The following is a 72,089-nucleotide window of genomic DNA, read 5'->3' on the forward strand; positions in this document are numbered from 1 at the left end:
CCGGTATTAACCCTGAGGTCTTTTACTATTGAGCAGCTCCAATGCTGAAGAGCAGCATGAAGCTTTCCTCCATGCTAGGTTGGCGTGAGGGTTGAAGATGTATACCGAAGTAACAAGATCTCTGGTTGAACTCTCACAAGACGGAGATGAGGGAAGTAAAGAAAAACCAAACAGCGGGCATCCGCCTCATACTCGGCTCTACGGGGTGCATTGGTGTGCGTGCATGCATGTGTGTACGTCTGTGTGCGCGTATGTTGTGGGTGTTTGTGTATCCTTTCTCCAGCAGGACCCCCAGATCAAAACCGCAACCCACTCTCCCTCCCCATGCCTCTCTCTTTCTCTCTCTCCCTCTTTCTCCGTCTCTCCACCCCCTCTCTCATTAAAAACTGCAGGCCCTGGCTTCTAATTAAATCCCACTTGAAAAGTCTTAAAGTCAGCCTCAGATTGATTCAATTTGCATTTCTGAACAGAGAACATTGCCTAAAAGGATTAATAAATTGGACGAAAAAATTCCTTCTTTCTGCGCCACGCCGTCAGAGCTTGTAAGACAACATCCAAAGAGAAATATCCCCCCTCAACAAACGTCTATCCAACATATGCTCTTGCTCTCTCTCTTGCACGTCCCTCCCAGGATGCCAGCAGAGATGGGAAGTGTGTATCAGGACTCTATGTGTGCATGTGTGTGTGTGCGCATGCATGTCCTCGTCTGTGGAACAAGCGCAGAGTCCTCTGAGGCACAGTCGGAAAGGAACACACGCAATCTGACTCTCGCTGTGTGTGTGTGTGTGTGTGTGTGTGCGTGCGCGCATGTCTATTTATGCCTGTGTGAGTCTGGGTATTTGTGCATGTGTGAGAGGGGCGACTTTGTTGGAGCATGCCAGAGTGCTGAAAGTGACAAGGAGGCACAGTGGGAAAAGATCCTTGCTGTACTGTCTGTATGTGCAGAAACAGACCACGGTGGTGGAGCCATGCCATTGGCGAGTGGACACCTTCAGCAACATGTTTCAAAATCCAAAAAAAGACGTCGCCAGCTCCAAGAGCCAGATTCAATTAGTGCGATAAAATGAAAAGAGCAAGAAAAACGTTTCAAACAGGCCAAAAACCGATGCCGCTGCCAAAAGAGAAGAGCAAACACTAATATGAGAATTTGCATTTGCATTGACACAAAAGGTCTGTCTCCAACATTGGTCTTTTAGAGGCTCTCTGTGTATTTGTATTATGTGTAAGTGTGGAACAGTGCTAACAAGATAAGAGGAAGATTATCCCTGAGATTTCTTCTGAGACAGCAATCAAATGCTCCCGCAATTCAAACCTTATAATTTCTTTATGTATCCGAGGACTCTCACTCACTTCACTCATGAGTTATCCTTTCACAAAAACACTTTTGCAAGACTCAGAATTGTATCTACTAATGTGTTTTGTGTATACAATTTGTTGAACCTTGGGAAAGTATGATTTGTATAAGTGCAGACTCTTGGATGGGACACACTGTCGCCGTTATTTGCCAGTCAAACTGACTTGTATAATGGCTGATGGACTTTCACAGACTGCTTGTAGCTCGGTGGTTGAAGCACATGGAGATCTTGACATACAGGGAGGCACATAGTATAAAATAGGCACGGCTTCACCGCACAACACTCGGTTTGCCTGTAATTAGAATAACGCAGACAGAATACGATTATTCCCTTAAATACATCGGACTAAGAACTGTCTGAAAAGGAAACGAAACCAAAGAATTTTACATGATAAAAAAAAGGGAAAATGTTCCTTCAAAAGAAATAAAAATCCGTAATCATCATTAGAATAGAAGTCTGAGAGTTTAAAGAGGATAGTGAGTGGCAAAAAAATTATGAGTGCTACTGTGCTGTGCTCAGAGGAAAGCACAAAATAATCATGATGAAACTGAATGTAGGGAGAGGAAAGTGGCAGCATTATCCTGCCCTGCTTTGTATAACACAACACTGACCCCTAGTGATGTTAGTGAGGACCATCCGGAAAGTGATTTGCATAATGCCTGTGTGCATGCAAGTGTGAACAACCTTATGTCTCTGCATGAGGAGGATGGATACTTAATATTTCTGTACGAATGTGTTTCTGTGGGTGTTTTTTTTTTTGTTTGTTTGCTTGGGTTTCTTTCGTGTGTGTGTGTGTGTGGTCATACTGTGAGTGCATGTGTGTATACCTCCACATACAGTACGAATCACGAGAACATTAGATTTAAGTACAGAATCTGTGTACAGTGCGTGTGCATGAGGTGTGTGTGTGTTTGTGTGTGTTCTAATAATGGTGCCTGGTGGACTGGGGCTTCCTTTGATGCGATGAAGGCTGACAGGCGTGAAACAGGTCCAATCAGGCGCGTGGGCACTGCCAATTAACCCTTTTCACCGTGTGAAACCAAACATAATTGCCTGGGGTGCAGGGGGCCACTGGGCCATGGCCTGCCCAGCGTAGGCTGAAATGGGCATTAGCAGTGCTGCCAGGTGACCATTACACACAATTGAACTGCTGGGTGTTTCTCCAAATCACACAGTTACAGTTGCTACCCAGATGTAATTGGCATGGCATTACCAAATGGCCCCTATTTCTAATTTTCACACCCACACAATTTATCTGGAATATCTTAAGAGATATTGTACTGTGCCAGGTTTATTACACTACGGCAGGCGGACTGTATTTCAGTGGCATTTTGCTCTGATTTCACTCTGGGAGTGTGGATTACGTTATGTTTGAGATATTAAATGTCACTATTTGTAATACATTTTGACACTGCTGCGATTCTGTTCCGAGTGTTATAATAATCTTAACTGGAACAAATAGTGGTTAATAAGTTAAGCTTTGTGTGCACTGATAATCAAATTTTATTCATGTTATGCTCAAGGCAAATACCCCACATTCTTAGTCAAACACCCAAAAGTAGAGCACAGTTTAAATGAAAGTAGAGCAGCACTCTGTACGGCAGTAATGCTGCAATAATAATGTTTACTGAAATTCCACTCTCTTTTGTCTTCTTTTAATATTCTTGCGATAAATTAATGATCACGACTATCAAAATTGTGTGATAAAATGGCTGCTTATTATTAATGAGACTTTATTTTAAATTAAAGAGCTACATAGAAACTGAAAAACTCAATTCCTGTAGTGTTCTTAGCAGCAATTTAGCAGCCTCGGCAGAGCTTGTTGGAGCTTCAGAAATTGTTTGTTGGGGATATTATATAAATATGTGCTGTAACATACAGCACAATGTGTGCAATAACATTTAACTACATATTCTTAATTTATAAGCAGGCTGTACGCTGTAGGTCTACACATACACACTCAGCTGTCAGTTTATTAGGCACACGTAGCAAAACCGATCCTGTCAAATACAATGGTGTTACATTAAATTCCACCTCCATGAAGGTTATAATGTTGCCAGTCTGCAGCAAACAAAATAACCATAAGTTCAACACCTCTCAAAAACTGAACATTATAACCTTTATGAAGGTCAAATTTATTGCAGGGCTGTTGTATTACACTGCACTAATTTAAAAACTGGCTCCTGACTATATGTATTATAACTACACTCTGCTTATAAATTAATATTATGTAGTTATATGCAATTACACAAATTGAACTGTGTACAGTTTTGGGAGGGTTACCTCTGAAACTGAAGTTAGAGGTTACTATTTACCCTGTTAAAAATGTAATGAGTAATGTAACTATTTTAATTACTTGATCAAAGTAATGTCACTTATTACATTTCTTACAGATGTTTGAAACAGGGCAATAAAGCTATAAAATGTCCAGAAACAGGCTGTGCTAAAAGAAGGCAGTCCTGCACAGTGAAAAAATGCAAAGCAACAGAATGAATGTTATATTCTACAAATAAACTTTTTACTGACAAGAATATATTTAGATGTAACCCCTTTGCAATCACCAACATTGTGATGAGTAAATGTAGTTTAATAACACATTTTTCTTAGTACCTGTAACTGATTACAATAAACTTATTTTGTTATTGAATTGCATGTAAATGACATGCAACTAGTTTCTCACCAATACTGAAAATGACCAGAGCTTTAACACCTCATAAACTGACCGTTATAACCTTTATGAGGGTAGAATTTATTATAGACTGCATTAATTAGGTGTGCCTAATAAACTGGCAACTTATAACCACTGTCTGCTTAAAGCCTAAATATGTGAGGGCAGTACGGCAAAGTCAGGTAACTTGGGACAGTTTTTGATAGATTACTAAGAAAACCACCTAAAACTCAGAATACTACTTTAAGTGTTGAACCTCTGCTGTATTTCTATAAAGAAAATATGTTGCCAAGTAAAATGATTCAAAAACTTGAGACCTTCGAACACATCAAGACCCTGACCTCACTGCCATGACATGTTCAGGTAAAATGGGACATGTTTGTTTGTTTTTTAAATGGTTAAATCCATTTATCAGATATGTCATTAATTAATGAAATCATAAATGTGACCTGTGGCTATTCATTAAATATAACTGTCCAACTTTTCTGCCATGCTTTCCCTCATTTTTTTCCTGCCTCTTTACCTGGTGCCAGCTTGTGTACAATGGACGTGTGTAATGTGTATGGCTAATTCTGGACCAGTGTGGCTGACATGGGCTCGCTGCATCTTCTTTAATATATATTTTTTAAGTGACAAAAATACAATTAATGTCTGTAATATGACAGGGTGGCACACACACAGTACTCACTCAGAACCCTTTCCCATAGAAAGCAGAGTGTGAAGCATTTAATAAAATGCAACATCCTACTACTATTCTGTCGTTATACTGTTAATGTTTTAGCTGCAGTACTCTACCAAAAAGTAAAAATCAACATGCCTTATGGCTGAGCTTGGAAGTGCTATGACCAGTGAGTTTTTTAATCTTTGGTGTGCCCATTCTTGATTTCTCAGACAAATAAAAAGTATTGTTTTATGTAAAGCACATATGCATTAATGATGCAATAACATGTTTGGTGATTAGCTGCAAATATGTGAAGAGTACAGGATGTAAAACCTTATTGATCCCATTTTACCTGAACTCACCCCAGATGTTGTGGTATTGCAGTGCAAAAGATACCAGATAAAAGATCACTGGAATATTAGTGATATATTCTTTTATTTTTATTTATTTATTTTTGTTAACCCTGGGACTTAGACTGAAAACACTTTTTTTTTTTTAAAGAAATATTTCATTTTCTTTTTTTGCCATGCTTGAAAACGTTTGGCCACCAGGGGTCGTTGTTTCACCCCTACTCCATCCCTTAACCTCCAGCCTGCCTGCTTGACTGACTGCCCACCAGAAATGTTGGCAAAAACACCCCCTCCTCATCGTGTAGGGAAAAAATGGCGGACAAGCGCTAAGCCAACATCAGAAACAAACACACACGTTACAAAGCAAGGTAAACACCCTCGGATACACCGAGCAACGTCGCCTTTTAGGGCTCGGCTTCGGCGTTGAGCCCAGATTACCACCGGCTAGCCTCTGCGTGCTACTACGCTCCCGTTTTGCTAATGCTAATATTTATAATCAGGTCAACGAGCTAGCGAGCCGCCTAGCATGCTAACTAGCATCCCGGGCAGTGGGCATGACTCTGTGTAGCCGTGCGTAGCATAGCATGCTGGAAGTGGTGTCTGCACGGCTGCACTGGCTGCATGCGTGTTTGGTTTCCTTTCTGTGTTACACTTGTCTGACCTACACCCTTGAGAGGCCGTCAATGTGGTGTTAACTCCTGAGCAGCATAATTAGCGATGCTGTCAGGCAAATGAGCATCTAACGCGCATGCAAATATAGCACAGGAGAGGGCGGGGGGTGTCCATGTGTTGGCTTTGTGTTATGAATGGAGCTCAACACATTTCTGCAACGTAACGCGCGATATTTTGGATAAAAATGGCCACTGCGTCCCGTGTACATGTCAGAAAAGTGGCACTAGCTGTGCGTTGAGTTGTAGGACGCACGGTTAGCAACAGGAGGAAGGTGTACCTGGCTGCTGGGGCTCTCTAACGTCAGTCCTCCTGTCACTGTCCCAGACGGAAAAAACAGGGACCGGGCCGCTTTAATTTGGACGCCACCCCCCTCGGCGGAGGAAAAAGGCGCACTTCCATTGAAAAGAAAATCATCCGGGGTGGAGAGACGCTGCTAAACGGTTATGAAGTTTTAAGGTAGGTCTGTTGTGAGTCCTCTGCCATTGCTGTTTGTCTATGTGAGCGTACAGTTAATTTATAATAACGCTGCTGTGTTTCTGTGGGCATATTCAAATATCTGGCTGATGGTTAACAAGCGAGGCTGTTTCTGTGTGTCAGTACGTGCTTGTGCATGCATTTTCTGTCACTGCCATGTCTTGTTTTATGATCATACACTCCAAATCTCATTATAATCCTGGTTTAGTTGGCTTCATGTTATGTCTAATAGATGTCACAGTGGACCATGGTTGGTGTAAGGCTGGAGAAGCAGCCACTTAGAGCACTTGTCTTGTATCAGTCTGACCTATTGACCTGGATGTTGTGTCTGGTTGGTGATGTTGGTTAGCCCAGGGTTTAGGTTACAAGAGACACTGAGCCTGACAATGTTTCCCTTCTCTAAACCCTCGTCCACTCATGAGAGGTTTTGTACACATTTAGCATGGTCACTTTTACATAAAGGGATCAAATGACAATAGGTTTACTCTTTTATGTTGTAATAATAATAGAAGAATATTTATTTGTACAGCACTTGTCCAAACAAGGTCACAAAGTGCAGAAAAATAAGACAAAACAGTACAGAGGAAATAGAGCACAAAAGTTACAAATCACAAAGTACAAATCAGGCATTAGCTTTCCTATAAAAATATGTTAAAGCAATGATTTAAAAACAGGTAAAGCGCTAACCAACCTAATTCCAGAGCGTCAGGGCCTCGATGGCAAAAGCTCAGCCACCTTTAGTTACCAGCCTTGATCTAGGGGCTGCTACTGAGGGTAGGCTTGAGGATCTCAGGTCACGACTTGGAGCGTATAGGTAGTCAGAAGCTCAGCTGTATAACTCGGCGCTTAACTATGTAGAGCTTTACTTTCTTATGTTGTTATTTTATGGGTGTGTTTAATTGTCATCCTGTGGAATAACAAAAGCACTTCGAGCTTGTGATTTTGTAAGCTGTAGTTTGTGCCTCTGTGTTTCTAATATTTTGTCCCCTTCATTTATATCAATTAGTCTGCACATGCCGTTAGTAAAGCCAGGAGCTGTAATGCAATTTGATCTTTAAATGAATCTTTAAGGTGTGAAAAAGCTAATTAAATCCACATGAAGTACATTGATCTGGGGGACTCTTTGTTGGACTGTGCCTCCCATGACGACCCCCTGCCTGCAGAGAAGGCCTGCGAGCTACAAAGATAACAAGGGCAGCTCTCTGGTTTCCCTTTGAAATGAAGCACAGTTAACATGCAGTAGCCTAACCTTAGGTCCGAATACCGCTGAGTTTTATTAGTGCGATCACTTATTTGGGTTACACTCTTCATTACCCATGTCGTTAACCCCATTTATGTCTCCCATTTTTTAAGACTTTTATTTTGGATTTACAGAAACAAAAACACACACAAGATAACTACACACAGGCCCCATCCTGATACATCCACTGACATGTAATAAAAGCAAAGTTTGGGTAAATAAAAAGGTCGCCAAAGAAGCAAATAATTGTGCATGCATGCCCAGATATGCTGAATCTCTAGTGTCCGGGATTGTCTGTGCATTGTCACACGCAGGGGATGTACAAATGTGCAAAAAAGCCGTACTCAAAGGGTACAAAATCAACTTACACTACTTAGTTGCAGGAAAGTCAATTTGCTTGCTGATATAATCAGTCAGAGACCCCAGGGACGGTCATCAGGGACCCCAAACCTTACAGTATGAGTCACATGTTGGGTATTTAAAAAAACATATAATCGAGCGATAAGGAGGGGAGGTATTTCCATTCTCTCAAAATAGACCTTTTAGCCAAAAACATAAACACCTGCAGGGTCTCATGTTAGTTTAGGGAGTGTTCCAAACAACCTCAAAGAGCAAGGCATTTTTTCTGGTTTAGGGTTGGAGAAAGTCACACATAACTACCTTATATAATGTTTTTCAGCGTGTTCCAGCTCCTATATTATGTGTGATAAAATTCTGATCTTAGACTCTAGTTTTCTGTGGCTTTACTGTTGTATCAGTTTTAAATATTTTACAGTTTACTGTACAGTTTACAGTTAAGCCATCCTTTCTATGTCCACTAGAATTTGAAATAAAGTTAAATAAAGAGAGTGTGGCTGTGCAGCATTAGCTTGTCATGAGTGTGTCAGTGAGGTTAGATGATGCTCTTTTACGGCTGCACTGATATTTTAGATTCTCTCTGTGCTATTTCTACACATTTCTCCAAACTTCAAGGTAACATGTCTGCTTTCTGTTGTTTGATGTTGCGATCATGACTGCAATCCACAATAGGCCTTTCTCATGGCAGACATTTTGACTTGTCATAGCAGGTAACGCACAGATGTTACTAATAACGCTAACAACGGCTGTGTTCTAGCGAGCAAGCGTGCACACTACCTGCAACCTCAAATCAAAGCAGCTCAACAGAGTTCAGCCGTCATTCAGTTTATTATTTACACCTGAGCTTTTCCTGCTGTGACAAGTCAGAATGTCTGCTGTGGAAAAGGTCTCTAATGTGGTAAATTAAATTGTCAAAATCTTTTCAGTTCACACAGCTACTTCTATGGCTTTTTTTCTTGTCTTTAGAGTGGATGCCACTGTTGTTGTTGGAGCATGAGGAAACCAGTCCCACAGAAAGGTGAGAATTTACTACTATGCCATTTGCAGTATGGTCCCTAACAGTATTCATAGCAGCCTGCAGGTAAAGAGGAAGAGAAGTGGCACATTTTAGCTCATTCCAACCAGTTGCTTTATTTTTCTGTGCAGGCAGATTCATACATTATGGTGTAATAGTCTTGTCATTACGGACAATGTTTGGAGCAGTGAGTGTGGCAGGTTTCGCAAGGTGGTGACTGATGTGAAAATCACCCGTGGCTGAGAGCTTATTCTATCTTTCTTGGCTCCTCCAGCTATAGAGTGGAAAGATGCCAGAAGGATCAAGCATGGCCGGAGTGGACGGCCCTCCCGGGTGCCCTCACAGTACCAAGGTAAATAACCCACAGCAGGCGGTGATATATGAAGTCAGTTTTGGGCAGTTCCAACAGGAAACAGTGCCCAAGGATTGTCTTCAGCATTGTTTCATTAATCATCGAGACAAAGTTTGCTCCAATTGTCGATAACAGATTTTAAAGCTTCTTGTGTCTTTGTTGTTCTGTGCTGGGGCTCGCGAAACAACTGGCAACACACATCTTAACACTATTGTAATATGATGTGAATGTCTTGTCGCTCTTTGTGTTCTGTACAGGACATTTTAGTTGGGAGAAATACCTGAAAGAGACGGGTGCCTCCGCTGCACCCTCCACTTGCTTCAGACAGGTAAGCAAGACTGATAGGTCCTCTCTCAAGCATCTCCTGTGATTATTTGATCACACACTGAAATCCTTTTCCACTGCTGTTATTATGCCGCCACTCTCCATCTAATACGTGCCTATCATTACCATCTAGAGCCTCACACCTCCGCTCAACGAGTTCAAGGCCGGGATGAAGCTGGAGGCCCAGGACCCGCGAAACACGACGTCCACCTGCATCGCTACGGTGGTGGGCCTGACGGGCTCGCGGCTGCGGCTGCGCCTGGACGGCTCTGACAACAAGAACGACTTCTGGCGCCTGGTGGACTCCTCCGAAATCCAGCCAATCGGTAACTGTGAGAAGAACGGAGGCATGCTGCAGCCACCGCTGGGTAAGGACGCACACACAGATCACAATATGACGTCTCTGTTTTTTAATCAGCGGAGTAAATGATTGTCAAAATCTTCTCTACTGATTCCACAATGTCTTTTCAGTTTTTTATTTTTAGGGAGTTGAGGGGTTTTCATTTGGTCCACTAGGTGTCAGTGACTAACAGCTCAGAATGTCAATGTGTCATGTTAATGCTATAAATAACTTCTTGACAGAGCTTAGAAAGCCTCCTACCCAGGACATTTCTGCACTGAATACACATGGGGAAAAACACATGAGCACTCTGCTTACTGAGACTGTAACCACAAAGTGTTGTTGATAGATTTTATGGCTGCAACTGAATAATACTTTTATTATAAACTAATCTGCTAGTTATTTTCTCATTTAATCATTTGTTCCAAAACTCATAATTTCTCAGAGCCATGGTGACGTCTTCAGGAGGTTTTCTTGTCTCACCAACAGTCTCAAATATATTCAGTTTACAGTAAATAGTAGGGCTGTCAAGTGATTTACAAAAAAATCTAATTAATTTCATGCTCTGTGATTAATTAATCTAAATTAATCACATACATACATTTTAAAAATTTCAGTTCAAATGAATTTTTGCAGATGTGTCGTAATAAAGTTGCTGGATTTTGGACACAGCTGTCCCCCTGTCCTCTACCACCCAAACTGGTCTGCAGTCCATTTTGTGAGCGAGTTAGTCAGTCCGTCACAGGTGGGCGTCCTCAGTTTGCATCTGAACACCTGCTTGAGTATGACTCAGCCAGGCTGGCTGCCAGATGCTAGTGCTAGCATCGGAGGCTGTGTTAGCTCAGGACCTCTGGGTTTGCTGCTAAATGCTTTACGTTGAGGTGATATTTCAGGCTTGAAGTTCTTCGATGGTACGAAATTCCTTACTCCAGAAATTGCTCCTATCAACAGTTTAATCTGGGCGTTTTTTAAATGTAAATGTTCTATTCATGGGGCCAAGCAGCGTTGTCTCGTTTGCCTCCATCATGTGACAAAGGCCTTCTATGACACACCACGTCAAAGGGCACTATGGAACACGATTAATCAGTGTTCATTTTATGAACTTGTTATTTTTTCTGTGATTAATTAATCAAATTTAATCCATTATTTTGACAGCCCTGGTAAATGGCAAATTTTCTTATTTAAAAAGCTGGAGCCAGAGAAAGATAGCTGTTTAGTTTCTGCTTGAAAACTGACAAACGATAAATGATTCGCAGCTCCTCAAGTTTTCCCTTGATTTGTCCACGTGGACTTCACCATGTTGTAACAAAAATTGTCCTCCTCTTAAGGTTTCCGTCTCAATGCGTCCTCTTGGCCCATGTTCCTCCTGAAAACACTAAATGGAGCTGAGATGGCCCCCTCTCGCATCTTTCACAAGGTACCTGTACAAGGCTCACAAGCTCAGCACGCTCTGAAAAAGTAGAACTCAAGGCACAGTTACTTATTTATACGAGAGAAATCTTTTCATCCACAAAAGATGTCTTACTGTCTGGTAGAAGAAAACTTATCAATCATAGCAAAAATCCATCAGCATGTGGTTGATTTTAATGTACTCTCTCAGTACAGATACTCATGCCTGCCAACTGTAAACCTGACCCTGTTTCTCTCTCTCCCTGTTCCCCAGCAGGAGCCTCCCGCCCCAGAGCAGAACTCCTTCCAGATTGGCATGAAGCTGGAGGCGGTGGACCGTAAAAATCCCCACTTTATCTGCCCGGCCACAGTGGGTGCACTGCGTGGTGTTGAGGTGTTGGTCACCTTTGATGGCTGGCGGGGAGCCTTTGACTACTACTGCCGCTATGACTCGCGTGACATCTTCCCTGTTGGCTGGTGTGCCCTCACTGGAGACAACCTTCAGCCACCTGGCACCAAAGGTACGGACCTTCACAGTGGGAGGGAGGTTTTATGAAAAAGGGTGTTACATGCCCTTTTTTTTGGCACCATGAGCACTACAAACGAAACTATATTCCCCTCCACTGTGTTGTTGAAGAGGTGGAAACATCTGAGACACATGATTCAAAAGCTCAACATGTGAATCCAAATCTTTTCAGGACAGTTTAAGTGTGTACAAAATGTGCTTGACTGACATGTTCCTCTTTCTCCAGTTACAACTTAAACTTAACACATACACTAGAAGTCTACAAAAAAAGACTTTTAAAGGACTGAAGTCTGACGCCCTCTCATATCTAAAGATGATCTGAGCTTTTAGTCACGCGCTGAGATCTTGCAATCACTGGGGATCTTGTAGCTCCACTGTTTCCAAGACTACAACTACATTATTTTTGAGATTATTTCCCATCCTGCTCATGGTGGAAAATGCTACACCAAACTCCATTAAAGAAATAAGAAATATTAGCTATTGGTTATATGTCCACAAAAACACATAACTGTAGAAACACAAGATGAAAGGTGTCAAATGCTGACAATGTTCTTGTCAATTCGGCATCAATATAATCTATGTAGAAACTGTATTTGCGTAAAAGCTTTACATTTTGCTTTTGTTGCCTAAACTTGCTGCCAGCCTCTGTTGGTTAGCTGGACTATTTTAGTCGGAGAAGACTGTGGAAATGAGAGGTGAACCATTTCAAAAGTCAAGATTTCTCACTAGAATAAGCGATGGTTGGTGAATCAGATACATGCAGAATTAAACACTGACTCTTGTTCACTCCACCAGCTTCTCCTCCTTTTCCACAGTACAAGAGACCTGAGACTTGTTTACGTTCTTGCGCCTCATTTGAGTCTCCCCCATGTTTACTGTCTACCTGATAGGCTGCTCGGTGCAGGATAGAGCACAGGTATTACTTGAAGACAAATTCACGTTATGAAACTGCAGCATTTGCATCAGCCAAGACTAAAAACTTACGATAATATTAAATATGTTTGATTTTGTTGGAACATCAAGATGAGAAAAAGACTTAAGACAGCTCGGACTGAGTTTTATGACCACTTTACACCAAACGATCAAGTTCTCAGGAGCGCGCACCAACTAAGGTAAAACTATCATGACTTAATTCCGACATTAGAAAATTATAACTGCATGAAAAGTCATTTAGTGTAAGGCTGGCATTACACAGTTATCATTAATGGTGTGTTGAGATCGGCGACCACAAAAAAATTCCATCATAGCTCCGACAAACATTAATTTGAAGAGAGATCCACTTATCTAGGTCAGTGGTTCCCAACTGGTCTGGCCTTGAGGTCCAAATTTCTCTTTAGTCATTAGTCCAAGGTCCATGCAGTTTAATATAGTGTCATACTTGCGTTCGGCCATGTTGTCGAGCTAGTTTGCTGTCTCTGTGATGCAGCTGTCCGTTAGTCACTCACTCTACAGCAGGAAACTGCACTCCGAAATAAAAGCTCTGTGCCAGTGTTTTTTTTTACAAACTTGACATGTTTGGGAGTCACTCGCAGTCCATTCAGAATGGACCGCCACCCACCAGTTGGGAACCACTGATCTAGGGTTAACTAAACCTAAGGGGGAACACACACACACACACATTACATTTTGTTGCTTTAAGACATATTTACATTTAGTATATTGTGTCCAAATGGCAGTAACTAGAGTTGAATTAACACGTATATGTCGAAGTTGAAACAAAAATGTAACCTTCTAATCTTCATAAGGTGTGTCACTGCTTTACACTGTAAAGATTTTGCTTTATTTTGTCCACATGCTGTATTTTCACATTCAAGCAAAATCTGAGACCCATTTTGCAGCATATCCAGTGCATAACAAGCACATATTGTGGTGCTTATTTTAGGACGACCTCGAGTGGTGGTATTTGTTTCACTTCTCTCTACTTTGCTTTGAAATTTAACAACTGTTCGCCACAATAATGAGCAGCTTTCATCAATACATTCTGCCGGAGTTTTACCATTACTTTCTGTGCTATTTGTGAGTGTGGTTGGGGCAGCACGGTTCGCAGTGTGATGCAAGTACATCGTCCGCCTGAAGGCATCATTAGCAACAGTTGATCAAGTCATCAACATGAGCTTGCTATTTTTAATTCCTGGTGGTGTTGAATTCTCTCCAGATAACTTTGAACTGTGTTTGCAAATTTTAATATTCAGTAACATCCTGTCCAGTGTGTAAAATGATACAGTAGCATGCCTGTAGTCTTGCCTTCATTTGAAACACAATCTGATGGTGAACAGAGCTACGCTGTATATTGTTTCTTTGATTTTCCATCTAGCAAACAACAGTCAGTCTCTCCTTAAAAGCTCGAGCATTTCAGAAGTTGTAGCCATGTTTACTGTCTCATGATAAAGAACCAGAGGAAGCAATTTGTTATACAAGAGACATAAAAGGAAGGAGGATACAGGGGTTATCAGTCACAAGGTCAGCCGTACTCATCTGTTTGAATCCACAGTATCTAAAGGAGTGGAAAAGGAGGGAGGAATATGGAGAGGCAGGACATGCCTTTGTAGCCTGCTAGTGTTTTATGAAGGCCTGGCACTCCCCCAGTTGGCAGAGTCGGGCCATGACGTGGTTGAAACAAGCCTGGGTTCCCCTGCACAGGCCTCTCGTTGGCACCCTGGCTAACAGGCTCTGATTAGACACCTCGGAGAGAATTGAGTGGGGATAGACACGGAGAGAAAAGGCAGACGTACGCTGCGAGAGGTGGATTGTTTACATTGTCAGCAGATGGTGGGAGGAGAGAAGACGAGGAGGGAGGAAAAAGAGAGGGAGAGGAGGAGCGACACGGAGGGAGAGTGGGAGAGCAGGACAGGACAGGGGGAGAGGGTGAATCTGAGGACAGCTGTGCAGACAGCCACAGACTTTTGACTTTTGTTCGAGAGGTGAGTAAAGATGAATGAAATTACAGAAAGGCAGCCGGAGTGATAGTTTAAAAGTTTGTGTGCAGTTATCTTCCTGTAATGTGAAGCTGGCAGTGGTGGCTTTGAACTCAGTGAACTCAGTGCACTCAGAGGAGAGGGGGGAAAAAGGCTTTGCTCGTTACGCATTTGTTTGGCTGTATTTACAAGCACTGCCATTGATCAATGAACATGTAACCTCGAGCTCTTTAAACCTTTTAAATGTTATCTAGGATTCGTCCAATCTGTTTAGGATCAATCAGATGCCTTTTTTTTTTAGCTGCACTATGAAAAGTCTCAGCTGCCTGCAGTACGAGCTCTGCATTGATTGGTGTGCCCGTGTGTTTAATAAATACAGCCCCACGGGCCAAGACCTGCGTTAATGAATGTGGCTGCTCCTCTCGTAAATCTGTCCTTGGTTGATCCTGGATGAATACCGGTGCGTTTAGTTTGTGCATTGTGTGTGTGTGTGTGTGTGTGTGTGTGTGTGTGTGTGTGTGTAGGCTTGCAGGTGCATGTGAAGCCAGCTATCCAGGCTATACTCTGGTTCCTCTGTGTGGTAGTTGCGCACATTCTTGAAGTTTTGCCAGCTCCATGTTGGCTTCTATAAAGTACATGGCTTATTTGGTTATTTTTATGTATTTAATATAAGCCTTGCTCTAAATGATTTTACCATGTGCGTGCTCCCTCAGCGGTTCATGTGATTTTCTGAAATGCTTCCCGTCAGGAAAGGAAGGGTGTGTGTTCATGGGTGGGAGTGCGGAGAGATAAATTTTAAGACCGTCTCACAGCTGTCAGCAGCTTACTTCTTTATTAGGGTTTATTCCTCAGGCTTTTAAGGTGTTCGCACATTTCTTCTTTATATTCTAGCCAGCAGGGATCTGAAGGTAGACCAAAAGAAAATCAACTTTGATTACTTCAGTTCTTTCTTTCAGAACAGCTCGCTTGTTTCCCCCGTTCACCTCCTGCCTGAGATCTTTCAGTCCTTGTTTTTCTTCTGCTTCATCTTCATCTTTTGTTGGTTGTTACGGATCATAGTTTACACAGGTAATGCCTATTTGTCTGATTCCAAAACGTAGTACTGTACTGATATATTGTAGTCCACCATAGTGTTATTCTGCCATGCAGATGGTTGGGCTTTATTTGCTCAGGTTTTTAGATATAAGTCCCTGGGATTAACCCTGCCACCCTGTGCGTGAGTACCACAAACAAAATTCCATTGACAGATTTCTCAAAACCTGAGCCTTAAACCAAATGCGTCCATCAGAGCTTGGTGGAAATGTTTGTTTGTAATGTGTATGAGCTAACCTTTATCACTGCGAGAGAAAACACCATGATTAGCAGTCTTACTGCAAGATGGTATATCATGATTTATTGTTGCATCTACTACTTTCCTGACTATGATCTGACTAGAGAAATCACATTGCAGTGAATTTCTCAAGACTCTGAGATCCGTCTTTATTTATATGCAGAAAAAAGCCGACTAAACCCTTTGAGTTCACTTGAAGGCTGAAATTCACAGAATGAACAGTCTTCTGAAGCGAACTGGAGCATGCACTCCTCGATGTAACCTCTCACCCTCTTTCAGTCTCTCTGGCTGTTCGCTGTCTCACTGTGAAGCACTCTACAGTCTGAGAGCTGTAGAAGTGACGTCCTCGTGCTTATAACTGAGGAAGGAAGTTCAAGTGAGGGAAAAATGTTTCACTGCTGAGAATCTTTGACCTTCTCTGCTGCAGTAAGAGGCTCAAGTTCAGGTGTTACTAAATGTCTGGATTTATTTCTGCTTTGAAGAAAACAAGGATTTTTGATACTTAATTTGGTTTGATGATACAGATGAGAAACTATGTGGAAAAAGAAGTGGTAGATTCTTGTTCTTCATTTGAAAAAGGTATTTACAGAGTAGATTAGTGTGTAATGTGTGTATGACACAACTTTTTTTAACAATACATGTATTGATTTTTCACTCAGTGATGATACTAGTCACATCACAGGGCACTGTTACAGCCAAGTGGCAACTTCCAGGGCAGACTAATGAAGCCAACACAGAGGTGCCAAAAACTGTAGTTCATCAAATGGCAACTTGAAGCTCCAGAAACAAGTCAGTCCCTGTAGACCTCAGTGTCAAAATGCCCAACTTTACGGCAGAAATAAACATGTTTACAGCCTGGTACAAACATCGGTTTGGGTCTCTAGCTAATTTCCCCCTTCATGACCAACCATCTCTAGGGTTTACAGAGGATGGTCCCAAAAAGAGAAAATATCCAGTGAGCAGCAGTTCTCTGGGTGAAAATGCCTTGTTGATGCCAGAGGTCAGAGGAGAATGGCCAGACTGGTTCAAGATGATAGAAAGGCAACAGTAACTCAAATAACCACTGGTTACAACCAAGGTCTGCAGAAGACCATCTCTGAACCAACAACACGTCCAACCTTGAAGCAGATGGGCTACAGCAGCAAAGACCACAAAGGATGCCACTCCTGTCAGCTAGGAACAGGAAACTGAGGCTACAGTTTGTACTGGCTCACTACAATTGGACAATAGAGGATTGAAAAAATGTTGCCTGGTCTGAAGAGTCTGGATTTCTGCTGCTACAGTCAGATGGTAGGGTCAGAATCTGGCGGAAACAACATGAAAGCATGGATCCATCCTGCCTTGTATCAATGGTTCAGGCTGCTGGTGCTGGTGTAATGGTGTGGGGGATATTTTCTTGGCACACTTTGGGCCCCTTAGTACCAACTGAGCATCATTTAAACGTCACAGCCTACTTGAGTATTGTTACGATTGTGTCCATCCCTTTATGACCACAGTGTACCCATCTTCTGATGGCTACTTCCAGCAGGATAACGCACCATGTCACAAAGCTCAAATCATCTCAAACTGGTTTCTTGAACATGACAATGAGTTCACTGTACTCCAATGGCCTCCACAGTCACCAGATCTCAATCACATAGAGCACCCTTGGAATGTGGTGGAACGGGCCGACAAATCTGCAGCAACTGCCGATGCTATCATGTTAATATGGACCAAAATCTCTGAGAAATGTTTCCAGTACCTTGCTGAATCTACGCCACGAAGAATTAAGAAGGTTCGGAAGGCAAAAGGGGGTCCAATCCAGTACAAGCAAGGTGTACATATTAAAGTGGCTGGTGAGTGTAGTGTCCTTGATCCACTTCTCCACAGCTCCACCCTCTTGTCCAAATATGGTCACTTCTAGCTCCAAAAATCCATGATGGCAACAGCTGAAATGTCAAACAAAGGCTTCAAAACGGGAGTCTACAAACCAATGGTTGATGTCTCGGAAGCTGCGTCCATTATTTTATGCTATGGTTATATCATATCAATATGAACATAGTTAGTACAAATCAGAAATACTTTATGCATCCACAAACATCATGTTTATCCCATTCAAGGTTCTTCTCTTAGCGATTTAAGATATCACTAAACATCTGACATTTGACCTATCCATCCTGTGTCTCTTCTACCCCAGAAAAGCACATCATTCAAATCACCGTTTCCAGTATAATTTATAAATGGTCCCCAAGCTTTATTGTTATAAAAAAGTCCTTTTTGCCCTTCATGATGTAGGTTGTCTTTTCAGTTGAAAAACAGCAGGAAATTTCTCTCAGCCGATGACCTATACGAGATCTGTTAACATTTTTCGCAGAAAGGGCAATTAGAGGTCTTGCTTGTTGTAAGCACCTATTAAGAAGAAGAATTTGTTCACTTCTCAGTATACATGGGGTACCTGGGTACACTTCCAAAGTAAAAACCTTTGGGTCAAGAACATCTCAACAATTGCATTGTTGATTATCCCCCTACTTATTTTGGCACAGTCCCAGAGACAGTGGACTAGCATCCCCCTTTCCGGGCTACACGTGATGCTTGTATCTGGATTATTGCTGTCAAATTTGTGTGATTTAACTGGACTAACATGAGTGTGCATCAGCCAGTGATATTGTAGCAACTTGTGTCTGGTATTCGGCCATCCATCAAGTGTAATCTCACTTGTACATCCTCCCTCGAGCCATATAACCTTGATTCAGAGGATTCTCTGCAGCCAGAGACCAATAGGTCAAATGACACAAGAACTCCATCATGAGGTCTAAAGACATCTTAGATTTTTGCAACACCCTTATTGGCCCGTAGTCTCAAACTTCCATCAGATCGACTAGGCATGAAGTCATCATTACCCCAGATTGGGCTAAAGCAAGAAAGAGCCCGAAATATTTTTCCACATCATGCCAGACAATCATATTGAAAACACAGGGGTTGGCTGTGTTTTCCAAGTTTCTTTGTACCTGCGTAGTACAAATGCAAGTGAAATTGTAGGCTAACAGACTTCAATCTCCAGCCAAGATGGAGGAGTTTCACATGAGAATAAAAAACAGTGTTTCGACACAACTTTCTTGTTGATTGGCTGCAGCTAGAGTCAAACGGGGACATTGTAGCCAACAGCGTAAAGGCTTCTTGGATGTGAGCAGACGGCTACATGACTCATTTGGCTGTGTTATGTGCTTGTTATGTGACAAGAGTGTGGTGTAGGTGATTTTGAATGAACCTGTTTCTGCTGTCACTCACATCACATAATGTAGTCTAGATTTCAGATGAAACGCTCACACTGGTGAAGGAATATTTTTCTAAACCCACAAATGCAGTAAATGAGAAAATAACTACTGTGACTGATCAAACGTTATTACATTTCTGCGTACCCCCTGTGATTAAATGGGGGAGCCGGGAGCTATAATTGTTAATTAGTTACTTGTCGCTGTTATGCCACAGATTTTTACTCAACTCTCCTTTTTTTTGTGTGTATCTGTCCATCTTTTCTTATGCAGTAGTGTTGCCTAAGAGCCTTGGGGCATTGACAGACGGGAGTGTGGAGAGCCCAGCCATGCATCCCACGCCCACAGTGGGCAGACCTCCAGGTCAGAGAGGACGCAAGCCAGGCCGCAGGAAAACCAAGGTGACAGGGCCTTGGAACCAGAAGGGCCCAGGGTTTGGACCACAGAACATCCAGCCAAGCAAAAGCCTGGAGCCCATCAAGATCCCCAAGAAACGAGGGCCCAAGCCTGGCAGTAAGGTAGGCGAGAAGAGGTTCAGATGCCATCAGGGACGAATGATTGCCTTTATTTACAGGGTCAGTTTACCCAAATAAGAGTAAACATATTTTCTCATTTGTCTGTAATGGTGTCTAGCCGTGCAGATAGTTTTATTCTCCCGGGTTTTCTGATATCCATGTCTAAGTTTTCAACCTCTTCTCACAGACAGTAGAGGTGAAAGCTAGACGACTATTTCTCTGGTCCACAGTGAGGTTTGCGGATTACACAGGAAACATTTTGAGAATTTAAGACATGTTGCTGTTTGAATTTTTCGATGACATGAGTACCACAGACAGAATTCCACTGCAGTGTTTTGGGGTGTCAGCGGAAATCTCAGAGGCTGCTGTGTCAAAACCAAACTACTGTATCTATATGGCTAAATAACATTTGAGGTAAAACAAAATGAGCTGAGTGACCCTGAATAGGCTTTTTTTTGATGAGCCTTGTTGGCATGTGAACATTTTTGACCCTGTGTCACATCTTCCTCTCTATAGGGGGAGCATTATCATTGTAAAGTGTCACAGCATGAAGAGTTACCTCACTTGACTTTTTTATCTGTTATGCTCTTGGTTAGCAGTTGGGCTGGGCAAAGAGAGCTGGCTGGCTGGAGGATGCCATGGCTGGCCCAGGACGGCCGGTGACAGGCCCAGGGCGAACCAGGGGCAGACTGCCTGCCAACTGGGCACAGAGGATAGCTCTGCAGCAGGCCCAGACTCTGGCAGAACCCATCAAGATCCCAAAGAAAAGAGGTCCCAAGCCTGGCAGCAAGGTATACAATACATACACATTAACATAGGCATTACTGAACCACAGAATATCACATTATAGCATTTTGACTACATTAGGAATTTATTGGATGTACATTGTAAAACACATCATACATCATTTATCAGCATTTCAATTATGACTCTAACTCAGAATTATGTTAGTCGAATCAGAATTTGGTGATCAGAACGAATATTCAACGGTTCGTTCCTTTTTTCCCCCACATATCGATTGAGAGTTTGAGTCACTTAGACTCACCCTGGGTCTGTGTCTGCAGCTGCCTGTAACGAAGAGCAGTGTCAAAGTGAGGATTTGGGAACTAAACATCCCCTGCAGTACACTGCACTCTGACTAACAAAAAAAACCTGCTCCACTTGAATAATCTCGGCTGAGGGGTTTTCGACTGATGATTTGAATCTTTAACTTTCGGGGGGCAGCCCTGCCTTCGATAGTCACCAGTATATGTTGTCCATCGCTCACCTTCTTAACTTAGACAAGTTGTTTAGTCTGAAACTAGCCCAGTTAAACATAAAAGAGAGATAACTGTTTGGATGTTACACATGTTGATAGGTTTGTTGTCTTTATCTCTGCTCTGCCACGTCCTGCTCTCCTCTCTGTTGTCACTACCTTCCTGACCGGTCAGACCGGACCGTACCTCAGGAGAGTATGTTTCAAAACAATAAGCAATTTGAAAAAGGGTCTATCTTTCAACATGTCGGTTTTGTCTTTTGTTCAAATTCATAAATGAATCCCATTCTGTTTGTTGATGTTTTTGAAGTCAGGCAGATTGAGCTGGTTTCCATTTCAAAGGCAACAACGGTACGAAAACACGGTGGTTGTCCACAACAAATGTTGGCAGGTGGCTGCGCTCGTCAGGCCCCAATAATGTACTGAGGAGAGATGAATGGAAATACTTGGCAGAGCCATGAAATTTCCTTTTGATGTTTGTTTTGTTTTCCAATGGTACACCATGTTACATTTACAGGAAGGCACTTTGTTTTAGAGTTGAAATATAAAAATAACTAAGTCACACATGATGCTACATTATTTATAAGTATTCCTAATAGTAACAAACAAGTAAAGAGACAAATGCTGTAAACGTCTGAATGTGTGTGTTTGTATGCAGAGGAAACCACGTGTGGTACCTAATCCAGTCCCCACGTCTCCCACCAGCAGCACCCCAGAGCCCGACACCAGCACTGTGCCTCTGGACAATGCCACCATCCCCAACTCTGCACTACAGGCCCCCACAGGTACATGACATCCACATATTATTAATGGGTATTCCTGGCTGGGATGTTCAGTGCATCTGTCATGCTGTGACACACACTGTCACTGCCTTTTGTGCTGTGTTGGCAGAATTTGACAAATAGTTGTTAATACATGCAAACAAGGTTTAAAATAATAGCTGTCCCTTTTTTGAAATTACAATACCATTTAGTTGATCCCAAAGTCGCAGACCTTCAATACTGACTACTCTCTTGTCTGATTTCCCCTGTAGTTTGTGTGTACCTAAACAAGTACGGCAAGGTGGGGCCCCATTTGGACCAGCGGCGAATCCAGCAGCTCCCGGACCACTTTGGGCCAGGCCGGGCCTCCTCTGTGCTCCAGCAGTGTGTTCAGGCTTGTGTGGACTCCGCCCACAACCAGGGCACAGTCTTCTCCTGCCTCAAGTCTGGACAAGGAGGCGAAGTCATTTCAGGTGGGAATTAAACTGTCATTATAAAAAGAAGAGTGTGTTTTCACTATCACTCTCCTCCTCGTGTGTTAAGTCCCCATGAAACTGCATTTTAAGAGTTTCTTGCTTTATTGCTTCCTTGTTTATTGTGGCGTTCACATCTTTGCTCAATTATCTTGCATTAGAACAGAATGTTGTGCTGTTGTCAAAGAACCCCCACCAGAAAACTACCAGACCACACGGAGGGTTTATTTCTGTTGTAGTTGTAGCATAGCACAAAATGTGAGGTTTAAAAACCTCCACATGAAGCTCCGATTAGCAAACATCCTCTACTAATTTTTCCCATATGAAACAAAAGACTGTACGCTACATTGAACAGAACTCCTCCGTCTTTTCCCATCTAGCCTACTTTGACCAGCAGCAGCACACCCTGACCCTGCCCACAGTCAGCAGTGTCACTTACGTCCTCCGCTTCCTGGAAAAACTCTGCCACAACCTTCACTGCGATCCTCTGTTTGGCAGCCAGCCTGTAGCCAGAGGAGGCCTGCACTACGACAGTCACACATACACTACAGGTCAGTGCTGCTGTATTCTAACTGTGACTTCACATGCATCCATCTACATAGTGATAATAAGCGGTACAGTGTTAATGCCATATTTGATTTACAGCAGTCATGTTGAGATATTTGTCCTCTTCAAGTACTGACACTTGAATTTTAATGTGGGGCTTTCAAGGTTTGAAAAGCACTTGGATTTTGAATAAAGTGCTTGAATTTGTTACTGCATTACTTTCGTAATAAAACACTATCTGACTGAACAGTTGCCTTTTTAGATAAAGAAATATATTTAGCTGCCTTTTACACTGAATGAAGCCGACTCTGCTCGAGGCTTGCTTGCCACTTTGCGCATATGTTATCCGACAATATTTTTTGATTTGTGCCCTCTGATGGAAGAGTGGGAGGCTAACAGACGATGTCATACCAGGAGGTTGCCATTTAAATGAGCGTAAGGTTGAAAACAATAAATATAAATCATGACTGAAATGAGGACTGAAGTGCTTCAGAGTGACGTAAAAGAAAAGCGTAGTAGAAAGGGGGAGGGACCCTGAAACAAACCTGGTAACTGGGGTGTTGCATTCAAGGTTTTATTATATCTGAAAGCAAAAGTAGTCTTAACACATTTCCAGATCACTGTTAGATTGCATGTGTACGTATAGTTGAAGTTGACAAGAATAAAACAATATAGAGTCCACTCTTAATGTCTTATTGAGCCAGGCTTTAGGGCACCAGCGTTGGTCCTTTCTTTGTCTTTTTTTCTAAGCTCTGTAGAAGATGAAAATTCCCCACAGCAAAAAATAAATAAAAAATCTTGTGTGCTTTGCTCATGTGGAGTTGTTGGCAGTAACCTTCTAAGAAGCAAATCTTGTAAATGCTCTGGGGAGGTGCACCATGGGCCTCCCCTGAGTATCCGCACAGTATGTTTTACACTGCTGTACAAAAGGCAAATAACTTTGTACCACGCCTGGAGTTTAGATTTCTTGGGAAGAAGATAAATCAGACATAAAAGAAATGTTGTTGGCTACCAGCTACACAGCCATTATTAATGGTGTAGTAACAACAAGTTTTTTATTGGAGTGGAGTGAAAGAAGAAGCATGAAATATTCTGGTTATTCCCATGATGAGTGTTTGTTGTGATCGCCTGCTTTGATTGATTGTACAAGTCAAAACCTTCTAATGTGATCATGTAGAGGGTTGAACTGTTACAGTGTGTTCATGCTGATGCATTTTAACTTCCTAAAGTTATTAGTTATTGATTAAAAGGACATAATATTCACTGACACAAACCTAATTCACTTCCTGTTTTGACAGGTTCTATATTTCCAGTGCTCAAAGTACAAAATGTCTTTTGTCCATTCAGCGTCTTTAACTAAAAGAAGAGTGTAACCAAATGACTGCTCCGCTTATCTGTAACTCTCACACCTCTAACTGTATCACATGTCTCCTTCCTTCATCTGTGCTGATTTCCAGAGAGGAGAAGTTTTGGAGACAGCCTAACGACAGGCCCGGGCAGAGGCACCAAGCGGTTCCTCCAGGACTACAACAGTCCGCTGCCTCAGAAACTATCCAAAATCCCTCGGCACTCCACTGATGGTATGTTACTTTTGTGATTGTAGTTATTTTTTCCTTTTTTTAAATTTTTTTAGTCCACCGTTGGTCTCATTACTGTACCTTCAAGTTCTATAAAGAAACACTTATTTTTTTGCTTGTTTATATTTAGACAGAGCGAGTGAGAATTGTGTTTCTGTGACTATAGATGTTGATATTATTAGCACTCAGACAGAAGTCATATCTGAACACAGAACAGTGGTTACGTTTACATGCACAAAATATTCAGTTTTTCCCCAAAAAAGGCAATATTCTTGCTAAGCTGTTTACATGGCTAATGAAAATTAATCTTCCACTAATATAACTGTTTACATGCAGCCCTGCATCCTCTGATTAGCATGCCCCGGCATTTCGTTTATCATGTCAAAATATAGCAAAGTTGAACAGCCAAAGCAGCTTGTTGTTTTCCTTCCTTGCATCAAAATAGCAATCTTTCAAAGTTTTCCTCCAATGGCAGAACACAGCCTCCCTCTTTCATTCCTTCAACCATCTTCTTGAAAAGGCTGCTGTTGTGATACTTTTGCATATCCAAGAACCTGTTGATATCCAAGTCTTACGATGTGTAAAAGTAGGCATGTTTTTTGGCTTTTCTTTTGAGTATGCATCTCTAGCCCAGCCTGTACAACGCATCCATGACAATACACAGAGCCGGCTGTTAAGAGGCAAGAGGCTGTTTGTCGGAAACTGGTAAAAACCCTTGTTGAGAAGCATATTCTGAATGTGCTGTATACATGTCCAAAGACTGCTCCTCTTACCAGCATATCCCACGTCTTAATCAGAAAATGCTACATTCAGAAAAAGGCCTAATTCAGAATATCTAAACGGAACATGCTGTTAACATGACCCAGATCAAATTCAGAATATTTTCATATTCAGAATAATGTTGGAACTTTAATTTGTCCGACTATTTCAGCTTCAGCCCGCACAGACTTTTCTGAATCTCGTCATCTCTCCAGTTGAACATTTTCGTTGCCTTCTTTTTGTAAACGACCCTTCTTCTTCTGTTTAATGTCGATCCAACTGATTTGGACATTTGCGTTCTCACATGTAGCTCCTCCGGGTAGTGTCTAGACAATTTCAAGTTTGCAGGGCATGTGTGAAAGGGGCTAGAGATTGTTTTTTTATTCCACTATTGGATCAATAATAAACTATTTCTCTCATATGAATGAAGGATAAGCTGTTGCGCACCACCACAGTTTATATGCTGAAGCTTCTTGCTAGTAAAGTTCTGTTTTGTCTTGTTTCTAAATGCCTGTATCATAATTTTCCTTTTTCTTCTGTATATATATAATATGCAGTATTTGTCTATGTAATCAGTGGCTCTCAGCTCTAAAGCTGCACCATGTTTTATGAAGGACATTTAATTCTAATAATCGACTGCTCTGAGTTGTCCAGTAAAGCCTTATATAATCATGTAAAGGGAGGCAGTAAAACAGAAGAAGCTCTTGGCTCAGGATCCAGTCGTATTAGTTCTGGGGCAGGAGGTTAATCATTTAATCATCTTTCAATTTCCTTAGATTTTAATTAAGTTAATGGAATATTTGAAGAGATTTATGTAAAAGGGTAATATGCCCCTTAAAAGGGCCTTACACTTTTATAGGCGGCCCGAACACACGCTCAGATCACTGTAATACTGTCTGGGGGTTACAGGCATGTCGCTGTGTAGTATCATCAGAGCATTTCATCGAGTATTTCACTGTATTTCTGTGTATTTATATACAATTTTTTTTCCAGGCTAGTGTTCCTTGTTTATTTAATCTCACTGGTGAGTCTTCTGTGTGCATCGTCTCCAGGTGAGTCCTTCATGGAGAACAGTGTCGCAGCATCAGAGCACTTAAAGAAGAGCCCTCTGTCTCCAAACTCTACGGTACAAACCCCCGGGCTGAGGTCTCCCTCCAAGCTGCTGCATCATAACAACTCCACAGGTAGGAAGAGACACTGGTCGGATGTCCATCCAAATGTAGCACAGGTTTCATCTGAATATCTGCAGAAGAAAATGTGAATTTATGCCCTATATCATCCCTTACTGTTGAGCAAATATTGGGAGTTGGTTCATTGAGATGAGCAGTACAGTAGATGTCGCTAATGCTCCAGTCAGGACTCTAATTCAAAGAGTGTTATTCAAAGCTCAAACGAAGGAAAATAATGGATGTGGAAATATATATTTGCTCTTGGAAGATTACTGGTAACAGCCCTGTGTGCATATAAGTGTGTTAAAACCCATTCAGAGACAATGAGAGAGCTTGCAGTGGCCTATGCAGCAACAGTACATCATGATATTTCACTGCTTCAGTGTAGCAGTTGTAACGCTCCCAAGTGGGCGATCAGACCAAAAATAGCCCTGTATTCTAAAAAATAATATATGCCACAAAAGATTGCGAGATGACTAATATGTTACAAAGCAATCTACATGGAATGTGCGCTTGCTCATATTTAATTGGCCGTGAGCACTTTGCTGGATGATGACCCTGCATTTATTTACTGGAGCCCTCTGCGTTGGCACCTCTATTGTGTCGCTGGAAAGGCCCCCGTTCACATGACTGAGGGGGCTGCGTTTTTTCCCCCCAACAGTGCTGTTGTCTGTCTGCACACAGCCTAACACCTGAGCAGGAGAATCATATTGACTCAAATGTAAGTAGGCTTCAACCAGTAATGTTTGAAGGCTGATAGTAATGATGCATTTAAACATTTGTGTCACATTATTGTTGGTGAATTATAGAAAAATCTATCTTTACAAGACGAAAAACGTTTACAGATTGAAAGCTTTCAAAACTCTAACAGGTGGAATTACTCAGGGTGTGTAAATGGGCAGATGTAGTCTATAAACAGTGAAATGTTCTGTTTATACAAGATTCTGTGTCATGGCCGTGTTCAGATATGTTTGTCGGCATATGCAGTTCACATGATTTTAAGTCTGGGTTCCCCTCAGACCCTCGCAGGCAGATAAGGACTGATAAGTCACTCGTACTCTCCCAGTCATTCGGATGACAAAATAGCAATTTGAGTTTCAGTTGTTTTGTCAAAAAGGAAAAAGCAAGTTTTACAACTCCATCAGACGTACGATCTTTTTGATAAGTTAGAGTGTAATTGGCCCCGACACTAGATGATCAACATATTGTATTTTCTGAATGCTATTTTAGTACTGCAAGCTAAAGTGTTAAAGTGTTAAACTATAGCACTCATAGCTTGGCAAAATGAAAACAGTATGACTGATGAAATACCCAATGATTGACCATCATGGATTTGAGTGTGTGCTTCTGTACTCTCAGGCTCAGGCAGTTTCAGGGAGAGCCCGAGGCCGAGTGGTCAGGACCCCAACCTGTGGACGGTGGAGGATGTCATGCAGTATATCAGAGATATCGACCCAGTGCTGGCGCCACATGCTGACCTATTCAGAAAACACGTATGTATTCTCTCATAACAGTGAAGATACCTAAAATACATGTATCCTGCATTAGAAAATATAACCCCATATTTTTTTCTTAAAATGGCGTTTATATTTTTTAGAATAACCTAAACATAATTTCTTTTGTCAAGTGCATTTGCACATCTTCACTTTATTTAGTAGCAGTTTATTTCGAACATGTAAGCAGCAAATAAACAAAATAATCATATAGTAGTAAACAGACATAAAAAAGAAAATAGGTTACTAAAGGAAGCATGAAAACTGGGCGGCTGTGGCTCAGAGGCAGTGCGGGTTGTCCACCAATCGGAAGATCGGCGGCTCGATCCCCAGCTCCCCCAGTCCACTGTTGAAGTATCCTTGGGCAAGATACTCAATCCCAAATTGCTCCCGATGGCTGTTCCATCAATGTGAGAGCGTGTGAATGGTTACTGAGTATCAGTGGCACCTTGTATGGTGGCCTCGGCCACCAGTGTGTGAATGTGTGCGTGAATGGGTGAATGTAACATACAGTGTTAAAAGCATTTTGAGTGGTCAGAAGACTAGAAAGGCGCTATACCATTTACCAAAACAACATATAATGATTTGATTTATATGTCCAAAAAGGAGTGGGAGGAAGTACAAACTTACTTATTCCCATCCCTTCTCCATAAATTAATAATAGTCAATTATGTAGCTCCCCATCAATATGAAGCTGTACAGTAATTAATTCTCCTAGACCTATTCTAATATATTAAATTAATTACCAATAATATTTCAGCAAGATATAAAATAATTACAAAAATTCCTATATACCCACCTTATTAAAGAAAAAAATCTCATCTTTATATCCTTTTCCAATCATGACAGATGTGTTTTTCTTCATCAAATTATGTGTATGTATACACAAACTATGCACATATACACAAGCTATGTATATACACATACTCACACATACTCAAAACTGATGGCTATAAATAAAGAGTTAACACCTGCTGATAGTCAAACACATTCTTCATTCTTGTACCTTCTTAAAATCATCTCCTAATCCTTTTTAAACTGGTTCATGTTTGGACATTTCTTGAGCTCCACATTCAAATGGTTCCATAGTTTCACTCCATATATAGAGATACAAAAACTTTATTCTTGTCGTACACACAGATAGTCTTAAAAAAATAATTTTCCCCTTAAGTTATAATCTCTTTGCCTTTCGATAAATAATTTTTGAATATTTACTGGTAGTAAATTGTTTTTTCCTTCAAATATTATTTGTGCTGTCTGTAAATCCACAGGATCTTTTAAAGTTTAAGAGTTTTGACTGTAATAATAATTCATTTCAATTCAATTTTATTGAAAGCCCAATATCACAAATCACATTTTGCCTCAGAGGGCTTTACAGCATACAACATCCCTCTGTCCTTTTAGACCCTCACAGCGGATAAGGAAAAACTCCCCCCCAAAAAACCCTTTATCGGGAAAAAAATGGTAGAAACCTCAGGAAGAGCAACTGAGAAGGGATCCCTCTTCCAGGACGGAACCACGTACAATAGACAGATCGTACAGAACAACATGATAAATGAACAGTAATCCATTTAACAGAATGATACATAAAGAGAGACAGAGGCAATAATGAGCTTGTATAATCCCAAATCCTGCCCCATGAATGACCCGAACTGCTTTCTTCTGCAAAATAAGTAATGGATGAATTGTACTTATGTAGTTGTTGCCCCAAACCTCTGCATAGTAACTAGTGAACAGTATAGAACGTGGAGCGACTAACAGCTTTGCTAAAAAAGAAAAAAAAAAACAGTTGTTTTAATTCCCCCTCCCTCCCTCTGCTACAGGAGATTGACGGCAAAGCGCTCCTGTTGCTGCGCAGCGACATGATGATGAAATACATGGGCTTGAAGCTCGGTCCCGCCCTCAAACTTACCTTCCACATCGACAAGCTCAAGCGGGCTTGAGGAGGTCAGCCGACCATCGCAGCCTTCCAAAGGACTAAACTCCACCCGCATCTCTCCGTTCTAGGATCAGTATATCATGCACTGCATATCGGACGTATACTGACCATCTACATGTAGCGACTTCCATCAGACCACCATATCTGGTATTACATAACCCTGTCCTGACCTCATCCAATGAGGAATGTTTATTTTGTGTAGCACAATCCAGCCTTAAGGCAGCATGGGATACGTAGGATCACCCACTTGTCCGTCATCTGTTTTGCATTTCAGTATAACTTGAAGAGTCATATGTGGCCATCTTAACTGTAAAAGGCTTTTTTTTGGGCCTGCTTTTATTATGTTACATTTATTCTGTACATTTCATATTTTGTACTTTATGGATATATGGACATGTATTTTTGCCTTTTTCGACGGTTTGTGTGGAATATGCTAAAAGAACCCTAAAGGAAGCAGAGAAAACACTACATTCGTCCCAAGAGTTGGGAAGGCTTCTGGTTAACGTCTCAGTTTGAGGCAGGATTTTGCATCTACAACGATATTAATTATGAGAAGAACACGTTTTATGAAAGGAAACAAGAAAAAACTTTATTCTGAAAATACTGCCATGAGGAAATCTGTTTCTTTATTCTTATTCTGGATGTTGTTTACAATGCCTTGTCTTGTCTTTGTTATTTGTACTTTTTTAATTTTTATACTATATTATTAGAGTTCCTACATGGAGAGCCCTATCATACTTAACAGCAATTTGTTCAATAAATATATAATAATTCAACTTCTCTGCCTTTTTGTTCTGCAACATCAGCCTTTAAAGCTATGATTTGTGATTACATCGCGTTTACACTCGTGTTTACATAACTTTTCCACATATATTTCAATTAGTACGTTATCTATGTGCTTTTAATTGCCTGACCTTTTCATATAGACTTATTATATGCCTCATAGAAATGTAGGTTTGACAAGTCTGACATTTTGAGGTTGTCTACAGCCACAACATTCAAACCACTGACAGGTGAAGTGATCACATTGATCATCTTGTTACACTGCAACTTTCCGCTTGGAAAACCTTGGGTGCTGACATTCATGTGGATGCCACTTGACACGTACCACCCACACTAACGTTGCTGCAGACCAATTACACCCCCTCATGACAACGACACTCACTGATAGCAGTGGCTGCCCTACCAGCAGGACCACGCACTATTCCACACCACAAAAAGTGCTTAGAAAGGACCCGAGGAATGCGACAAGGTGCTCAGGAAGGGCCCGACGAACGTGACAAAGAACTCAAGGCCTCGACCTGACCCAGATCCTGATCTGATCGACCATCTGTGGGACGTGCTGATACCTCAAAGGTCCTGAGTCCATGCCTCGACAAGTCACAGCCAAGTCCACAGTGGCGTCTCTGACCTGTTGAGGCAGGAACGCAGAACCTCTAATGGTGTCCTGTGGTGTCTGGCACCAGGGCATTGGCTGCAGATCCTTCCAGTCCTGTGGGTTTCGAGGTGGGGTGCCTGCACGTCCCATGGGTGCTTGATCAGATTGAATTCGGGAATTTGTATACCTTGAGCTCTTTGTCACGTCCCTTAGGCCATTCCTGAGCAGCTTGTGCGGTGTGGCATGGCCCGTTGCCTGATTTCGGAGCAGTGCCGTTGCCATGAGTGGGTGTACTTGGTCTGCAACAGTGTTTGGGTGGGTGGTACGTGTCAGTTGGCTCCACATGAATGTCAGCACCCAAGGTTTCCCAGCAGAATATTGCACTCTGACAAGTCAATCAATGTTATTCACTTCACCGGTCAGTGGTTTGAATGTTTTGAAGAATACATTTACTGCCATGTACTGGGCTTTTTTTTTTAAATTTTATTTACAGTAGTTCACCAACAGGGGGCAGCACAGCCTCGTCTACCTTTTTGCAGTCATGTCTCCTTGCTGTTTCTCCTTGGGACTCACTGACATGCACTGCCATGGGTGGCCATATCTCCATCTGGTAGAGTCAGCATGATAATCTCAGTGATATTTTTATACCACGTAAAGATTTTATCGTGTGGTTGTTGTGATTTTGTTGCTCCGGCGTCAGTATTTTCTCCTGTATTGCTTTGCAGTTATTTTAACATGTTCTCCAATATTTAAAGACCTCCTCTTTTATGATTATGTCAACCTATTGTTCGTGCTGCTTCTGGTAAATATTGCTGTCATTGTTTCTGTCAGTACATGAGTGGGCTATTAGGCTTGTGGGCGAAAAAATTACTTGTGTCTGCCGAAGCAACTCAACAGAAGACAGAAAATCTTAACCACATCCTCCCTACGAAAACAGGAAAACATATCACGTTAGGTCGAAAAACAGTGACCAAACCCACCGATTCTAACTGACATGGACGAGTATGAATGCGTTTCTCTGTGTGTGAGCATATGACACATACTCACAATCTGTGCTGTGTGTTATGCTCAGGCACATGTGACAAGCTCAGAGCTCGTGGCTGATGCCTGTGCTTGTTGATGTGTAATAGTAGCCAAAGTGTTGTGCATGAAGCCAGCGCTATTTATAGAAATAACAGCTCCTTGTGCTGCATATTGTGTTTGTGAAGGTTGTGAAGCGGGTTTTTACTTAAGCGCCTAACTCTACAGTGTGATTTTTATCAGGCGCCATTCTTGTGTTGCTGAAAGGGCAGCAGGCAAAGGTCTTAAAGTATTGAGGTGAATATTCAACATGACTGGCTGGGTTGTCTGAAAACACACAAGCAAGATAGGTTATCTTTATTGTTATGACATACAGTGGTATTCAGCACCTTTGGGGGAATTCTTCCCCTGATATTTACCAACAATGCTGTGCACTGCTCCTGAGTCATCCAGTGTGTTTGCCTCAACAGTCAAACACCATATAGAGCAGTGAGACAGTTTCAGTATGCATGAAAGGAAGTTTTGCGGGCTTGCAGAGCAGTCATAACTGTGAGAAAAAAAACGGCTCTCAGGTCTTTGCTTCAAGTGTCATGATATGGCATGGAAATACCATATTCTCTGCAGAACCAGCCTGGCACATTGTAATCTGCAGACAAGTGCGGGCACGGTGGGAGAGAAGCAACACAAAAATAAGGTGCTCAGTCCACCACTTTGTCCCCAGCTGATACCAGAATTCCCAGCATGCCTTTTGGGCTGACAGTTGAGGTGCTTTGGGGTGAGCATCCTGCTGGCCTCAGGTCTCTGTGTGTCTATAAAGCCCTCAGTTATAAAAGAATGTGCTTGAATTTCTTTGTCAGGTTGATCTTTGGATTATATTTCCAGGCTGTGCAATAAATGCACAATCTAATTCCTTCGAGAGTTGTGAGGACCGACAAACTAACTGTCAGTGTTTCTTCTTATTATTTATTCATGTCTATATGTTATATTCTAGATTTATTATACACTTTATTGTTATTATTTTGCCCTGCAGGGAGTTCAACATACGACATTCTTCTGCATTATAGGACACTTTTGTCTGTTATTGGTTAGTCATGAGACAAAACCTCTGAGGGTTTATATAACCCAAAAATGAAGTATATGTATATGTGAAGTGTATGTAACCACACTAGGGCTGCAGCTAACAATGTTTCCATTATCAATCACCCCATTTTTCTTACCTTAACACTGTTCAGACCAACTGGCCACAGTCTTTACCAAAAAAACAACAACAAAAACACTTGCTAAACACCCGCCAACATCTTGTTTTTTAATGGTGTAGGAAAGGTTATAATCGGCATTCACACCTGCGTCAAATGACTGCAGTAGTCACAGATATTTATCAGTTACACCATTGATTGGCATTGATGGAAAAACAACACCTTGGTGAATGCATTAATTTTAGCCCCTTCAGTGGAGAGATGCAGTGATGACGTGAGTTTGAAAAAGACACTGAATAAGTAAGAGATGTTTAAAATGCTGCTTTCTATTGTTTACTAACCTGTTTTCCAGCCTGTCCATGAAGGGGTAAAAAAAAGCACAAAGAAAGACTCACTCTTCTTCTGTAGAGCCGTGTACACAGCTCTGGTCCACTGGCAAAGGGAAAGGAGTCTTAAACCATTTTTCAGCGGGTTTTCCCATGTTTTAAAAACCTGCAAAAAAAGCCAGCCTCTTTCAAAAACTCTACCATTATCCCCATACTTGCTTCATATGAAACTAGAGGACCCAAGGAATCCATTGGTACCAACCATGTCATGCTAGCTTGAAGGGAAATCGGTTAAATAAATAAATAAATTTAGGCCAAATTTTGGTGAGGGAAAAACAAATATGGCCATTTTCACAGGGGCCCTTTGACTGATGACCTCAAGATATCTTAACGGCAATGGGTTGTGCAGGTACCCATGAGTCCCCTCTTCATTCACATGCCTACTTTGTGCTAGTCCCAAACAGTTTGGGACAAATATTATGCAGTTTTTTTTTGCATGCAGTGCAAATGTGTTGTTATATTTCTGGATTATGAAGTCCATTGACAGTGTTGGAATTACATAACTTGGATATGATTAGAAAGCTCAGACTCTTGTGAATTAAATCAGCCCAGTTTTATTTGTATGTGATGATGTTAGCCTCCATATTAGCCATTTGATTGTAGCTAGAACAGTTTTTAGAAACTTCACTGTATAAAATGACCTACTGGGGGCTCTAGCATGATCACAGCCTCGTGAAACTTTACAGCCACAAACTAGAGACCTCAAGCATTCAGAAGATGTTTGACTTCCTCAGATACATTGACAACAAGAGGGTTTCTTAGCAGTTTCCAGATCAGAAGTGATTGCCATCCAATTGCCAAAAAAATTCGTACAGATATCTCTAAATCTTTTTACCATTTTGATCAATTCACAATTGATTAAAAAAAGCTTATATTTAGCCTTAAATCTGTGTCACAAATGGTATCAACCCAAAAATTGCTGCAACAACTTATGAGACATGATTGAGCATGGGGATGGCCATCGTGTACTGCCATCATAATGCTCTATTCCCTGCTTTCAGATGATGTCACCTCTATGTGTCATATATTGTTGGTTTATAATCTCCCCCTAAAGATCCCCTGTGCCCCTTAAAAAGAAAAAGAATGGGTCTATGGTTGTGAATGGGGAGTTGAAGAGGTGAAATCAGTCACATCCCACCTGATGGAGCCACTACAGTCTGCATATTGACCTAATCAGTCCACAGATGATGAAGTCAACCTGGCACCGCACTTCACCCTCCAACATCTTGAGTCCTAATATGCCTACGCAAGAATTCTGTTCATCGATTTCAGGTCCGCTTTTAATATTGTCAGCCCTCTCAAGCTATTCAGGAAACTCCGGGATATGAACATTAACATCTCATCGTGCCTCTGGGTCCTGGATTTTCTCAAGGATAGGAGCCAAGTGGTCAGATTCAATAACATCACTTTCCGTCCCCTGACCACCAGCATGGGGATGCCACAGGGATACGTCCTGTCTGCGCTGTGTGTCTCTCTCCTTACTAGTGATTTCAGATCATAATCAGACTCCATCAGGATTCTGAAAAACGCAGATGATACTACTTGAAGGACAATGAAGCTGGGTAGAGAGGCCAGTCAACTGGTGCAGGTAATATGACCTGGTCCTACTGAAATAATCATAGACTTCAGAACATAACAATCAATAAAAGCACCTATTCCCATCGACAGCCAACCAGTTACAATAACCGACCCCGACTATAAGTTTCTTGGCACAAATATTAGCAATAACCTGAAATGGAACCTCAACACTAATCATCAAATACGAAAAGCCCGACAGAGACTTCATTTCCTGAGACAAGTCAAGAAACACAGTCAGGCAGGGTCTACTGGTCCAATATTACACAGCCATAATCCAGAGCATCCTGTCACCATCGATTACTGTCTGCTATAGAAACACTTTCAGGCACACAGTAAAGAAAATGAACAGAATTATCACCAGAGCATCAAAAAAATTAGGCTGCAAACTTCTTCCCCAAATCTGGCAGTTGATAGACACACAAAATTTTTTAAATTTTTGCAGTTATGTCCCCATGTATGCTGTAATGTTTTATTTGGTGTCACTGCCAATCCAACTGTACTGGGATTAACTCCACCAGCAGTGTAGTAAAAAAAGACACCTCACTTTCTCGATTAATTGTTTTGTCGATAAAATGTCAAAATAAAAATAGTGAAACGTGCTCTGTGAAGCTTAATTTCACAGAGCCCAAGGTTTATTTTGTCTGATCAACAGTCCAAAAATCCAAAGGTATTCATTTTGTTATCATGTATGACGTAGAAAAGCATCAAGCATCATTTTCACATTTAAAGGTCCAGTTGGTTGCAATCTGCAACCTCATCACTAGATGCCACTAAATCCTAAACACTTGACCTTTAAGATGCATGAAATAAATCAGCAAATGTTTGGCTTAAATTTTTGCTTAAAAAATTACTTAAATTATTATCCAGTTACCAAAATGCCAAATTGTTTTCTGTCAATCAGCCAATCGATTGATTGACTAAACACTGCAGCGCTAGATCACACTTCAAAGGAAGCATGACAACTCAGGAAAGTACTCCCAAGCCTTTTTTAAAGGTCCGGTGTGTAAGGGTGCTTTCAGACCTAGAGTTGTCTTGCTTTGGTCCGAATCAGGGACTAATTTTGTTACGAAGTTGCATAATTGCCTAGAGTTTGTGCTCTCATGTCAGCATTTACCAGCGGGCCAGATAAAATTCTTTGTGTGAGAAAGCTGCTTTTGATTGGTCAGAATTTCCGTGCGGGAAAAATCCAGGAAGTAAACCAAACATTGAAGAAGAGTACACTTGCAAGATAAATGTGACACTTTCTAATGTCACAATGGAGGGACAACTACGCAGGTTGATTTTAGTGCTGGTCATCGTGGACTATATTGCTGTCATTGTTCATTTTAGTCAAACCATACAGTTTGAAAACGAGGCGCGGCTCCAACTAGAAAACAATGCTTTGAGGCATTGGATGTGCTGAATGTGCATATTAAGGCAGTACAGGAGGAGGCGCACATTAATAATCCTCCAGGACTGTAACATGCTCATGTTTAACCCAAACAATGTGTCATGTGACTGCAGTTGGTTCGGATCGAGGTCGGAACACGTTCTCACCACAAACGAACCGCACTAGAGTTCGTTTGTAACCGGACCGAGACCTTCTTGAAGAGGTGGTCTCGGTCCGGTTGTTTTGGTGCGCACCTGAGTGTGATTGCTGTGTTCACACCTGCTCAAACAAACTGCACTTAGGGGGCAAACAAACTTGAGTTCAATTGAACTGAACCAAACAGGACAAGTGTGAAAGCACCCTAAGATTTAGGAGGATTAGTGCCATCTAGTGGTGAGGATTACAAATTGCAACCAGCTGAATCTTCTCCTGGTTAGAATTCATTCATTTTCCATGGTTCAGGAGGTTTTCACTGGGAGCCAAATTATCCGCAGAGGTCTCTTTCTCTCCAAAACAAATGGACCTGCTGATTTAAACTGGTAAAAACACTGAATAAAGAAAATTCATGTTAAAAAGATGTGTTTCTCTGACGCTCTATCTAACACAAAAACACAAATGGCCCTAGAGCCAGTGTTTGGTTCTTCCATTCTGGGCTACTGTAAAAATATGACGATGCAACACAGTGATGCCCGTAGACAAGGAACCCCGCCCAATGTAGATAATAAAGGTTAATTATAACAAAACATGATGGTTCCTGTTTTCAGGTGATTATACACTAAAAAAAAATACATATTTTACAGTATTATACTCCATTCCTACACATTGAATCTTTGAACCAAAAAAAAAAGTTTGTCTTACATGACACAGACAGCCATGCTTTGTGACAAATTTTACTAAAAATCTGATTTCATCACCTTCCACAAATGAGGCCGCTGACCTGCTTTGCCTGCTTGTCTCCAGTGACTTTTGATTGGGAGATAAAATCTGCTAAGAACGCTGCCTTGACAGCACTCACCCCAACACGCTTTCCCTGTCAGCCTCGTGCCTACAGATGGTGTGGGCCGGCTAATGTCAGGATTTTCCTACAAGGAAAATGTTTGTCACACGGCAGCGTGGGTATTATCTTTCAACAAATGCAAAGAGAATGGATCACACATAAACACACCCAAAAAACAACAACAAATACACAGGTGATTATGACATGTATGTGATTCTCCCTGCCATTAACACATAGATATTACAGTACATGGATATTCTACCAGCAGGATAACACTTGTAAAGCCTCACAAGAACTGCTCTCTTGTATTAATTCCACCCCCAGCCTATAGCCTGTTATTCTGTCTCTGGTAGCATGTGCTTGCCACTGTAGCCAGATTAGCACGCAGGCTTAACGCCCTGCTCACAAAGACACTGTGTACAGAACATAGCCTGTGCTAATACTGTTTCCCTCTATTCTAACCTATGAACCTGTAACTCTCCCAGGCAGCACCGCATAATTTCCCTGCTCACATTAAACGAGACGGAGTCAAGTAAAATTGCCAGTACAGGAGGTGAACACAATATGAACTTCTGAAAAAGCTTTGCAACAAAATGAAACCTTTTGTGAGGCTTACGGTGCTCTTCACTGAGACTGTCAGACACACTTGAGATACTGCAGAGTAGTCAAGTGTCATGACAGGAGTATCTCGCTGACACTTTGTCAACAACGATGAAACATTTAAGTTTCAAATGGGTACTATTTGCTTTTGTTTCGGATTGTATTACTTTGCACAAGTGTTGCTGTTAAATGTTAGTATTCCCCTGTAATATGCTTGGCAGATTTTGACACATTGAACTACAAAACAAAGGAGCGGGTAAAAGGAGGGATAATTAAAGCGTATTCCTGTAGCAGAATCAGTTTGAAATGCACGATAAAACACTTTTCATTTGGTAATGCGTGCAGTTAAAAAAAGGAAGGAATAATATAACATTTTAGCTCTATGCACTAACACCCAGGTTAACTTTCTGCCACTGTTGCGAAACCGCAGCTCTGCTCAGTTTGGCTCAACTGTGTAAATCACACAGCCCTTAAATATTTACCACCTTTAGACATTGTTGGGACTCCACGATGTGTTTGAGCCGCTTCGACGGAGAAGTGTCAGCTGTGTGCAGGAAAATAAATTATTTACACCCCCTCCTTCTACTTCAAAGAGCTGGCAAACCATTCAACCCCAGATTTGGGGAGGGGGGTCGGAGGAGGAGTTGCTAGTCACTAGGCAACCCCTGTGTCACCTGCCCCGACATGCCAAAATCAGCAACTTACCTCTGGAGGCTGCATTCACAAGGTACATGGCTGCATTTAAAAGCCTCCTCAGCAGGATTCATATGGAAAACAAAACAATTACCGAGACCCGGCTAAACTATGTGGCTCTGGGAAAAGAAAGTGTGATGTGATTATATTGCTTTTTCCCTCGTGTGCAAAAGAGAGGAAAGGTTTTGCTGCTCAGAAGACGCTGAGCTTTACTAAAAAGCCCGGGAGCAGGATCCAACAGTGCAACAACTGATGTTTTCCAGACAAAGCCTGTTGAATTGAAATATCCGTGAGATGTTAGTGTTTTTACGATGGCAACTCGATGCGCGGGGAGGGGGAGAGCAGGGTCCAGTAAGGCCGCATGTCAGGTGGAGATGCAAGGTAACTGTTCAGCTAGAAAATCAGGAAGTTCGGCTTGAGCAACATGTCCACTGGATGAACCCTGCCCTGAGGGATTTGCTGTTTATTTGCCCCCTGCCGGCTCACGCGCACACTCATACACCACTACACACAGCCACACACACACACAAGGTTAACACAAAACATGCCAAAAACCTCCAACCTCCCTTGTTAAAGCAAACAGGTTCAAACATGTGTCCTCTTCACACAATATACACACACACAAAGATAGAAACGTGCCCCTTGTTGTCAATAAATAACTCATCCTCTCATCTGGGAAACTCGAGTTTTCTTCTCACTTTGTTTCTCACTTTCGTTGTGTATTTCACTCTTTGCTTTACAGTTACTCACACTGGGGGATTCTTGACACGAGTCCTTTTAAAAAAAACTCAAGAGTTTGAAAGGTAATGCTTAGTTTAGTCATACCTGTTTCGAAATTACAAATTTACAGTGATTTTTTCTTTAAAGGTCCAGTGTGTTGGTAGAACTGGAATCTTTTCTTTAGTGTATTATCACCTGAAAAAAAAAGAATCTTTGTGTTTTTGTTATCTTAGAGTGAGTCCTCCTCTATTGAGATCATAACAATGCACCGCCATGTTTTTACAGTAGCAAACAAACCAAACACTGGCTCTACATGCGAACATTTGCATTTTAGCATTGGCCACCGTAGTTAGCAGCCCCTACATGGCGAGAGCATTGGAAAAATGCAGATTTTTTTAGTGTTAAACTTCTTTCTTCAGCATTTTTACCAGCTTTAATCACCAGGTCTGTTTGTTTTGGAGAGGAAAAGATCTCTGCAGACAATTTTGCTACCAATAAAAACCTCCTGAACGCCTGGATTTTACGTTATCAGAGAAAATAAGGGCAAGCTGGCCACCTGCGATGTGCCAAACATTGTCTGAAAAACACTGAGTTGTGACATGACACTGATTTATTCAGTGTTTTAAACCAATTATAATCACCTGGGGGTCTCATGTATAAAACAATGCATAGGATCCATTCTAAAATTGTACATATTGTCAAAAGCCATAATGGTTTGCACCAAAAATAGTCATCAGTTTCTAAAATCAAGCTTCCCCTTCACCATCTGAGTCACCAGTTTCCTGTCTCCAAAGTGTTTGCAAGCATGGGTCAAAGTTTCTCTCATCAAGTCTGTTTTTATAGATCACAACTTTTGCATGGGAGGTGGCGTTTGCCTCTTTCACACCTCTTTTTATGTGTACCCAATGTTTATAAATGAGACCCCTAGTTCTTTGTTTTGGAGAGGTGGAAAATCCTTTGAGCAATGAACACTGAAGGAATTCCAACCAGGAGAAGTGTCAGCCAGTTGCAATCTGCAATCCTCACCACTAGCTGCCACTAAATCCCCCTAAATCTTTCCCACTGGACCTTTAAGTGATATTTTCTGGATGTTCTTTCCCTCATTGACACTACTAATGGATCCACCATAATCTACCAACATACTGGTAGTGTAATGATCACAATGACCACAGATGAGATTTAAACCCTTTATCTTCCCCTGGCTCCACACTGATAGCGAGGTATCCCTGTTAGCCTGTTTGATCAGGTTGTGTGCTGATGCTGTGAGTGTGTACGCATGTGAAGACCTGGCCATGCGTGACAACGGCAAATGACCACCTATCCATCATTGGCACTACGGCCTGAGATTACCACGAGCGCAGGCTTGGCACCAGCTGGACCAAAGCCTGGAAACAGAAAACTAGACACTGCTCAATGTACAGATACATACAGTTCGTATACACAGATATGTGGCAGAGGAGAGGAATGTTATCTGGATTGCATTTAACATACCTCGTGTCAAGGGTTTTAAATGGAATCATAAAAGACTTGTGGGAAAACCCAGCTAAGAAATCCCCAGGGACCACAACAAAACTAAAAAACCCTCCACCTAATTTCTAATTTTCAACTGAAGAGATCCTGACATTTTCCCTCCCCTCTTCTTATGTCTCGTCTTTTTCACTTTGCCTGTCTGCCTCTCTATCAGAATGTGGCTTTTGGTCTCTGACTTATATTGAGAAAACAGCACGCTGCCACAGGAAGACAACAGTGTTGTATTGAGCAGTTGCTGTGGGTGGGCTGAGAACGAGAGTAAGAAAAACAGAAGTAACTGTAAACGTCTCAGAGTGTCCCACCCTGCTTAGCATGCGTCTAGACGGGCCTCTGTGAGGCGGGCGGCAGTCATAACAAGGGATTGGGAGAGCAAACAGGGCTGTTTAGCGTAGTTAACCATTTGTCTATGGAGTCACAATCAAGACACAAAAAACCTCTGCATTTAATTGGGGCTAAAGAAGGAGCTCGCAGTGTAGCATACAATTATGAGATATATGAGGAGACAGAGCGCTGACAGAGTGCCAACGTGCCCCATGTGCCACACACCAGAAGACCATCTCACCAGATTGGCACTGGGCAAGGGACCTGCAACCGTTACTAAGCACTGTGCCAAGGCTGTTGGCCTACTTATAAGCCATTCTCTTGACAGTGCAAAGCCAAGAAAATCCACACACACATACACACACCCTTAAGCAGTCTCTGTTACTTGAAACAAGCCCACATTCAGGCCAGGATATTTCAGTCTGGATCATCCATGATACCGTGTTTTAAATCGAGCACGACGGCCTTTAACACAATTGGACAAATGAGAGGAGATGATGCCGCTTTAAGAACAGAGTTGAGTCAAAAATTGAGCAATCAGCAAACACTATTCCTGGTTTTGAACCACAGTGCTCTCATTTTCCCCCCGTTACTCACTAAAGATGCCTTTGTTGACAATGTGAAAAAGCTCGACGCGGCGATGACATTCCCAACATGACCTCAATCAAGCGTTTTCATAGCCTGCAGGCACAAAACAATCCAACAAACTCAGCCACCGCAGACAATCTCTTTACCCTCATTTCATAATGAATGCAATTATATGAGGAAAATTGTTTTACTCCTCCAACTGGTTGTGGCTCAGACCTGAGTGGGGTTCATCTGAATTTGCATAAGTCATTTGTTTTTATTTAGAGCCGATAGTTTCTCTGACCATCCGCTGGGTGAGCTGAGGAAAAGCGGTGTTGTCTTTGAGTCAGGAGCTTACGAGCTTTAAGTCAGTTAAACCCCCATCAAGGTAAGCATTCTTTGGTCATTTTCACCTCCCCCAACCACACACAGACACACACACTTGCATTAACTCTTTACACACAGAAAAGAAACAAATGTTTGTGGTGCTGCAGAGGAACCAGTGTTATTCAAATGCTGCTTTTGTAACACCAACAACCTTTAAATGAATATCTCACCTGCATATCTTAAATTGTAACCACCTCTAATGTCAGTGCTTGGCATTTGCTTGGATAACCATCAAGAACAAATGTTGACTAGCATATCACATTTGGCTGTCACTATCATCAGATACACACTGACATGTAATGCAGCTCATACTTTGCTAACCAGCAGAGAAACATGTCACTGTGACCGTGTGTCAATCATGTCTCTATCAGTGACATCAGTGGCCTTATTAGCAGTTAAAACAGCAAATTGAGGAAAATACAGGATACTGAAAACCCAGGAGATTTGGAGTCGAGTATATATCCCTCTCAAAAAGCATAAATATTGCATCCGTTTAAATGCTTCCATCCCAGACTGGAGAGAAACTGAGGTTTCTCTTCACCCACAGGTTAACCTAAGCACTCAGCTTGCTCTCCACTGCCCGAGGGGAAGAACTGTGCAATGAATGGAAAAGCAGGCCACATTTCTATCCAGGCCATCTTTATTGATCCTCAAAACCCCCTTCACAAAGACCACCCCCCCATCTTGACCACAAAAAAGGGGACAATATAAACAACCAATAAATAAGAATCTGCGCGATTAAGGCGGTTCTACATCTCCAATAGAACACAACAGTGTGGACACGTTGGAGTTATACAGCTTCATACAGTAAAAGCAGTAGGTTTTTTTGAGAACATCACATCTAAAAAGGCAGCACTTTACCAAAAGTGAACCATTTTTTAAATCTGGATGAGGCTCCCATTCAAATGAGATAGCATTGTACTTCTATCGTGTCTGACTTATGATAGAAAATACAGGCTCTTCTTTAAATGACCTTGTCATCTGAGCTTATTTAAATACTAGGCCAAATAGAATGGGAAAAAAAAATCATGAGCAGAAAACTTAATTTGAATTTTCTTCCCCATCCTACTCTCAGAAAAAAAAAATCATGAGAACCACATCCCAAAATAGAGAAGGTGGTTGTTCTTTATATCAGTTTTCTCAGATAGGAATAAATAAATACACCTTTGTACTGGTAAACTGTCATGGAGTCCAGGCTTTGAGGCTACACAGTGTCATAGCATTGTTCAGAGTGGCTTTTTAAGATTTTCAGCATTTCTTTATTACATTCATGTCCAGGAAATGGGAGAGGTGGAACTCAACCTTGGAGCCAGCCACCCTCTGGCCACTGGTACATGTGAGACTCAAGCACTGTGTGTTCCCTGTGGATATCCATAGTTCTCTTCTGAGCACTCTGCGCCACAACACTGCTTAGTCGCACAGGGTCGGTGCTCGCTAAATAAAAAGTGAAGAGATGAGCGCTCTTCATCCACCCTGGATAATTCTCATTCTTCCATCTCCGTTTGTGCCCCTTTGCAAATCAGGTCCTCTCAGCAACTAACAGTGCTGGGCTGCTGTTTGCTGACAAAGTCTGAGATGAAGTCAAACTCATTCTGGCCCAGGAAGAGTTCTGGCAGCTCCTGGACCCGGTCTAAGCCCAGCTCCATAACCAGCGAGGTCAGAACCTCCTCGTCAATCATATCTGCGTCCATGCCGTTCAGGGCCAGCGCCGGCCCGGCCATGTGTTGCATGTTAGCCAACTGGGCCGGGTTCATGCGGTACTGGGTGGTGGGCCCCATGTGGTTCCCACCCATAGGCCCCAGTGGGTGTCCATGGTACTGGGTGTTGAGTTTCTGCAGCTGCATGCTGGCCATAAGCTGCTGGGACGTTAACCCTCCACTCATGAACTGTTGTTGTTGCTGCTGCTGCTGCTGTGGGTGCTGGGCTTGTTGCTGGTGCTGTTGTTGGTGCTGCTGTGGGTGCATGTGATGCTGCTGCTGAGGGTGATGCTGCTGCTGCTGCTGGGGCTGGCCGTTGTACATCATGTTACCAGAGGTCATCTGGTGGTGACCCATCTGGGCCCCGTTCAGCTGTCCATTCATGGGTCCGCCCACCATGCCCTGCCGCTGCCTCATGGCCGTCTCCATGTTGGCCTGGGCGCCACCGTAGTGCATCATCTGGCCGTTGGGCAGCGCCCGCATGCCCTGCTGGTTGGCATGCTGCTGGTGACCTGCCTGCAGGCCGCCATTCATGCCCATCCTGTAACCGTGGAGACTGGCGCCCGCTGAGCTGTGATTCATGGGCATCATCAGATGGTCTGCCATGCCTCCTGTCTAGGAGCAGAGAGGAGACACTGTTAAGATGTTTAGAAACATTTAAGGGGAGGTGCAGCTGGATCAACGCTGACATGGCAGGAGCATATGTAGCTGTCCAGTTAAACCACTATCAGCTAATAAGGTGCACAGCAATTGTGCACCATGTGTCAGATGTGCAGTGCAAGAGATTATACTGAGCTGACTTCTCTGATAGTGACCAAACAATTCACCATCAGTGAGAAATAAAGGCACAATTTTCCTTGTAATGTCACACATCCACCTCAAGTTAAACCACCGAAACGCTCCCGGAAGAAAAGAAATATCTGCATGGTTGTTGTGCCAATTGGCGAACACTGAAAACCACACTCGTGTGTTTAGTCTTCCTAAAACCTCCCCTCTTTGTGCCAAGGAATGAACGCCCAGGTCGCAATTACAGGTTAACATACATTGTTTGGGTATTTTTTCCCCAGCCAGATAATTCATGCACGACGGGATCGACAAAACGGAATAAAAAACGCGTGCATCGCCTAATGCATCGCTTTAAATTCCATCCATGTTGCATGTCAGCTGAGGCAGAAAAATCTGTTACATTTTACGCACGTAAGGTTGCAACAAAGAACACTGACATCATGCAACATCTCCCCAACAGCTGAATCACCACATTTCTAACAAGGCAGAAAATCCAACAAAAGGCGCTTCGCTTTTATCCGATTACTTTACACCCGATTGCTTTAAAATGTTCAGCATTCATTAATCTTGCCCGCTGTGGTATTATATTATCGCATTTTGTTAGTTTGAAACAGAGGATGCAAACAATGGAGCAGCAAGCGAGCAAGCAGCAGCCCCGGAGACCACCACAGACCAAAACCCCCAGTTCCTCCTGCAAATAAACCCGATAAAAATCACTTACCCGTATCCGCTACGTTTTCACAAAGTTGCGCGACTTTGCTTCGGCTCCGTCTATTTAAACAGTTTTCCTCCTCTGCAAGGCAAAAAAGCTCCTCTGAAATTACAGTGTGTATTCCACAGGGTTACGCTTCATGCTCAAGCGGGGACGGTGTGCACAAAGACTGCCGCATCAGATCTTGAAACGACTGCCTATTTTCTGGGTCAACTCAGGGATTATGTACATCTAAAAAGCTCAGAGGAAGGCAGTCGGGGAGAGGTGGAGCCTCGGTCCTGCCTCTTCTTTGTTCCTATTGGCCCTACTTAATATAATTGTGCATGGGCGTAGAAAAAAAGGGGGCTGTTTGGAGAGCTGTGACACAGTAGCCAATTTAAATACCCTCCTCCCCACTGTTTCTTTTTGAAAGAATATTTGGATCTTGTTTGTCTTCATTAGTAACTGCTGCTGTGTTGGGTGAATCATGACTATCATAAGTTTTATTCTAGATAGATAGATGGGACTGTATTTGTTTATACATGCTCATACCTGCCTGTGTGTCACAGAGCATAGTAGAAATCCATGCCCTCATCTTGTCTGCACCTACTTATCTATTTGGCCCTGGTATGTGCATGTACACTTCATCTCCAAGATCGCTGTTGGTCCATGTGACCCACCAGTCTGCTGTGTGTGTTCGTCTCAGTGAGACAGCGGAGGGAGGGCAGAGGAATGTAGCCTGTGTGCTATTCTAGGCTACACTAGCTGCACCAGCAGCAGTGTAACTACTGTGTGTGTTCCTCTGGTTTTTTTTGACGTGCATAGACTGTGAATGCAGGCACGTGTGTGTGTTTGTGTATGTTTCCGTGTGTACCTCCACTCTGCAGATGCACACGTCTCTTGATTGCCCACTTCAGGACAACGACCTCTTGCCTGCAATTGCAAATGAATGGAACCACTTTGGGGAGAGCGAGCCAATCTATTGTCCTGGGAATTCAACTATAAATGGGCAACTGCTGGCAGGCGTTTGTCATTGTTTGACATTGTCCGGCCACTTTAAGCTAGTGTTAATAAGCCACTCCCAGGTGTGGGTACTATGTGAGAAACTCACCCAGCCAGTCAGTCCAAAGAAAACACACAATCAACTTAAGTTTCTGTTGTGCTCTGCCATGAGCACTTTAGTGGAGCATGTGCTCTGTGCAAGGTTACTGCAGCCTGCTTTTTAAAATGCATCAAAATAGTCTTTATTTTTATCCCAGGGCCAAAAGCTCCTAATGGTGTCATTTGCATTAGAGAGCGCAGACAATGTGTCCCAACCTTCTGGAGCTCACCAATCACATCACTGCGTCTCTTTAAAACCCGAGATATTTGCATGAAATCGCAATCAGCCATGATTGTAGTGGAAGATATGCATTTTGTAATTATATATCCATTGAGCAGGCTTGCTTTGCTGTAATTAGATGGAGCATACACTGCAGTCTTATTCCTTAAAGGCTCTTCTTTTCTGTTTATTGTATGTGTTTCACATCTCTGGCTGTGGTCTATGGTTTGGGAGAGGAGCCTCTACACACGCTCGCTTTGAGCCATTTATTGACTTCTGTGTGTTAGTGTGTGTTTTAATTTCAGGGATAAAGAGCGAGGGAGGGAGAGAGTTCATGTGACTGTGTTTATAGGAGCAATAGATTGGAAGTGTTGCTTCCATTCCCAGCTTGGACACACCCCTGTGTCACACTGTAAAACATGCTATAAAATTGCGGCAGTTGCAGGATCCGTTGATTTCACACGGGTTTTGCGCTCTAAACAGCGTCTAAAGAACGTGTAGCTTGGCTTCACCTAACTGTGTTCACAGGAAATCACTATGAGCTCCCCCTATAAAAAGAGTCCAGCATTCGTCATTGGCTCTTTTTAGTGGCAGCAGACAACAACATAGCTAATAAGTGTTTTGTCAGAACACTGAGTACAACTCAGCCTAATCTGTTGGTGCATCATCTACCTAGGCACTGCACATGTAGTTCCCACTGTCTGAAGCGAAGGCACAACCTCCAATAACCTTCCTAGCGCTTATAAAGTTGGCCAGAAAGACCACAAAACATCTAGCTTCTGCTTCCAGGCCCTCTATGTCAGACTTCAAGGGAGCTGGCATGGTTATTGCTCAGCAACAGGGTCTTGGAGTGTGCGGAGAGGCCTCCTGGAGCAAAGGTACTCGCTGGCCTGTAGTGGAGCAGAAGTCTGATGTTCTCCATAGAAGCATTAACTACCAGCTTCATCTGCAAGTCGGTAGAGGCGAAGCTTATAGAAAATTAAAGGGATACCATGCAGCAAGGGCGTCGATTTTATTTCAACATTGGGGAGGGGAACACATGAAATGGTGGGTTCAGGGTTCTGCCCCAGGAAATTTTGGGTGTCAAGGACTTAATTTCCTGCATTCTGGTGAACTTTAAGTCACAAGTTTGTTCCTTGTCTGCATCAATTTAAGGTGTAAATGTCTTTAATTTTGTCAAATAAAAGTGTGATGTCCTCTTTGTCCCCCTCAAAATCTACACCTACGCTAAGCAGGAATTGTCGGTACTGTTTGTAAAAGATATCACCTGTGAAAGCCAACCCCAGATTCACTCTCGTTCAATATATTTTGGTGCTTTGTCTGCGATTTTTCTGAATTCCTTTTGGATGCATGCTGCTTTTTTATCCTGACCTCACCTGAGTGCTGTGCCCAGGAATGTCCCAAACAAGAAAATATGAAATTACAGGCACAGGGAGGAGTCTCTGCAGATAAATATGCTACCACACACTTGTAGCAAGTCTTAAATACTGATTGAGAGGGTTTACTTTTGTATGACTGTATACATTGGCTTTTGGAATATCCTGCATGGTCTACCTTTAAAACAAAAGAACAAGAAAATGGTGGAACAAGTTGGCAGACAGTCAGCATACCAACTCTGTTTGTTGTATCCCTGTTGGATATACATATTGTAAGTAGTCTTCCTAATATATTATACACTTCCATTATGATTTTTGCAATGATATATACCAATTCCCATGTGCTTATAATAGTAGGGGAGACTAGGGACAGTTGTAACATGGGACAGTTGTAACACCTTGAATTCCTTCCATCAGAAACAAGCTACAGTGATTACAGGTTAGGTTGTCTTCTTGCTCACAAAAAAGAGCAACATTTGAAACTCCCAGAGAAATGTTTTCCAGTTATTCAAGCAAAAGTATTTTTGTGGTAGAATTTTTATTTTCTATCTAACTAGTACAGTACCCCTGCAAAACATGCCTCTTGGGAATGGGTCCATTGCTTGGTCTACTTGCAGCTTTCTCAAGAACCACTCATACAAACAACTCCACACTCAACACTGTGTTTCTTTGGGTCCTGACCAATACACCTAGACCCCCAACAGCTATAGATTTATTATGATGTTCAGATATTAGACTTCTGGAATTATGTTGCTATTCTAACTACTTGTACTTACTTACTCCTCTTCATCCCCTATGGGACATAAGGCTTCACTTGGCTCTTTCCACTGCATTTGATCCTTAATCTGTAGCTTGTTGCACCTCTCCCCATGACAGGTTCAACCTTTCCAGCTCCGGTGTCACAATTCTGAGCCAGGTGGTTTTGGGCCCTTCCGGTTGCCTTTTGCCTGGTGGTGTCCATCTTAAGGCGACTCCTGTGATCCAGCCCTGTTCCATTCCATTGATCCCATTCCAGCAAGGTTTTGGCTTTCTCCTTTGAGATGATGACGGCTACGCTGTGTGTGTGGATATTCTCATGGCCTGAATGGAGGATGATACATCCATCATGCAGTACTTGGCATCCGAAGCCAGTCCATTGACTTTCACTTATACCCAGGATGTGCGGGTGGTATCTCTTCATTTCACTGAGGACATGGTTTGGACATTCCATGTTTCAAGGCAGATCTTGGATTTTTAGTAGACCATGATTTCGCACTCCTGATTTCCTTTCAGCTTTTACCAGGAGTGGTCATACTGCCACTGTTATGGTGGCTGGAGTTTACTATGTGCCTGATGTCAATGTCGTTTTGCTCATTGTAGTTTCTGTAACAGTGTGTTTTTTTATGGGGTGGTGTTGTTAGCACCACACCCAACCCCCAAGCCTGGAGAGCCAGTGTGCTGACTTTCGTCTGGCTGCTTGCCTGAGACCAATCTGGTAAGGTTGGTCTCATGGTCTTGGAAGCCTGCAAGCCTCTCCACCATGACAAGGTACTAGCACAGGGAGAAGTAACTCATTGTAGCCCTACCCCAAAACACTTGAAAAATACACATCTTGTTACTGGTTTCGTTGCAGATTCAAACACCAGTGAATACACTCAGCAAAATCAGCAGAATAAATGCTGGCATTCTACATTTCTCCAAATCAAGTATATGTAACGTTTGTGTAGCAGATATGCTGAAACTTTACATTTCAACAACATTTACATTTGTGGTTTTGTTGTTTGTTGATCTCAAACAGTGGTCTGCAGCTTGGCAGCCATCTTTGACAAACTAACTCAATGGACGTAGGTGAAGGCATGCTCAGCTCAGTCTGCACCATCACAGTTATAAAGTAGAGCTTGGATTTCATTCACGGAGGTATTTCACTCACATAGCATTATTAGTATTAAAAGAAGGCATGGCAAAGAAAAACATTATGATGCTGTGGCTCCTAGCAGTTAGAAACACCAGCGAAATACACTACTTGACTCAGTACTGCAGAGCCCCAAGGCCCCGCCACAGCTGATGAACAGAGTAACAGACACTGTACGTTTGTTTATTCCAAGGTTATTAGTGCTGAACTTATCACATGTCTAAATTTGACACTGGATTTCCTTGTGTCCTCAGCAGTACACCCACCAAGTGTGAAGTCGATAGGATGAGCGGTTCTCAAGATATGTGAAGGGCATACCGACAGACAAACAGAGATATCCTGCTTCTCCAGTTTCTAGGGGTTTTTTTTCCGCATTGTCTATTGCTAAGTTTAAACCCAGCCCTTAGAGTGGTGCACGAATTAGTCCCAAAACCCAGACATTTTAGCACTCCCAGTTCCCTAGTCTCAATGTTGATAGGCCTGTTAAGAGGGCTGACATGAGGGCTGTGGTTAACACAAGCTAAAGAGACTTTCATGTTTTGTTTTGCGACATAAAATATGTCAATAAATACCTCACTAGTGAATGCTGAAGCGTTTACGTGGCTTAGAAATGACAGTTGCTAATAAGTTGCTAAATGAGACAACAGAACATCATCACGCTGAACACAGCCTTGTGATGGTGGTGTCATTGAAGTCATGCGACTGCTGTTTTATGCCTCAAAAATCATAAAAGTGGTGTTCATTTGTGGAGATTATGTCGCCGAACAAAATGCCTATCATAAACTTTTGGTTGCCACAGAGCTTATTTTCTGCAATGATAGAAAACCCAATAGAAAAATCCTATTGAGGGAACCAGGGCGGTGCTAACTTCCAAGTGGGCCTACGAACAGACCTCATCCCTGCACCACTCTACTGGCTCTACTCGCTCTACAGTGATACCACTTTCTATGCTCTGCTGTCTGAAATGAATGACTTATCCGGTTTCTGCGTGGGATTAGATGGACAAACTAAAGGGCAGCTCTATGAGCTACAGTAATCATCTGCCTGTGGACAGTGAACCGATCACCCAAGTCATCTTTAATCTCTGTCACCATCAACTAAGACCAGCTGACTCAATCCTACCTACCTGACTAATCCTCCCTACACTGTCTCTGCCAGTAATTACTGGCAATGTTAGCAATGTATAGAGCCCTATGCCTCGTGCAGACATGTGCGTTTATAGAGGTGGAGCCATATGTCTGAGTACTCAGGAAGTGCCTCCACATCCTTAAAATAAATTGGTTTCACTTGCATCAGTGGATTGCGGGTATTACCACTCCTGATTTACAAAGTGTTGGCTAATCTCATGTAAAACTAATACCCACTGTGTGTGTGTTTTAATACCTGAAAAGTTAACAGACAGTGTTGTGACAGGGGAAGTGTTTCAGGACAATGAACACATGAAATATAAATACTTTTCTTAATTCTGCTGCTCCTTATTGTGGTGTTTTTCAGTTGTTGCACTCACAGGAGTCAACAAGACAAGAACGTAATCACTCTAACACTTCAACATAATATGTAAATTGCTTCTGAAAACATCCGAGAAGTTTGCTCTCTATATTTCTAAACTTAAGATATGAATCAACTATGAGTCACTTTCAACCTACTCTGTTAGAACTGCTACACAACGTCAACATGAATGGACAGTCAACCTTATTCAACAGGACAAAGTATGTCCCAGTATGCACATTTCCCCTGAGATGTGAAACCAAAAGTCACTTTGCCTCTTTCTCTCTTTCTCTTAGTGTGGGGGAGGGTTGTTATTGTTCTGGTAAATGAGAGAGTCTCTATAAATACTCCCAAGGCTTCCTTCTCCGCCTCAACCACCAATCAACAGTCACTGTTCAGCCGAGCAGCTGAGAGGGAGCAATAAGCCTGAGTCAAGGCTAACGGGGGAGGGTCTGACTCAAACATACTGTGGTGGAGAGGTGGGTGAGGGACTTTGGAAGGGAGGGAGAAACCTGGTAACTGCCACTCACAGACCTGAGGCCACAAGTGGGGGTGAAGCTCAAGTGAAAGTAGTGATTTGGCAGGATGGGGGGTGGTCGGAACACACCACAGTGTTCCAACAACTTTCGTGATTGTTCCATGTGAAGTTCAATGAACATTTTTTTCCCCTTAAAATAACTGTGGTCTGTCACTGTTTGATACACTTGACTGGCTTGTGTATACATATTCATGTCATGCTACTTGAAAAGCCCTAATAGGCCTGAGCTTGATATATGTTTTAACAAACTACAAATGAGAAAGATCCAAAAATACAATTGGTAAGAGGTGAGGTAAAATGTAACTAAGTACATAAACTGTACTTAAAGGTCTACTAAGCAGAATTTAAATAAAAGAAAAAAAACTATGTATAGTGTTTTCACACCTGTTTGGTTCGGTTAAAGCGAACGCAGGTCTGTTTGCGGGGTTAATACAGTTTGTTTAGGCTGGTGTGAAAGCTGTCAATCAACCATTATGCAGACCAAACAACAGAACCAAGACCACTTTTAAGGTGCTTTCACACCTGCCCTGTTTGTTTCGGTTCAGTCGATCAAAGTGTGGTAGAACAGGTGGTCTTGGTCCGGTTACAAACGAACTCTGGTGTGGGTCATTTGTGGTGAGAATGTGTTCCGACCTTGATCCGAACCAACTGCCGTCACATGACACATTGTTTGGGTTAAACATGAGCATGTTACAGTCCTGGAGGATTATTAATGTGCACCTCCTCCTGCACTGCCTTAATATGCACATTCAGCACATCCAATGCATCAAAACATTGTTTTCTAGTTGGAGCCGCGCCTCGTTTTCAAATTTTAAGATTAAGATTAAAGTTCCACTGATTGTCACACACCTGAGTGTGTGAAATTTGTTCTCCGCATTTGACCCATCCCCTGAGGGAGCGGTGAGCAGCAGCGGTGCCGCGCTCGGGAATCATGTGGTGATTTAACCCCCCAATTCCAACCCCTAATGCTGAGTGCCAAGCAGGGTGGCAATGGGTCCCAATTTTATAGTTTTTGGTATGACCCGGCCGGGGATCGAACCCACGACCTCCCAGTCTCAGGGCGGACACTCTACCACAAGGCCACTGAGCTGGCTGAACTGTATGGTTTGACTAAAATGAACAATGACAGCAATATAGTCCACGATGACCAGCGCTAAAATCAACCTGCGTAGTTGTCCCTCCATTAGAAAGTGTCACATTTATCTTGCAAGTGTACTCTTCTTCAATGTTTTGTGTACTTCCTGGATTTTTCCCACATGGAATTACTGACCAATCAAGAGCAGCTTTCTCTCGCAAGGCATTTTATCTGGTCCGCTTGTAAATGCTGCCGTGAGAACACAAACCAACTCTAGGCAATTATACAGCTGTGTAACAAAATCCTTGATTTGGACCAAGGCAAGCAAACTCTCGTTCTGAAAGCACCCTAAAAAGTCGGTCTTGGTGCACTTCCAAACGGACTCTGATGTGGATCTTTTGTGTTGTGAAAGAAAACAGCTAAGCCAATGATAAATCCATCTGCTGATTGTGAAATCTGTCCACGATCTCATAATTGATACTTAGAAAGGCCACGCATATCCCATAATCTATTTATGCTAATGCATACATGTAACCATGGTGACACACATGTACGTCACTGTGGGTATGTTCCCTGACTAAAATGTTGTTAAAACTGCCATCATTGTATTCGACTCTGCATTCTTTGTCTGTTCATTGAGTCCAGTAAATAAGTGTGTGACAGTGATCCCACAGTGTGGAGCCCCGAATCATTATTGTACAAGATGTGTTCTTTTCATCCCGCTCCATGTATGTCATTATTCATAACATGCGATTGATTTGCAGTCATAATAACAGCCCACTAATAATGCTTACAATCAGTTAGTTTTCTGAGCTCTCTGTGAAACCAAAGAACATGAATATAAACACTTTAGAAAAGGCGTAAAAGTGCTGCTGCATAAATGTCACCGTAATGTGATTTCCCCATGTGGGCCCTGAGGATGCAGGATTAGAAACACCAAAACTGTCCGACCAATAACTTACCTGTCACTTGGTATCACTTCATGTTTACTTCTCTTGGTTCGTTTGGGAAAAAGTCAGTGTGAACAAGAACCAAAGCTAAAATGCAACAAGATATCATTTTTGCTCACTCGTGAGGACTAAATGAACCGAACTACAGGTGTGAAAGCACCCACAGACTCATATAGAACTAGTCCCTCTCAATCATCACCTATGACCCACTAGAAGTCTGTGGTGGTTTATTTTTTGCAGAGTACCTGCCCTCTGCCTGTAAGGTTATGACCAGGTGCCAGACTGTAAGCAGCACAGGAGATGTAGCGCTTAAACCCCCCACAAATATAGTGGGGCGAAAAGGCAAACAAGAGTGAATCTGGGGTTTGCTTTTATTTTCACTTTCACTGTCAAGTGTGTTTACACAGTAACAGACAGTTCTGCATAGTATACCTTGAAGTACGATTTTGACGTACTTGTACTTTACTTGAGTATTTCCATATTATGCTACTTTATACTGCTACTCCACTACATTTCAGAGGGAAATATTGTACTTTTTCCTCCTCTACAATTTACATATAGAAACATATCATATACCTATATGATATAATGCAGCACTCTACCAATCTACCAAGTCAAGTCTAATTTAAAAGTGGCTTCACACTGACGAACTACAATATCAAAGGTGCTGAATGTGACATGAACTCTGCCTTTGTGTGTGTTGGAATCTTCTCTGGTGGTTGTTGTGGTAGACGTTCCGGCCACGCAGGCGTGTGAGTCAGTGTGTGTATCCCTCTGTCTTGCTAATCATAGCTGCTCTGCACTGCGCCCATATGACAGTTACTGCTAATATTGGGACAGCATCATTGCAGAAGCGTTGTGACCACCCCCTGGTTCCCTCCTTGCTGACATTGTTAGCTCTGTCAGCACTGTTGCTGTTGTCAGCACTGTTTGTGATGTAAGCACCATTAGCTGCTAACTGCCATCTCAGCCACCTCCATGTTGAGAGCCATGTGCAGACAACCTCCGAATTAAATATACACTCTGAATATCATATTAACCTATATGATGATATAAATGCTCTTTCATGTATTCGTTAGTGATAATAACAGAATAATATAATACTTTATAACAATACAAAACCACCTTTTACACTGAGATTGCACTATAGGGTCGTTACAAAGGCCCTTCTTTATACCTAGTTTGCATTTTTACACAGAATCAAACAACGGTGGCATCATTCCACTCTAATGTGTGATTATACACTACATCGTTGCTTTGCGGAATCAAAAGAGGCGTAACATTTGACACATCAGCATCAGCCTCTGGTGCGACATAAAACAGCACTTTATAAACAATAACAATGACATTACTATGACAATAACAATCATTTACTGTGGCTGTTATATGGCTCGGATGGAAGGAGCTCCCAGACCTTATTGTTTTCTCAAATTGCGGACATTTATGGCAGTTGTTCTTTTTTTGAGTTAGCCACTAATTGCTAACAGCTACCTTTTAAATGTCCCACATGTTATCAAAACGTCACACCTGTGCCGCCCGTGATCGCATCCCACACAATGTCGGCTTTATACAGACACTGTTTCAGAGCTGCTGCTACGTCCCGTGGCGGACTAAAGGCGGGACCGTTCGGTCCCCCCATTCGGCAATCGTACCTTATATACTGCATGGCCAGGCAGCATACAGGCGTGATATTCCCGACTTGAACAGTATGTGAAAAATTGGCTTAACTCTGTGAAAGAAGCCATTTTGCAGAATCAGTACTTTTACTTTTTATACTTTAAGTACATTTTGCTGATAATATCTTTGTACTTTTATTTAAGTAACATTTTGAAATCAGAACTTTTGGGGTTGTATTGGTAGACCATGGTATTTCTATTTTTACTTACGTAAAGGATCTACTTCTTCCATCACTTGGTAATCATGGGCTCATTTGTCTGTGTGTAGAATATTAGGCCAGTACTGTTGGGCTGGGCAATATAACTAAAATCAGTATCACAATATTAATGAGAATATTTTCCTAATATCTTTATACTGTGTAGAAAAATATGGCCAATGAAAGCAAAAATACAAAATAAACTTTGGCTCAGTGTAGTTAACTGTGTTCCACTTGTTATGTATTACAAAGCACAAAACTCACAGCTCACACTCTTTTATGTGAAGTATTAAGACGGTATAATCATATTGTCACAATCCGATTCTATGGTATAATTATATTGTCACAATCCGATTCTGCTGAGAGGTGATATATAGTAATATTAAATGAATGCCCAGACCCACATTCATGCAACTCTGAAAGGAGTATGCTCTCAATAAACTAGCCATTCAACCACGACAGAAGGCAAGAGTGTTTATATCTGTTCTGAGCAGCCACACTCAAACACAGCGTGGGTTTGAGCGCCCTTTAACATTTTTTTTTTTGCAGTTTTAGGTGGAAACAGACAATTTCTCATTCCTTAGATAAACTTGATATCAGAAATAAAAGTCTACCGCTTTTATAAAGAAACAAACCAGCGCAAAGCGTGGATTGCAGTGGTCACAGAAAAGAACTAGACACTATCTGGGACACTCCAGGGTCTGTGGTGCTCATTTCATTACTGGTAAGTCCAGTAAAACTTCAATTACTAGCCCAAGATATTATTGGCTTACATCCCTGAACTCAACAAGCTTATATTTGGGACAGGCCTTTAATTCCTTGTACACAAAACAGTTGCTCAGCAAAATGGGAAAAACTGCCAAATTGTTTATTTGAACCTGTATGAACATTACTAATATAAAAACTAGGGTTCGAACAATGTATCAATTACAAATCATTACTTTAATCTAGCTCCGGCAGACAAGGCATCAGGGAGAGAGTGAGAGTTATGACACTCTTTTTACAGAACTCGAGAATTACGGCACCCGACATACCAACCCAACACCACTTTATCTTGTTAAAACAATATTCACAACTTGGATTAATTTTTATGAAAACCCCCTTTCATTCTTTTCATTAGTGGACCCTTATGAACTAAATGAATGTAAATAACTTAATGGGTAATTGAGGAATGGACACATATTCTGACTTAATGACAGCTTCAGACGAGGGACTCACTTTTTTTCTATGATGCCAATCAATCTGAATGAATTGCTTCTTTATTCTTTGGCGCTCGTGGTTTCAGTAAAATGAACTCAACGATTGAATTGTGGCGCATCTAACCAAGCTAACAATGTGTAGCATCTCTATATTAACAAAGGTTTAAACATTTATTTCTGTGTGATTTGAACAGCTAACTAAAGTTAGCTTAAGCGGGTGTCCAACAACTCACTTTTTTATCAAAGAACTTCTATAAACACAAACTGCTTGGCAACCAGATCAGGCGTCTTATTGAGACAGGCCTTTATTTGTCAAAATGTATAGCTACACCAGGCTAGTAAAATGGACTGAAAGTTACAGTAAGCTTGTTCAAGCTAACAATCGCTAGCCACCATTATTAGCTTGTACAAGCTAGCGATTGCTAGCCAACTGTCTACAAAGGGAGAACTGAGCATTTGTATTTGTGTGTCTGTCCAGTAATTTCCCCCAAAAAGGCTAAATTTACAATATAAATGAGCATCACAGACTGGTTTTATGACAGTGTCCAGTTATTTCACGTGTCCGGAAGTCTAAGTGGAACAATGGTGGCATTTCCTAGCAACTGAAAGACTCCTTTTAACGTTCTATAGGGGACCAGTCGTAATGCCTTATTCTATAGCCATTACATTTTGAAAAGAACGTTTACTTCATGATAAGTTAAAGCAAAAAAGTTGTCTATTTCTACTTTAATCATCATAGAGTATGGCAAGGTTTAAACTTCCTTCTTAAGCTCTGTTTTGTCATTCCTCACACAAATACTTACAACCAAGCTTAACCCTATAATAGCCTCAGAGGAGAGACTGCACAAAACTGTGTGCTGTTATCTGCATTAGTCTCATTCATCTTACATTTTCCAACCCCTCCCCTCTACGTGACAACAGGCAACAACTCAAGGTGTGGCTATTCAGAATACGCATTGACACATTAGACATGGTCAGATGATGAGTCGTATGACTGTTGAAGCATACTGAGGCCTTAGTGGCAGTAGGAAAAGTGTTGTCATACTGTCTTAAAGAATGCAGAGTTCCTGTTAGCTGAGAAAGTTGAGACCATGAAGGGATGTCTGAGGCCCCAGATAACCACTGAAACAACTTCCCCGCTCCAGCTGAGAATTCCCAGCGTACTTATCCTGATAGCAAAGACATGATAAGTAGTATTACTGCCTGCAGGTGTTCACACACCCCAACGCTGACTTAATGTAAGCTATACAAATACAACTGGAGTTGACTCCCTGGTTTCATGTATCCAGTCCTGGCTCATTACCAAGCAATGTCAGTCATTTACAGTCAGCACCACAAGCCCACTGCCTGAATTTCCAAGCAACACCATTCTTCAGCATTTACTAGCCTGAGGGATCATTGTAGACACAAACACTAATCATGTCCCCTTCACTGCACTTCCTGCCTTACAGCCACTCCTGACGTTCCCAGTTACCTCCAGGAACATGCACATGCAGTGCAGGAGTGCGGGGGGAAAACATAGAGTGGATGGACAACAAGAGCCAGCACAACCTGTCAAACAAGTAGCTATATATATGGAAGGAGGGAGCGGGAGAGAGTGGGAGAACACAGTGACGATGTGAAGAATGACCTATTAATCATTCATTATCTCCCAGCACTGTTAATGAGGTGACGACTCTTAAATAATTAGCAATGTGACTGAAGCATATTTCCATAGCAGTAGCCTGAGGACGTGGAGGGCATTGGGGACGAATGGGGAAGGGAATATGGGATGCACCAAGCACAAAAAAGAACAGCCCCCACACCAGCTTAGCAAACAATAACTATTCTGATAGGGGGCTCTGGGAGGCATGGACAGAGAGATAGAGATAGACAGAAAAGAAGGGAGATAATGAAGCTATATGCAATATTGAGACAAGAACGAGCCATGGAGGAAATAACACATTGATATAGTTATGTCTATATGTAGTGGGCGTTTAAGTTGTTCACCCAGCAGCCTTCATTATCCGTCTGTCTCATTTCAAGAGGGGCAGGCCAGGGCCTTCAGGCTTTTCTAACACACAAGTCAACGGGGAACTGTGGCCGGCTAGCACCCCAGCCTGCCATGGGCCTATTCATCTTGCACAAAACACACAAAAGAGCAGACCATGAGCCACATTCTTGACATCCAACCTCATCACCCCCACTACCCTCCCACCCCCTGGCCCTGACTAGCGCCCCTCCCCCAGTGCCTCACACCAGGCAGGGCAGACAGGAGCTGCTATGCTACGCTACCTAACTGGCTGGCTGGTTGGAGTTGTTTGGTGGAGGAAGGGATGCATGGAGGGAAGGGAGGGTGTGGGAGAGAGGGGGCAGGGATGTTTTCTCTTCAGTCAGCTAATTGACTCACAGATGTCAGGAGGAGTAGGGTTTGTGGCGGGGCTAAAGCACCCGGTGACACTTTTCCCCTCCACAAACAAACACCCCTGCACGCAGGGAAAGATTGCGCACATGGCCGCACACATGCATGCACATGTACCTGTGGCCTTACCGTCTGTTCTCTCTCTGTCTCTCTCACACACACACGCCGTCAGTAAACAGATCGTGTTAGGTAGCGGGAATTGGGGGTGGACTTTTTTTCACTTCTCCAAAATAAATTGTAAGGTGTAAATATGACAGTGAGCTGTAAGGTAGTTTTGACTGTAGCTCAGCCCCACAAAAACACCAGGAACTAACAGCCTTTTGTGGACAATAACAATCTGGAATGGTCTGGGCATAATTTCATTTTTCTGTTTACCATCTGGGGAGCCTCTCTGGCTGTCAAGCTAAAGCAGGTCTCATCTACTGATACATCGGTGCAATAACACTTGAGGCGGTTCAAACGGCGTACAACCTGTGATATGACCTATTTTCACGCCAGGGTTCCATGTCACGCCAGGTTTTGCGCGCCGCAATTTCATCTATTACATGTGAGCACCGCAGAATTCAAATGTCTTCTCTGAGCACCCAAACCACTGACAGCTGTGTATGTGTGTGTGCATCTGTCATCGTCTTCATGTGTTTGTGTGTTCCATCTAGACTGCTAAACAGCTGAGCCCAAATTGAAAGTCAGTGCTGTCATTCCCTATATTTACCAAATGACTCACTCGCAGCAGAAATCTGTTTGGACACACAGTTAGTATTCAAGCAGTTGGTTACAACATCGTTGACAGCAGCAAAATAATTAGGAGGGGAAAGTGTGGGTGAATGAGGAAAATATTGCAGAGTTACAGCAGTGGATGGCTCATACGCTACAAAACTGGATAGAACAGTCTACCTTTGGTCTCTGGAGTGCTGATAAAAGTACAGCCAAGCTCTAAAAGGCACAATGCTGCATCTTTAGACTGTATTCAATAACAGTTGAGAGATCTGTACATTTTCAGAGATATTCATCCTCCAGAGGGACATTCAGGAAAGCAATCATGCTGTACTACCAAGAAAACACAAATCATGCATTATTGAGTTGCCCCAAAAGCTCTGTGCCTGGGTGAAGGTCCCCCTGTGGCCTTTGTCCATTGGTCTTCCCATCATGAGGTCTATTAATGGTCGGAGCCATATCCCGCTCCTACCCGGGTGCTGACAGTTAGACGTCCCCTCCAGGAAACTGCTAGTTCTCCTTCCTGAGTGGGGAGCCCTATCTGTGTTGCACCACCATCGCCTCTAAATGTTGAGCAATGTCCTGGTGAGCACATGTCTTAGCGGGTTAACATGTACGCCATACGTACACATGCACTGGCTTCAGCACAGACACGCAAACACAAACACACACCAAGGCCAATCCACTGCCCGCTAGAGCTGTCTATAGTCTGCCTGTCCTCTTCCTGTTTTTCTACTCACCCACACTGTTGTCACTCTGGCCAGGAAGCTGTGGGAGAGATACGCATGACAAAGTCTCTCTTTATTAAATTGGCAGAGTGTCTGCAGTGCTTTTGGAGTCCCTGTATATGTGTGTGTGTGTGTGTGTGTGTGTGTGTGTGTGTGTCTGTTTGAGAGAGAGGGAGAAAGAGAGAGGGAAGGAGAGCAAGCACTAGAGGGATGGGGGTGGGGACCTAAGCCAAGGGCTAGAGGCTTATCCAAGATCCACTCTAGGCTCATCCCTGGATATTGCTGTTTGAAACCATGAATCAAGAACAGAGGATACAGAATAAAAACCAAAAGGCCTCTGTCATATATCCATAACAATATCCATCCACTGCAAGACACTGTCAAATAAGGGTTTCTGATAATGATTTAATAAATACCTGAATTGTATATTCAAGCATTATGTTTGTGTTAACATTATCCAGTGAATACAATTGTGCAGTTATATGAACAATTATTTATACATAAACTGGCAAAACAGGTTAATTTCAGTGTAGTAGCCATGATCAGCTGATGTCCTCACAGAGGCAAACTATAGTAGCATTTAGTTCAGCTTTCATGGACCTGAATTTGCAGTGTTGACCAGTTGCAAGCTCTGACATAAGCTACAAAAGTTAGCATACCAGTCTAACTAGCTTACTACCCACAGGTTTATTTCCAAAGAGGCCACTGGCACACCATTTTGGGACTATTTCTGCGTTCCATTTACTTCTGAAGTCGGAGGTAGGAGCTGGGAATGACATCACACCCAAGCTGATCGCGTTCCAGTACGGCAAGTCCTAAAACCAAGATGTTGTTAGCAATACTAATTCATAACAATGCATTATGCTCTTTTGTGCATTGACAAAGACAGTAGCAGCATGTCCATAGATACAAGTTGGACAGGACTGCGTGTACAACTTTTTTAATGAGACAAAAACAAGATAGAAATGCTAATAAACAGCATATTATTACAGCTTTCATTAAACTGCCATATTGGGTTTTGAGGTCAGAGTTGGTGAGGCCCGGTTGAAATTTCCGACTTCCGAGTAGCCTACAAATTGAAAGCACCATATAACCTTTTTGGGGCCTACGTCACAATAATGTCAGGGCTGTAGGCTACATAGGAGTCTTAAAATGTCGTGTTGTCGTGTTTTTGGGAGCCAGAGTAGAAGGAGTCATGACTCAAAACTTAAATTTTATCGCATACCAGCCGCCACTGCCTGTCATCAAAAATGAAGACAACTATGGTTAAATGCGATAAGACGACAGGACTGGATGGAGGTGATCTTCATATGAGGTTAGGGGAAAATATTTACTGTTGTAGGGATGAATAACATTATGTGTATTAAGGGCTATTATGTCCATATAACCAGAAATTGGAGAGTTATTAAGAGGAATATTGGATTTTCCCATTATGCTAACTTTTTAGTGAATTAGCTAACGTTAGCTTAGATAGCAAGGCAAACTGGAGGAAACCGTTCGGATGTCATTCTCCTTTGTAAGATTGGTATAGTAAACAACCACCAAATCATCCATCCACTGAGTGAGAGCATAGTCAGCCAGTCTAGTCCCGTTGGTCAGTGTTTTTTACTTATTCAAGTAACACTTGCGGACCCGCAGAGTGACCTGACATGGTGTGTTCATAGATTGTCCGAGGCTCTACACTAAAATGAGAGCCCTGTTGGTAGAAGAAACAGAGCATTATATTTTTATATGAATTAATGAACCGTTAAGATAATCACACATTCACTCCGCTTGACACTCTGCTGCTCCATCACCCCAGACAGATTGCCCAGAGTGCGCTCAGCTACTGAGAGAGTCAGTGCTCTGGATAACCAAACTGGAAATTCTGACAGTGCTACAAGTTTACGAATGGTCCAGTTGGTGCCAGAGTGCACTTTGCCACTCAAAATTATAAATCCGAACACACCCTATTCAGAGAGGCTCGTATCATCTTCCTCTATGGTATAAAACAAGCCAACAGACCTTGCTAGCTAGTGCTAGCTAACGTCTATGGAGAATTGTTTTGCCTCCAGCTAAGCCCCACCCACCACAAAACATCACACTGTTTGCTAACAGTAAAAGGGTCTAGGCTATAGCTTGGCTTTTGGGGGTCTCATCTTTTAACTGCGAGGTGGGGCTTGTCTGCTTGTCATCACGTGATAATTAAACTCCATACGGGTATTTAGCATGCATGATTAATGATGATACAAAAATAACATATTCCAGTGAAAACAAAAAGCGGTTACCCCAGAATTTCACAAACCATGTTTTTACGGTAGCTGTCCTATTAAGAGGAGCCAAGCTCTCCCTGGGTCCCCTGTAGTTCGCAGCCTGGAGCGGAGCATTAGCTAACCATATTATTATGTGGGGTTACAAGTTATGCAGGGCCTGGCAAATGGTCAGTTTGTCTGCCTTAAATTATTGTCCAGTTAGTGACTGAGTGCACATGTGGTCACCATGTCTTCACCTCCTATTTTGTATGGACATTCAAATGGATTTCCATTGCCCTCTCTCTGACCTGGCATTAAAACTACTCTTAAAATTGTTTATTTCGGCTAAAATGATCCTTTCTTTGGGCCAAACATGATTGCTCTGTACAATAGGATCTGGCTTTTAAAATAAAACATACGATGACGTGGCTGTTGACCAAACCAAATCACACATTTTGCATTTTCAAGAGGGAATATATGGAGCCAATGTGACATCTTGTTTTGTACTTAGAGCAACCGCACACTCAAATCTTTATGGCCACATGTAGTTTTAACCTTTAGTTATTTTCATAACACACCCTGACTGTTTGAACACTTTCATTTGTATAAAACATTACAATCTTATTTCCAATTTCTGCGGGCAGCAAACAGCTGTGTACAGTCTCCTCGTCCATGTGTGGAAGATAACGACAGGGAGGACAGAGGACAAGATAAGACATTGTGCTCTGCGGTCAGGGAGTACGCCCTCCTCTCCCTCCTCTATTCTCCCTCCTCTCCTCTGTCCCTCTTATCTGCTGCCTCTGTCTTGACCTCCACCCTTCTGCATGGTGTTTAGTCAGGGGAGAAAACAGCATGGGACTGGAACGAGTACAAGTGAACTCTGTTAAGAACATTCTCCAGAGCGCGCCTCTCATAGAAAAAAATAACGTTAATAATGGTTTCATTTAGCACATGCTCAAAAAGATCTGTTAGACTGTTGCATAACAGACAGCGTTTGGTTTTTATGCAATGCACTGGCCAGTAGAGTAAAGGCTGTTTGAGCTGCATGCTGAGCATTTTCTTTTTTATTATTAAGGACGTTCACCTGAAACAAATGGAAAGACATTTCATGGACACATTCCTTGAAAAAACACAGTAGGATGTGCATTGCTTTTACTGCAGCAATTTTAACTGGCATGTTTGCAAAGGAACATGGCTGATTTATGACCAAAATAACATTTCACTGCACATGTTCAGTGGCTAGTGTCATCTTTTATTATGGCTTTATATACTCCCCAGTGCTGCACGCTTCACTGCACTTTAGCCTTTTCATTTTAAATTGCCCAGTTCAACAGCAGAGCATAATCACTTGATTGTAGGCACCTGATTAACTTGTTTAGCCGCTGCTTGTGAAGGCTGCGTGGCTGAAAACATGGTGCACTCTGAAGCAAATACACAACAATAATGTGTTGAATGTGCCTCCTTACTATATATATCCCTAGTATAACATCATCTGCTGCTTTTCAGTATGTGTGGGTTATTGATGGCTTTTTATTGTGCTATTTGCATTCGTCTTTGCTATTTTACAAAATTAGTTGAAAAACAGTGAACTTGCTACGTCACATTTAAACCATAATTTCTATTCGTTGTGGAGTGTTATTATGTGGATCGACCTAAAGCACGGAGTTAAAAAATGTCTGTATGCTTGCAGTGCTGTCTTTGACAATGCTATTTACTTTGAGTGACCATTGAGGAGGGACCTGCACTGTAATGATGTTGAGTAACAAAACACAAGGGAATAAATAGCTGAGCATCTCTCAGTGACACACCCATTATGTATCAGCCTTGTCCGTATGGGCTTCTGAATCTTGAGTTTCTATGGAGAAAGTTAATTTAAGTTTTCACAGTGTATTATGCAGACTTAAAATGTTTTGACCAAAGTCAACTCTTCACCGGCACGTATTAATTTTGTATAATCCATTAGTGTTGCTTCTACTCTATGAAAACATGGAGGTATTTTCTGATGTTGCAACTGCAGAGATTACGACAGGCTATGAGTCAACATATACCAAAAACCGAGTTCCAAGTAGAGTCAAGGTTTTTGAATAAAAAGGAACCTCATAGTCAAATTCCCTTTTCACTGATGTTGAAACGTGACAGGGCTTATAATGAAGTCTGTGGTTGTATGTGAAAGTTGCATTGGTAACTCTCCCTGAGAGACAAATAAAAAGTGACTGTTTTCCTCCGTTAAAATGGTAAAAACCCTTTGCTTACTTGACTGTTAAAAGACTGGATGAAAGAATTCAGCGGCAAAACTCATCACGTGGATGGTTTATTGCCTTTACTGTTTATCTACTCTTTATCTTTCTAATTAGATTTTCACAAAACATGATTGTCAGACGTCTCTCCAATCATAGCAGCCACCTGTTGGTTTTTGCAGTTCATTAGTAGTAATCATGGAATCGTGTAGAAAAACTGGCATCAATACATAGCCTACATACTTTCTGTAGTTCTTAACATTCATAAGAGAAATTGTACACTTCAGTCAAATGTTCAGACGTCATTACTGCTCTTTATATAGGGCAAAACTAATTTAAAGTGCAGTACTTCATGTACAGTATATTTAAAATATATACAGTACATGGTGTAATGGTGCACTTTATCAAGTCTATCGTTCTGAATTCTTACCTGAGAGATTCAATGAATGCTGGCATTTAGAGGAAAAAACTCCTGGCAGTGATTCATATAGCTTGGCCAGGTCTGCCATCAGACACCAAGCCATGTTAGCCTTGGGAAACTAATGAGAACATATGCTTTTTCATTGTGCAAGTAACTCAGAGTTGTTCAGTGCGGCATAATAGACCTGGAGGAATGAATCCTTGCTCACATTAAGGTGTCAGTATGCTTGGAACAAATTGTTTTGTATGACACATTGTTCAACTACTTCTGAGGACAGGATTGTTCCTACCCTCCACACTTGAAGGCCCCCCACACACATGAACCATTAAGGCTTGGTCCGTATTGCAGTGGCCCCGGTTCCCTCTCTCTCCTCCACCTTTCCTGTCTGTCTTCAGCTTTCACTGTTAGATACAAGCAAAATGGCCCAAAATAAGCTTTTTAAAAAAAGATACGAACCCAGAATGAGGGTCAGAGTTGTTCCGCTTTAGAGCTGGCAGCAGATGAAGTAACAGAGCTGATTCAACGACTGTCACAAGGGACGGGTGTGACATTTAAACAATGTGTTATGTGTGCGGGACACTACCAGGACATTTAAAAAGCAGCTAGCAGCAGTTAGCGCCTAACTCAAAAAAGGACAGCAACCGAAAATGTCTGCACATTAGGGAGTCAGTGCAACACATTCTCACTGCCACCTCGTAAAATTGCATAGTTTCAGCTTGTTATATGCACACAGTCTGTTTTAAAAAAACAAACATTCAGAACATAGGCAAAAAAACCGTTGTCTTTAGGTTCACTTATGTAACATCATGTGACATACTTAACTAGCATATGATACATATGCTACCAGCATACTACATTGTTATTAAAATAACTCAGCTAACTTAATTTTACACGGGACATGAACAGTGGTCTACTGGGCGATAGTCCGTTTGCTTGTTTGACCCACCCACCTCCACCTCTGCCCACCTTATGGAAGCTTTCTTGCTCTTTATACTACAGTAGTTGTCTGGAGCGTCAAAAAATTCACATGCCCATTGCGTCTTAAGCAGAATTCATACTTCTGCGTCAAATTGATGCCATACCCTAAGCCGTAGCCTGACGTGCCCCTCCCCAGAAATGTAACTACAAGCTGTGGCACTGCAGACTTCCTGTCTATTTTTGTAAGCTGAAACCATTTCCCTCAGTGGAAACAAAGCTTTTATTTACTCTTATTTTACAGATAAGAAACAATAAATTGTGAAGACAATAAAGCCTCCACAAAAGAACATTTAGAGTCTTGTGTGTGATTTATCCTGGCTTCATATGAGCAGAGGAAATCTCTGCTCGTCGCTAGGCTAATTTTGTACTTATTTGCATGCCTAGTTATTTAAGTTTTTTAAGTCTAATTTTGAAATCTTTAATCCGACTCTTTTTCCTTGACTGCTGTAACACTTGAATTTCTCAATTATGGGATCAATAAAGGTGTATCTTATCTTATCTTATCTCTATACAATGTAAAATGCCATAGGCTTGTTCATATAACATTAGCATGTTGTATTTGTTTGGAAAACATGTTTAGTATAAGAAGTTGTTTTGTCAGTGAACCTTGTGAGTTGTAATGGAGCCGAATTTTGTAACGTTACCTTTGTTAAATGTTGCTGTTGTCCCTGGCTTCATATGAGTGAAAGGAAATATCCACCAGCTGCTAGGCTAATTTATACAATGTAAAATGCCATAGTCTTGTGCTAAAAACATTAGCATGTTGTATTTGTGGGGAAAATGTGTCCAGATAAAGACAAGTGCTTTGTCTGTGAATCCCATCATAGTTAAAGTTAAGCCAATTTGTGTATTTGTGTTTGACATTGTCTCTATTAAGCCATGTTCAATGTGTGTTTTGGGTGTGTTTTGAATTCAGTCAGACTTTACAGCACTTCACAGAAACCCCACTGCCTACTAGTGGTTTGGAGGTGTAAATGCAGAGTGACACAGACACACCACCACACAAGTAAATGCTCACTACGGCGTAGGCCACATGTGTAGGCTACGGCATAGGCTCTGCATAAAGCTGACGCACAAGTATAAATCTACCTTTATACTGCCTTTAAGGGTGCCTCAGTGTGTCAGTGTCTGATACCAAGGTCCACTGACAAATCGTCCAGGTCCGACAATTTGGGAGAGACACCAGGTTGGACAATGAGGTCCAGAAGTCTCTGACCCTCCAACAAATGAGCTCAGCTGCCATATAACAGGGACGGTAAATTATTGTTATTGCCGTGTCGTGACATCGTAATTGTGACGGTAGCACTGCCCAACGTGTGTGTTGTGTGACGCCCGTCATGCCTCTTTTGTTTCCAGGATGGCGGCATGGTATCTAAAATCACATACTGTGGTGGCATTATGATGGCGTTCTTTGTGTCAAAAAGCAAAGCCAACATAGGCTAATGAAGGGTCTTCGTTCCTGCGGGATCTCTGTGTTAAAAAGGCTATAGTGTCCTTCTGTGTCCCATTGCCTATATGATGTCTCTGCTACAGCTCCGTCTTTTGCATGTACCAAATAGGGATAAGGGTGCACACTTTTGCGTATTGTCAACTCGAGGGCATTCTAAATCATACTTCTAGTCGTGGAGACATGCATAAGGAAGCGATTGCGAAATCAAAACGGGCAGCAATCAGTCACTGGTTATCAAAGACTTTTCACTTAACAAATGATCGGTTTTACTTTTTGTTCCAGCTGGCTCTGCAAAAAAAAATGTTTTGCTGAAAATTAAATGACTTCACACCTCTAGTTGCATTTTGGGAGGTGTGAAGTTTATTCAAAAATGGGGACACAAGGTCAGTTTGCCATTTCTGCCAAGGGGAAGAATACAAGTAGAAGCCATTCCCAAGTCAGCTTTAGTAACTCCACTCGCTTGTGAAAAAACTGTGATCGCTCTGTTGTGATGTGCCATTCTGCCATGAGGAACTCAAACACCTACACAAACCTAACAACACTGCTGATGTGTTAGAGCAATTTCAAAAACACTTTTGAAATATTTTGCAGTTTAGAGCTGTGAAAAACCACTGCTAAAATGCTGCTGTTCACTTTTAATGTTTCATAAACATGCTGCCGTGCTGCAATCATTACACATACATGATAAGAAGTGGGAAAGCAACAATGGGATTGGTGATCCATGGTGAACAAAGACATACTTATTTGACTGTGGCAGCAATTCAACCATAAGAGTGGAGCACAGCTCTTACCAAAAAGACAATGATGGCATTATCAGTGTAATGGGATGAGTTGCCACAAGCTGCCTCCTGTGGGGATTTCCTGGCGATGTGGTGATCGGGACACACACTTCCTTACACAAACAAAAATACCATTGCCTATTTGATGAGCTTTGATGGACTTATATCCTGCTTCAGCCAGGCGGACAAACACAACTCCCCTGCCACCAGTTATTAAGTTGTGAGCCCATGACTGTTTGACTTGTGATGCATGTGAGTCATGAACAAATTCATAGAATGACAAAGGCAATTCAGAATCAGTCACAGTTGTCTCAGTTCACAGGCTACCCGTAAGTTATTCTCTTGTTCAGACATCAAGCTTTATGTGACTGATAAAGTGACAGTTTCTGTACTCAGTTGAGGATATCAGGAAGGCAGCATTTGAAAGAAAACAAAATGAAGCCTGTAACTGCAAAACACTTTTCCTTTATCTAGTCACGGCAACTCCGCTGTGACAAACAGGAGTGCCTTCCACATTAAGCTCTTTCACTGTCAGACAATTTCATCTCCAAAACTGGCAGCTGATTCAGTTTCTATAAGAGGGTTTGCAGCAATGAGGCAGTAGAGGAGCTACAGTTTAGAGCAGCTTCAGCTGAATTCAATACAGGAGAAAATAAATTCTTCACAGCACAGCAGAGGAGTCTTTGTCAGTGTCTCCGTCTGACTCACTGCTTTGTTCCCTGTCATAATACAGCCATACCTGGAGCCATCAAGGCTTTTCAAGTCCCTACAGCATGTATGGGAAGCCGTGGAAATCAATAAGCTTCAAGTGCTAAATTGTTTGCAAGGCATTGATCGAGTAGAATCTACATCTGTGTTATTCAATCTGCCTAATAACAGCCAATTATTGTTTCCCCTGCTTCAAATCCCAGTGTTCGAGTCCGCTAGCCTTGATTTGATTCCAAAGAGACAAATCTATATATTGATGCCTCGCTTGTTTTCCTTAGCTGACCTTTGCAGGTGTGAGCTTGAATACATTCACTCAGTGTGTGTATGTGTGTGTGTGAGTGAATGGTGGCAAGACACCTACACGTGAACCACCAATGCTGGCCTCCGCAGTTGTGTTTCTGAGTGTTGACAGTTATAACTGTCCACAGAGCTATAACAGTCGAGTCAAATCAGCGTGCCGGACCGCTGAGTACACTTCATTCTGCTTGGCATGACATGACCTTTAGATACTGTTAATGCATTTATACAGGATAAAACCACTCGTCCATGGCTGCTAAAATGCAGCTGGTCATTGGGCTCAAATTTGAGAGCTGTTCAGTTCAGCTAGGAGACACTAATTGAAAGAAAGGTTCAGACAGTTATTAATGGAATTTATGTGTTAAACATTGCACAGTATCGTAATAGCTGGGGAGATATACGAGTCCTGAGGCGATTAGACTCCAGCCTATATGGGATGGTATGACCCCATGAATGGTGTTGAACATCAAAGGCTTAACATACGCATAGTTGCTTTTTTGCCAAGGGTTAGTTGACAGCTCTCACGTCTGTAGCCTATGCTAAATGTAAAGCTGCAACCAGGAGACAATTAGCTTAGCCTTGCATTGGGACTGGAAACAGCTAGCCCAGGGGTCGGCAACCTTAAGTATTGAAAAAGCCATTAGCCCCTTTTACACTGCCAGATTTTCGGCGAATGTTGGGCTGTTTTGCCGGCAAACTGCAAGCGTTTAGACACACAGAGCCAGATTGGCGAGTTGATCCGAGGTACCCAATTTTCCGCCTCGTAGGGTAGACATATTGGTGGAACCTTTGTGAGAGAACAAGGCACCCTTCCACCACGGGAGGGGCTGTTGATGACTTGTGGGAGGAGCTCTTGATGAGACCGCACATGGGACCCACTGGCGGTGGATAAACAGGAAACAGCTGATAGCAGGAATTAGTGAGCAGCTAGTAGCAAGAGGGAAACGCAAACCTGACAGACACTGTAAAGATGAGCAACTGAGGAGACAAAGAATTGTGCGCCTTCCTTGCCCTCGCAAACGAAGAGGCCATTAACCGTCAAACGATGGGGACGGTGAAGGACGGGCCAACTTATGAGAGAATCGCCAAAGGACTGACCAGCCACGGCTTCCCTTGGAGCACGTCACTGTTTACGTCACACGCTGAGCTACACATTTTGTTACTTGCCCACGCTCCCCATTGCCCCGAAAAAGGCACATTCTGTATAAACAAAAGTAGGCAGGCGGCATTTTGATGCACTCCCCGATTTTATTTTATACTGCCAATGCTGAAAGAAGACTGATTGGGCTTTCCTGCAAATTTGCAAAATTCCTAATTAAAAAGGGCTATTATTGGCCAAAAAAAGACAAACAAAAAAAACTCTCTGGAGCCATTAAACACATTTGAATAAAGGTAACAGCCTATTTACTCTAAATAAGCCCATCAACATTACGAATAGGTCTAAATGAGCTTTCATTACAATGATTTAGCACAAGGTGGCTACTCTGCAGTCGGCTATTTATAATTATTTACTACTTTAACTTTGCAGCATTGGTGGTGAAAGCAAATGAATCTGTCCACACACTATTAAATCCTCTATTTTCCTCCAAAACCTTTCTTTTTTTTTGGTTTGGAATCCATAGCTAGCCATGCTAGTGAGAGTCAAGGCTAGCCACCACTACTTAAGTCCAGTAAGAGGAAAAGGCACCAGGTCATAGATGTATGACACACATTTTAGCTGATGAAACATTAACACATTTTTAATTCGATGTATAGGTGACACATTTTTACAGTTGTAGAATGCCATGATCACTTTAGGCCTACAATAATGAC

The 72,089-nt window shown here is 42.2% G+C and overlaps 2 protein-coding genes across 6 annotated transcripts; one reads left to right on the top strand and one right to left on the bottom strand.

Moving 5' to 3' along the window:
* The first annotated feature begins 5,250 nt into the window (after window positions 1-5,250).
* On the top strand, window positions 5,251-30,473 carry LOC126392039 (polycomb protein SCMH1). 5 transcript variants are annotated; one of them, XM_050047151.1, is made up of 17 exons: window positions 5,254-5,402; window positions 6,031-6,162; window positions 8,744-8,795; window positions 9,067-9,144; window positions 9,402-9,472; window positions 9,602-9,836; window positions 11,137-11,225; window positions 11,472-11,718; window positions 19,493-19,737; window positions 20,331-20,525; window positions 21,648-21,774; window positions 22,023-22,223; window positions 22,604-22,774; window positions 24,227-24,349; window positions 26,158-26,289; window positions 27,634-27,767; window positions 29,591-30,473. In XM_050047151.1, exons 3-17 carry the CDS (start codon window positions 8,771-8,773, stop codon window positions 29,708-29,710), a joined length of 2,193 nt encoding a protein of 730 aa, XP_049903108.1. In that variant the 5' UTR covers window positions 5,254-5,402; window positions 6,031-6,162; window positions 8,744-8,770; the 3' UTR covers window positions 29,711-30,473. The 5 variants fall into 5 exon arrangements, with proteins under 5 accessions (XP_049903111.1, XP_049903109.1, XP_049903110.1 ...); XM_050047154.1 differs by having other exon boundaries at window positions 5,251-6,162; window positions 19,496-19,737; XM_050047152.1 differs by having other exon boundaries at window positions 5,253-6,162; window positions 20,334-20,525.
* A 12,597-nt stretch (window positions 30,474-43,070) lies between these two features.
* Window positions 43,071-45,876, bottom strand: cited4b (Cbp/p300-interacting transactivator, with Glu/Asp-rich carboxy-terminal domain, 4b). The gene is made up of 2 exons (XM_050047018.1): window positions 45,653-45,876; window positions 43,071-44,760 (listed from the first exon to the last, which is right to left on the bottom strand). The coding sequence occupies exon 2, from the start codon at window positions 44,749-44,751 to the stop codon at window positions 43,978-43,980; it is 774 nt and encodes a 257-aa protein (XP_049902975.1). The 5' UTR covers window positions 44,752-44,760; window positions 45,653-45,876; the 3' UTR covers window positions 43,071-43,977.
* Between the last annotated feature and the right edge of the window lie 26,213 nt (window positions 45,877-72,089).

The sequence above is a fragment of the Epinephelus moara genome, chromosome 6, assembly GCF_006386435.1.
Source record: "Epinephelus moara isolate mb chromosome 6, YSFRI_EMoa_1.0, whole genome shotgun sequence".
NCBI lineage: Eukaryota > Metazoa > Chordata > Actinopteri > Perciformes > Serranidae > Epinephelus > Epinephelus moara.

Bases quoted from the DNA above. Each gene is read 5' to 3' on its own strand.
- LOC126392039 (XM_050047150.1), top strand. From the start codon at position 8,771: ATGAGGAAACCAGTCCCACAGAAAG. The intron at 22,775-24,226 runs GTCAGTGCTGCT...GCTGATTTCCAG, and splicing joins CAGTCACACATACACTACAG to AGAGGAGAAGTTTTGGAGAC. The intron at 27,768-29,590 runs GTATGTATTCTC...CCTCTGCTACAG, and splicing joins CTGACCTATTCAGAAAACAC to GAGATTGACGGCAAAGCGCT.
- cited4b (XM_050047018.1), bottom strand. From the start codon at position 44,751: ATGGCAGACCATCTGATGATGCCCATGAATCACAGCTCAGCGGGCGCC.